At 43.9% G+C, this 72089-nt stretch overlaps 1 protein-coding gene across 1 annotated transcript; it reads right to left on the reverse strand.

The window, feature by feature from the left end:
- Nucleotides 1–13436: 13436 nt before the first annotated feature.
- Nucleotides 13437–19684, reverse strand: slitrk5 (SLIT and NTRK like family member 5). Its single transcript, XM_078545932.1, has one exon. The coding sequence runs from the start codon at nucleotides 19640–19642 to the stop codon at nucleotides 17030–17032; it is 2613 nt and encodes an 870-aa protein (XP_078402058.1). The 5' UTR covers nucleotides 19643–19684; the 3' UTR covers nucleotides 13437–17029.
- Between the last annotated feature and the right edge of the window lie 52405 nt (nucleotides 19685–72089).

The following is a 72089-nucleotide window of genomic DNA, read 5'->3' on the forward strand; positions in this document are numbered from 1 at the left end:
GCCCATCGATAACTGTTTTATCATTTTCAGTTAACATAGCCTCAACATGTTTTAGGAGTGAATGTACCCAGATTTCCATTAGTCTTTGAGTGAAGGGGTGTTTTTTGGCATCATCACTGAAAGACCAAGTTCCATTTTTATGGTTATGCCCCTTTGTTCTGGATTCCACCGCCAAAGGAGAGGTTTCTCTCTATCTATCCTATCAACTCCATCATCTTCAATACCTCAATTAGATCACCCTTCAATCATCTTCCATATTCAAGGGAATAGAAGCCTTGTCTATGCCACCTGTCTTCATAATTTAAGCCTTTTAGCTCCAGTGTCATTCTTGTCAATCTTTGTTGCACCCCTTCAAGGCAGAGATGTGGCATCCAGAATTGAATGCAATGTTCCAGATGAGGTCTAACCAGAGCTCTACAGCTGTGACATAACTCACACCCCTCTGTATTCCATCCTCCATTCTATTGGCCTTTACATTTATTTTTTTACATTTCTAATAGCTTTTTAGTGATTTCTATACTTGTACCCTAAATCTCTCAGGCACACCCACAATTCCTAGCTTCTGGCCATTTTAAAAATACTCTGATCTATTAGATGACCTCACTTTTCCCCACATTGAACTCCATCCACCGCAGTTTTGCCCACTTACTTAATCTATAAATGTCTTGTTGCAACTTTCTGCTCCCATCTACACAACTCGCTGTGTGACCTAGCTTCGTGCCAACAGCAAAAATAGATACACTGCTCTCTATTCCATTATCCAAATTATTTGGCAATATAATGAAAAGCTAATGTCCCAGTACCGATCCCGGGGAATACCACTGCCAGTTTGAGTGCATGCCCACTATCTTTACTGTCTCCTACCTCCTAACCAATTCTCTATCCAAGTTAATAGGTTGTTTCATGTATTCTCATTCTTTTGCATAGCATCTACATGGAACCTCATTGAATGCCTTCTGTAAGTCCATATAAATAACACCCGTAGGCACTCTGATGAAAGTTTTCAATCTTACGTTAACCCTGTTTCTCTCTCCTCAGATGCTGCCTGACTTGTCGAGTATTTCAAGCATTTTCTGTTATTTCAGATTTCCAATGCCTGCAGTATTTTGCTAGTGTACCCAGAGACACTCCCTTGTCCAACTCTGCTTACCTCTCAAAAAATTCAACTAGGTTGATTAGATATGACTTATCCTTTATAAATTGCTGCTCTCTCTCTCTGATCAGCTCATATTGTCCTAAAGCTTAGTCACATTGTCCTGAATAATGGATTTGAGTAACTCCCCCACAAAATACATCAGACTATCAGGCCTATACCTTCCTAGTTTATCTTTCCTATTCTTCTTATATAATGGAGTGACATTAGCATTTCCAATTCAAGAGGGCAATTCCAGAATTAAGAGAGTTTTGGAAAACCATGGCTAAGGCACCAACAACTTTCTCACCTACTTTTTTAAATACGCTGGTGTGGAAATGATCATGTCTTAGAGGTTTATCTTTCGTAGAAGCATAGGGCAGGATTTTACCATCGGCGAGCGGGGGCGGGGCCCGCTCGCCAATGCGTAAAATGTTGTCGGGCGGAACTCCCAACGTCACCCGCCCTATTTAAATTTTCAGGAAGGTGGGGGCGCAGCAAAATCAGCTGCACGCCCGCCGACCTGTCAATGGCCAATTGAGGCCATTGACAGGATCAATTAAGCAGTTACAGGACATGGCCATCCAACCTTAAGGTTGACGGGTAGACCAGGAGCCCCGGCGGCAACTAGAAAAAACATGAAATCTCATCCACTGGTGGGATGAGGTTTCATGTAGGGTTTTAAAAATTTTAATAAAGTTGTTATGGAAATTATGAACATGTCCCAACTCATGTGACATTGTCACATGAGGGGACATGTAGGGGATTTTTTTTCCTCTATTTTTAATATTGTTGAAAGTAGAGGCGATCTCCCTGAGGCTGGACTTAGCCTCAGGGAGATGCGTGTGCTCTTTCGTGCACATGCGCAAAAGAGCGCACTCTTAATTTTAGGGATTTCTCTCCCCCCCCACCGCATAGGGAGCGCATAGCGCTTACCTGCAGATGTCACACTGGGTGGGCCTTAATTGGCCCGCCCAAATAAAATGGCGCTGATCGGAAGCACGCCCACACGCGCCAGCCCATCAACATCCCCCCTGACTGGTGGGGGGGGGGGGGGGGGCGCGGAATTCTGCCCATAAAAACATAGAAAATAGAAGCAGGAGTAGGCCATTCGGCCTTTCAAGCCTACTCCGCCATTCATTGTGATCATGGCTGATCATCCAACTCAATAGCCTGCTCCCGCTTTCTCCCCATATCACCCAGATAATAATTTGCCTTCCTGTTTTTGCACATCACACTGATTTGCATCCTCCTCACAACTCACCTTCCCACCCAGCTTTGTGTCATCTGCAAATTTGGAGATATTACATTTAGTTCCCTCAACTAAATCATTAATATATATTGTGAATAGCTGGAGTCCCAGCACCAATCCCTGAGGTACCCCACTAGTCACTGTCTGCCATTCGGAAAAAGACTCATTTATTCCTACGCTTTGTTTCCTTAATCTCATTAGGTTTTCCATTAGCATCATTTACTTGTAATGAATCCAGTTAGTTACTCCCTTAGTTTATTTTTAGTTTTCCTTGTATCTCTCATACTTTATCCTTATCCTTTATGGTGATGACCTATACAAGGCCATTAGTAAGTCTGCCATATCCAACTCTTAGTCCCTCTCTTTCTCTTAATATATTTGTAAAAATCTTTATTGCTGTCCTTGATATCCCTCAAAAGCTTTTTCCATAGCTCCTTTTTGCATCTCTTACTATTTCCTTTGTATCCATTTGTTGTTCTTTATACCTCTTCCAGTCTGTACGATTGTTACTATCTTTGCCTTCGTATAAACTCTTTCTTTCAGTTTGATATTATCTTTTTCTTCCCTTGTTGACCATTGTTGTTTAATTACACACGCTTGCCCTTTTGTACAGATCCAGTAGTTTACCCAACATATTTTTGAACATCTCCCATTGTTCATCCATAATTTTATCCATTAAAACTTCTGCGAAGTTTATTGTCATTAATTTCTACCTGAACCCAGTCCAAAGTTACCTTACTTAAATGTAAAATCTTTATTTGTGACTCATCCTTTTCCCTCTCAAAATTAATATTGAAATCTATCATATTATCTATCTTATGGTCACCATACCGATGAAGAGTACACAGGGAGAGAGGGAATGGGTGGCCACCAGCCAGTAAATAAGGAACAGGCAGATAGTACAGGAGTCACCTGAGTGCATCCCACTCTCCAACTAGTATTTAATTCTGAATACTGATGAGAGAGATGGTTAATCTGGAGAAAGCAGTCAGAGACAGGTCCGTGGCATCACGGGTGGCTTAGCTGTGCATGGGGGGATACAAAGGAGACTAGAAGAGCAATAGTGATAGATAATTTGATAGTTAAGAAAATAGATTGGCACTTCTGTGGCCGCAGACATGAACCCAGGATGGTGTGTTGCCTCCCTGGTACCAGGGTCAAGTATATCACTGAGTGGCTGCAGAGCATGCCGTGTGGGGAGGGTGAACAGCCAGTAGTCATGGTCCATATCAGTACAAATGACATAGGCAGAAAGAAGGGTGTGATCCTGCAGTCAGAATCTAGGGAGCTAGGTAGGAAATTAGCAAGCAGGACCTCAAAAGTAGCAATTTTCAGAGTGCTCCCAGTACCATGTGCCAGTGAGTTTGGAAATAAAAAGATAAAGCAGGTGAATGTGTGGCTGGAAGCTGGTGCAGGAGGGAGGACTTTATATTCTTGGGTCATTGGGACCAGCTCTGGGGTCCCAATGTGATCTGCATTGCCCAAATAGGTTGCACCTAATCAGAGCTGGGACTGAGTTCTTTGTGGGGCATTCTGCTAGTACTATTGGGGAAGGTCTGAACTAGCTTAGCAGAGGTGTGGGAACCAGGAGATAATATCAGTCAGGGATACCAAAGTGTACAGTATACTAGGAGAGAGAGGTAATACTAGAATAGGGAATAGCAAGTTGATAGATGGGGTCAGAGTAAGGGAGAAAGTAATAAATCAGAGTTACTGTGCATGTATGTGAATGCATGGTGTGTGACAAATAAGATTGATGAGTTACAGGCGCAGATTGCTGCATGGAAATATGATATTGTGGCAATAACAGAGACCTGGCTCAAAGAGGGGCAGGATTAAGTGTTAAACATGCCTGGATACAAGGTGTTTATGAAAAATAGGAAAACTAGAAAAGGACCTGCTTTATCCTTTTATAAAATTGATAGGGTGTAAAGATAAGCCCAGCCACCACAGGCCACTTAGTTTAACTTTGGTGGTAGAGAAACTTCTGGAAACGGTAATTTGGGACAAAATTAATAGTCAGTGGACAAATATGGGTTAATTAAGGAAAGCCACCATGGATTTCTTAAGGGAAAATCATATTTAACTTACTTGCTGGAGTTTTTTGAAGAGGTAACAGAGAAGGCTGATGCTGTTGTTGTGGTGTACATGGACTTCCAAAAGGCCACACAACAAACTTTTGAGCAAAGTTATAGTTCGTGGAAAAGAAGGGACATTAGCAACATGAATACAAAATTGGCTGAGTGACAGGAAACAGAGAGTAGTGGTTAATGGATGTTTTTCAGAATGAAGGAAGGTCTGTGGTAGAGTGCTCCAGGGGTCAGTGTTGGGACCCTTGCTTTTCCTAATAGACCAATCTCCTAGACCATGGTGCACAGAGCACAATTTCAACATTTGCGGATGATATGAAACTTGTAAGCATTGTGAACTGTGAGGAAGATAGCATAGAACTTCTAAAGGACAGAGACAAACTGGTGGAATGGGCAGACAGGCGGCATGCACTTCAATGCAGAGAAATATGAAGATTCATTTTGGTAGAAAGAACATGGAGAGATAATATAAAGGGTACAACTCTAAAAGGAGTGCAGAAGCAGAGGGACCTGGTGTATATATATATATAGCCATTGAAGGTGGCAGGACAGATTGAGAGTTTGGTTAATAAAACATATATTACCCTACACTTTATTAATGGGGGCATAGAGTACAGGAGCAAGGAGGTTATGTTGAACTTGTGTAAGGCAATAGTTTGGCCTCAGCTGGAGTATTATGTCCAGTTCTGGATACCAAGCTTTAAGACAAATATGGAGTCATTTTAGAGCATGCAAAAAAGATTCATGAGAATGGCTCAAGGGATGAAGAATTTCAGATATGAAGATAGATTAGAAAAGTTGGGTCTGTTTCCCTTGGAGAAAAGAAGGCTGAGAGAAAACATGATAGGCGTATTAAAAACCGAGAGGGGTCTGACAGAGTAGATGGGGAGAAACTGTTCCCACTTATAAATGAACCATGAACAAGAGCGCACAGATTTAAAGTAATCGGCAAAAGCGATGTGGGGAAAACCTTTTTTGCGCCTCGAGTAGTTAAGGTCTGGAATGCACTGCCTGAGATCGGTGGAGGCAGGCTCAAATGAAGTATTCAAAAAGGAATTAGGCTGTTATCTGGAAAGGAAGAATGTGCAGGATTATGGAGGCGAGACAGGAGAAGAGCACTAAGTGAATTGCTCATTCAGAGAGCTGGTGCAGGCACAATGGGCCAAATGGCCTCCTTCTGCGCTGTAACAATTCCATGATTCTGAGATCATGTTTATTTTTAGCTAGCTGTTCTATTCCAAATTGACTAATTCAGGGTCGTTACTCATCCCTAAATCTAATATAGCCTATTCTCTTGTTGGTTCAAGAAGACATTATTCCATAAACTGTCCCAAAAACACTGAAGAAATCTGTTGCCTTTGGGGCTAAAGCCATTCAGCTTCAAATATGATGTAAGGTCAGAAGATCAGCTATGGGTCAATTTGGATGCCAATGGTCTGATTCAGGTCACACAGTGGATAGGGAGATGATGGAATCAGTGGTTAGGGAAGAGAATTTTGTAATGGGGGCTGAAGAAACTGGCTTTGATCTTCTTGATACCTTTGAAAAAAAGACTTGCATTTATATAGGGCTTTTCACACCCACTGGATGTCTCAAAGCACTTTACAGCCAATTAGTACTTTTGAAGTGTGTAATATAGGGTACACAGCAGCCCAATTGCTCACATCAAGCTCTCACAAACAGCAATATCACAATAACCATATAATCTAATTGTTTGTTGTTGATGTTTACCCATGTGGTGTGAGCATCTGCCACTGGTCCCTTAATTTTTAATTTTTTTATTGGGCATTGCTGGCTAGGCCAGCATCTATTGCCGATCCCTAATTGCCTTTGAGAAGGTGATGGTGAGCTGACTTCTTGAATCACTGCAGTCCATCTGATGAAGGTACACCCACAGTGCTGTTAGGGAGGGGGTTCCAGGATTTTGACCCAACGACAGTGTAGGAACAGTGATATATTTCCAAGTCAGGATGGTGAGTGGCTTGGAGGGTAACTTTTAGGTGGTGGTGTTCCAATGTGTCTGATGCCCTTGTCCTCCTAGATGGTAGTGGTCGTGGGTTTGGAAGTTGCTGTCTAAGGACCCTTGGTGAGTTTCTGCAGTGCATCTTGTAGATGGTACACACTGCTACTACTGTTCGTCGGTGGTGGAGGGAGTGAATTTTTGTGGAAGGGGTGCCAATCAAATGGGCTGCTATGCCCTGGACCGTGGTGAGCTTCTTGAGTGTTGTTTGAGCTGCACTCATCCAGGCAAGTGGGAGTATTCCATCACACTCATGACTTGTGCCTTGTAGATGGCTGACAGGCTTTGGTGGGGTCAGGAGGTGAGTTACTTGCAGCAGGATTCCTAGCCTCTTACCTGGTCTTGTAGCCACAATATTTACATGGTTAGTCCAGTTCAGTTTCTGGTCAATGGTAACCCCCAGGATGTTGATTGTGGGGGATTCAGTGATGGTAATGCCATTGAACATCAAGGGGTGATGATTAAATTTTCTCTTGTTGGAGATGGTCATTGCTTGGCCACTTAGCCCACTTGAGGGTTTCTATTGGCCTAGGGAAGGGAGGGCCATCCGACACCTGGTGCTGGTAAAATAACAAAGGAGCTGGATAGATGACATGGTGCAACCACCAGGCCGCCCGATTTCACACAACCTCCCCCCGCCCTGACTAGCAGCTCATTCCCGGGTGTAGGGGTGGAGGGAGGGATGTGTGGGGGCTGCGGTGTGTGTGTGGGTGGGGGCAGGGGTGAGGGCATGAAATTCCAGCCATCATTCTCCAGGGAGATTTGGCCCAATGCTGAACTAATTATATTGTGTGATCTATTAACAATAACGGAGTATTGTAGAAGGATGATGTGTGGAAATCTGGAACTTACTTCCTCATGTCAGTTGACATTTTCAAGGCTGACATGAATATGTTTTTGTCCGGTAAGGGTATCGAGGGATGTGTAACAAAGGTAGCTAAAGAGAATTTAAGAAAGCTAACTGAATGGCGGAGGGGCTGAATGGCCTACTCCCATTCCTGTGATGATCAAATGGAGTGTGCAGTATGACTGAAGATCAGTAGCCACAGAACTTGATAGAATGAGTGCCAGCGGATTATCATTATTTCACTGCTGGTCACTCAGTGATCCCGACTGCAGCTCAACAACATCCTTGCATAATACAGTATTGTACTTTGAGTCTGTTTTAGTGAAAGCCTATTCTTAAAATAGAGTAAAGCTATGAAAACCAAATCTGATATAGTAATTACTGTGTACAGAAATACCTGAATGTAAGTGTGACAACAAGCAGACAGCTGTGGCAACAGCAGAAGAAGGGCAAATTAGGAGGTGCTGAGATGTCAAAGGCCAGCTTGGAGGTGTAAACTGGCTAACTAAAACTAATACGCTCAATCAGATTCCCTTTGGTGTACTCTCTCCTTTACATCCTGCAAGGCAATGTATAAAGGTATCACCAAAACAATTATTGACAAATTGCTAAATTGCAATTAATTTTTTTCACAAACAAAAACACACCATCAAGTATAAAGCTCTACCACAACAGTTGGAAAAGTTATCTCCCAAAGTGTCCAAATCTCAGCCTTATAAGTGTTAAAAAGATGAGGGAGCTTTCTTAAGAATAATAAAGAAATCCAATATAACACTCTACCACAGTTTTAAGAAAAAAAGACGTTTGTCTCTTATCATATTACAAAGATTGATACTACATTCTGTCCTTAGAAACAATTTTACTGATCCCTGAAAAGACTTTCGATGAGTGTGTCCAAGTGTGTGTCACTATGTCTAAAACATACGTAAATAACTTTAATATTAAACAATTAATTGGCTGAAAAATAAAATCTGTCTTACACGAAATAACAATCTGTACAGACTAACTTAGGGTGCAATTTTACGCCACTGAGGTTTTATGGTCCTGCTGATAGACTTTTGAATGACTCACTGCATTTTACAGCCTCACCCAAAATCCCACCTTTAGTTTCTATAAACTTGATAAATGTAAAATAAAATGTAAAAGTTCATAGTGTGTCGAAAAAAACACAGCAGTATTTGTGTATTGTTTGACTTGCAGCATACAAATTGCACGGATAGTTCTGGGAGACAGACCAGGGTAATGTTGGACTGCATCAACGGATGCATACTGTGATGAATGATTTTATCTGTTTGCTGGTTTTGGAGGTGGGGGAATATTGGTGGTGCACAGGGTCTGGGAAAAGGACATTTGGAAAACATTCAATGTTGAAGATGACAGTAAATCAGAGACCATTGGCGGTGGGGGGAGGGGTGGGGTCTGGGTGGGGACAGCAGTCATGGGAATTGAGCAGGAATTAAAACAGCTAGAAATAAAAAATACTTAAAGATGTAAAAATGGGCAAAAAAGTTTCAATAAAACCTTAAACAAAATGCTCCAATCAAAAGAAACTCTGCAAGATCGATAAATGCAACACAGGCCTATCACATTTAACTCATCGAAGTAAGCATGACTTGTGATTTAAAGCTGTGACCCATTTTAGTGCAATTTCCTCTCCCATTGCTTCAATTTCAGGTGTCAGCTATGGCTAAGTGGGTAGCAACCACAGCACTGAGTTAGAAGGTTATGGGTTCAAGTTCCATTCAAGTGATTTGAGTACATAATTCAGGCTCACAGTCAGTGGAGTACTGCCTGCTTGAGGTATCTGATTTTTTTTTTTAGGTGGGATGTTAATCTGCTTTCACATGCGGACATAAATGTTCCCATGACTCTATTTTGAAGATGAGCAAGGGAGTTATCCCTTGCAATGTTTATTCCTGAACCAACAGCACAAAAAACAGATTATCTGCTCATTACGTTGCCGTTTTTGGGAACTTGTGTGTGAATTGGCTGCTGTGTTCTCTACATTACAACAGTGACTGCACTTCAAAAAAGTATTTTGTTAGCTGCAAAGTGTATTAAAATATCCTGAGATCATGAAAGGTGGTGTATAAATACAAGCCTTTTTTTTCCATTGTAACAGATTTATCTGCGTTATTCATTTAGATCATGAATCCCAATACTAAAATTTCTTAGATATCATTTACAAAGTAGTGTAAACAAAATTGCAGTTGAATGGGAGAAAAAAGGTTTTCTTTCAGTATTAAATGTTATTAAAGATTTTTTAAAGATGGGATAAGGTGAGGGATTAATAGAACCTGCACTATCAAGCCTCAGCACAGGTTGGTACCTGTGAACGTTGTTCATTTTTGCATTACAAGTGCATTTTAAGATGGCTTTGGAGCTGTTTATATTTCATCTATCATAAATGATACACCATTTGAAGCTATTCCATAAGAGTCAATTTATTTGATTCTTTGAAACCTTTTTTTCAATTTCTTGTAATGTTCACATTTCCTCTTAATTTTCTCCTAAATCATAGCAATCATAGGAACTTATAGCGTAGAAGGAAGCCATTCATCCTGTCTTGCCTGTGCTGGCTCTTTGAAAGACCAGCACGGCATTTATTTTTAATTATCAAGGTGAGTGAGAAAGTTGCACATTCACCTACACAAGGGGAATTTCAAAACCTTTTAGCGCCTATAATAAAAACAAAAATAGAAATACCTGGAAAAACTCAGCAAGTCTGACAGCATCTGCGGAGAGGAATACAGTTAACGTTTCGAGTCCGTATGACTCTTCAACAGAACTAGGGAAAAATAAGAGAGGTGAAATATAAGCAGGTTTGGGGGGGGGGGGGGGGGGGGGTGGTGGTGGAACAGGTAGAGCTGGATAGAGGGCCAGTGATAGGTGGAGATTGCCAAAAGATGTCATAGACAAAAGGGCAAAGAGGTGTTGACGGTGGTGATATTAGCTAAGAAATGTGCTAATAGGTGACATTAAGGTTAGAAAGCAGGACGAGCAAGGTACAGATAGCCCTAGTGGGGGTGGGGTAGGGGGGAGGGATCGAAATAGGCTAAAAGGTAGAGATAAAACAATGGATGGAAATACATTTAAAAATAATGGGAAAAGGTGGGAAAAGAAAAATTTATATAAATTATTGGAAAAAAGGGGGATCGGAAAGGGGGTGGGGATGGAGGAAAGAGTTCATGATCTAAAGTTGTTGAACTCAGTATTCAGTCCGGAAGGCTGTAAAGTGCCTAGTCAGAAGTGCCCATGTCCTCCTCCAGCTTTTCACCATTAAGCAAAAGCCTCTTCTTGATGTCCACTTTTCAAATTCAATTTTTGTAACCTCTTTGCTTTCTTACGTACCAGTACAGACAGTTTTGATGTATCTGGATGAATTATACATAGTCTGAACATATTTATTTACATCCATTTAATTGGCCCAATGAAATAAACTATGTCAGGCTGCATTTGCAACCATCACTAACAGGCCTACATGGGAGACCATGTATTTTGCTGGGTGCAAATCATAGGAAAGGATTTGTTCAATGTTTTACCTAAATGTCGGTGTGTGCTGTTTATAGGCACTGAGTATTGCAACAAATGTCAGTGTGCTACTTTAACAAAGTCATTAGCTTGTTTGAAATAAGTGGGTTAAGGACTCTGTTAAAATGGCGCACACAAGAAGTTGAGCTGAACTAATGTGCTAAAAATAATACAGAGAAGCTTCAACCCCATGGAGTCCAAAAAAAATCTTATAATGATATCAAAGTGCTATGAGGAAGCTGTGGAGCTTGATTATACACCAAAGTGTTTGCAAATTGTTTGTTAATAGGTTTCTTGGTTTTAGGTTTGAGTCACTAAAGCCAATAATATTTTCATCCAAAGAGAGATTTCAGTGGTTATTTCAGTAGCACCAATAAAACACAAAAATACTGAAGGCAAAACCCAGCTATGTCTTTACTTTGTACACCTGTGCTTTGTAAGTTTAATATCCATTAAGAATTGTTTCCTTAAAGTAAAATGTAATTTTGTTTCATTCAACATGATACACGCAAAGCATTTCTTCTGTCAAATAATATTTACACTACTTGATCAAAGATGAAATAACAATGCTCTACGCTGGGTATTTTTGCTCATTTTATCTTTTTACAAAGAAAAAAAATACTGATATAACCCAGATATACTCTAATGGAAATATAACTAAAATAAACACTGGAACATACAGGGGATTATGCTAGGGTACCATGTGCCAAGGGGAGAGTGCAGAATATCCATTTCTTTTTAGTCTGTTTTCCTGCCATGGTTTTTTAAAAAAACTTTGTTCAGTTCAGGTGAGGCAGAAGGAGGGTGATAGGAGTATTTGAGATTCATAGGAATTACCAATCTCTGTACAGCATAGGTTTTTGAAATTTGCAACCACTGTAAAAAAATTAAATTGTATTAATAAACACCAAAACCAGGGAAGTCTGTAGATAGTTAGCAAAATAATAAATCATATGTAGGTTTAATTTGCTGTAAATTAATGTCAGGTTTGCTCTTTAATCATAAAAATGTAGCAGATTGATATAATGTACTTCTTAAAAAATAAGACACAACAAACCATAAGTATGTCACAGAGACCGTTGACTGTTCCACAAATCAGTCCTGAGCACAATTTCACTTGATTTGCTTCACTGCCACTACTCACTCAATATCTTTCATTTTTAGAATGATAAAACTGTAGATATTATATTCAACACAATATAATAAAGAAATAAAGGATTGTAATCATGTTTTTTTCCTTCTAAACACATAAATTGTTTCATTGAAATGAATCTTAATTATCTACTTCCTGTAGATAATTGAATTATTTTGTGTTATTATCTATCAATAGCATTCGTAGTAGGGATCTGGCTATGAAGTGGTTGTTACTACCTTATGACTATTTGTGTTGCATTACATGATACTTGTACACTGACTCAGCAAGTCAATTTCTGCAGGGACCAGCAGAAATTCAGATGACATCACAAACAGGACCTCATGGGAGTTAACAGTAATAGAAGTGCACTGTGAGTTTTCGAGTTTAAAACAATCTAAAATATTTCATAAACTGTTCATATTTAGCGAAACATTATCATCGGGACATACAATGCAAAAAAGTAATATGTTCTTATCAAGTTTTGATCAAAATCAGCACTGTTGATTGCATCCTTGCATAACATGTTTAAATTGCATCTTCAGCTATTAACTTGAGAGCTAATTCTATTTCTTCTGTACCATTACAAGCTGCCTCCCATTAAGTAGCTTCCAACTAGCATAACTGGATGACAAAGCTATATGGATTAATGCGAGACACTACTGAGTTAACGCTTGAAAATATCCAACTCTGTAAGGTATTAGTCAGTACATGGTCAGTTGGATGTACATACTGTAAGCATGATTTTTTAATTTTCATGATGTTTTTGTTCAAATTTTCAAATTTCTAGTCGCACTTTGGTTGATTTAAATATGGGTTTCATCTGAACTTTCTATTTTTCTTTTGCTGAAAAGAGAAAATCAAAGCAATATTGCACACCAAAGAAATCAGCTTAAATATTGTTGTCTCATCCCTAAGGAGAAAGTGTCAGTGTTATTCGGCGGATAGATTGAATACTTCCTCTTTGTTACTGTTGAACAAACTAAAATACCATTTTTATTTCAGACAAAGCAGACTTGTATAAAATTTAATTTGCAAAATATTGGTATACCAGACAAATATTTAGCTAAGCTTTTTAATCTTTATTTTCAGTGTTTTCAAAATAAATATCAATTTCAAACCTTTTGCGGGGAAGACAGGCTGGATGCCTATGTCTTTATGATTATGTGTGCTACGTATTTGTTAAATGGCTCCCAGGAGCTGGTCAATCAAATCCTTTGGAGTTAGTGAGCTATCTAGATGGTAGACCATGCTACTTTATCAGATAAAACTATATGAGTTTAATAGATTTTTTTGAACATGTCCTTGAAGTCATTTGTCAAGTTGCAATACGAAGTCCAATTCTAAGCACTCATTAGATCAATCACAGTTCAAAAATTCTTCACCCCAAATTATATATTTTTTTCAGAAAACATATGAGATCAAACAATAAATATTCTCAGAGCATCACTTAACAATTGAAATCATGATTTTAACAATTTTTTATATCCAGATTTTTCCAATTTGATGATTATATTAAATTAGGCCAGATCTTACTGAAAAAGTAACAATGTGTTAATGAGGTAATCCATTATTAATGCACAAATCGGGCAGGAAGATCAAGTTATTAAGAGATATACCATGAATTGTGAATCTCCAGAATTAGCTGGTCGATTTATGTGCTCTGCTGTTTGTTTCACACAAACAGCATTTTCCTTTCACCTTTATTTTTTAAGAACTTGCTGGATTTGCACAGTAATTGCCTATTAAACTTGTTAAGGATAATAATTAATAATTAATAGCATAAACACCATTTTAATGACTTGATAATTGATAATGCAATGTGAATCAATCTCTGGTCCAAAAAGAGAACAATTTAAAGTGCTGAGTCTTATTCCTGCATGTAGTAAATTGTTATCAGATATTTTACAAATTTCAAATTTACATATTTTTTCTTAATTTTCCTTTTTGGCTTTCCTTTTTCTCTCTTTTAATCCAATCTTGCTTCTCACTCTTTGTTTCGCTTTCTGAACCTGATTTCACTCTAATTCACCCTCAGTCTTTATTGTACCTGTTTCTTGCTCAGTCCTTAAATCTCATTGGTTAAGGAGATACACTGTTGGTTCCCTCCTTCACCAAGGTCCCAAGTGTCCTGTCACCTTTGCCACAATGTTGTCAGCTTGCACTTCCAGCAAGTTACAATTGCAAAACATTTTTGACCTTATGAGTGCAGAAAATTGTCTAATTAATGGTGCATGTCTTGCTCCAGCAAGATTTGATCCATTATATTTGAAATGACTTATTTTTGAATATATTCACAACAAACACAAATAATTGCTTGCTTTATGAACACTAATCCGAAATGAGATTGGATGCAACCTGGAATTCAAACAGTTAAGCATTATTTCTTATTCTGGGAACAATGATTCAAATGCTACACCAATCTGAGTTATATAGATTTTAGCTTACGTGTGAACATTTTAATGAATGACAGCGGCAAAACTACCTCAAATTGCATTCAATTAAATAATAATGTCCAAAAGCCTTTCCCTTTTAACACATTTACATTGTGAATAACTAATCTTAACAATATTTCTGGTGAGGATATGTGTTTTATTGCACCAGGGCAGTTAAAATGAACAGAGGAGAAAATATAATAGTGGTGTGTGAGATAAATTTAGTGCTTCTGGATACTGTGGCAGCTTTTGCAGCAAAAAAGGAGAAAGTCTGGATTTCCTTAATGAATATGTTCTGGGCAAAGAAGAAAAAAATGCATCTGCTAATCTACACTGCAGCCATCTTTTCCCAGATATGCCCGCATGTATGCAGTTAAAAAAACAAAATGAAAAATGGTGCATTTATGACACATAACAGTATATTCCCACTAAACTGACAACACACTGTTAATTTCCACACAAGGCCCAGCCCCATCTTAAGTCCGGCCATGATGGTTACATATTTATAAGAAGCAAGAGCAAGAGGGGTTTACTGGGTCTTTAGTATAATTTGATCGGGGAAAAACAGTAAATCTGACAATTTTTTAATGAGCTAAGATATAATGAAAATAAGTCCACAACTTAAAATCCTTCGAGAAATCAGTATAGCTGTAATTTCTGGTAGAGTTAAATTTTGCTTTTTACATGAAAACTTCCATGAGCTCCAATTAAATTTATTCACCAGATTTCAGTAGGCATTGCATCAGTTTGTGTTTTGTGGCTGAAATACTTGAATTATATTTACTATTAGCCAAGTATCCACAGAACGGTATGGTATTGTTAAATAAATCTAAATGTACCACAATAAAAATGTACAATGGAAAAGCATTGATGGTTTGTTTTACATCACTTAATGAATGAAGTAGACATAATATTAACTCTCACTCCTATATTTGAGTGAAAATAGTGAAAATAATTGTAATGCACTACAGCAGTATCAGTAAAATATATCCTAATTGTGGATTCAAAAGAATACAGAGTAGAATAGTGAAGAAAGTCTAGCCACTTGAACACATTTTGTTTTTAAATTCCTGCCATATGAAGACATGATGGTGACCTTATTTAGAAACCAATTGATATAGAAAATTTCTGATTAAATACTGACCAGCTGATGATTTGTAGTTGTTAATTATAGCATTACAGAATGGCGTGCAAACACCATATTAAATTATTTAATTGTGCAGATCTAAAATACTGCTGCTGACCATTGTGGAGACCTCTACTGGGGATGTTAATGCAATCTGTACAGTCAATATTCCAGATCTAGCTGACAGCTTTTTTTTTACTAGAATTGCTTCATCAACACATCATCATGTTAACCCCTAATTTAGATATCCTGGTTGCTGCTGGCTTATGTCGGAAATTCAGTTTGACAAAAAAGCAACTCCATGTCAACAAATGGTTAAAATGACAACAGTGAACCCAATTAAAATGCTGCTTCCTGACAAGTGCTTTTGCTGTACTTTTTTTTCTCTCTATTTGGCTTTAGTTAATTTGTAGCCAATGCAAAACAATTTGCCATTGTCTTTAAATTCAACTTCCTCTTACTCCTCTTACAATTTCTATTTTTGTTAAACTATATACTGTATAAAAAAAATATGCCACACAAATAGCCATTTTGATCACCTGGTGGTGTAATATAACTACCCCTTTCCGTTATTTTTCTTTACAAGGGTACATACATTACATAGATTTGTACAATCCATCATATAGCCCTGCGTGGCCCCAGTGCACACACTGATTTGTGCAATTCTGAGATGAATATTAAAGACCCTTAGGTCTCTTTCTAATTTAAAAGTGCAGAATGCATACAAAGACATCCACTTTAAGAATAAGAGCTTCATACTAAAATTAGGGGTGTGCTAGCCTCTTGAAGTTCGATGAAAGGCCATTTTGACTCTAATTATAAAGACTGCTGAAGCTAGAACCAAACCCGAACTGTGCAATGAACATCACCTATGACACACAGTGAGCCACTGCAACAGGTACGTTGAGTCCTGCGGCAAAACTGCAATATATTGATGCATTTTTGTACAACATGCGATATTTCTGATGTCATCTAGGAATAAGCAAAATATTTTGGTTGGAGAGGTCACTCCCAGGTGATTTTTGTGTGCTAGAAGTAATTTTCTGGGTCTATTTTGTAACTAAAATAGCTGACTTGAAGTACACGTGAAGAAACAACAATCTGACTATCACACTGTAATGTAATGCTAATTTAGTTAAAAACAGTATTGTTTCCAGATATGGGAAAGCTAAGAAAGTAAGAAAGACTGTAATGTCCCTTTAAGAGCAGTGAAACCCAAAACGTTTACTTATGCCTATTGTCAGAATATCACCAGCAAATCTTCAGTTGGGTTCCTTTGATCCTAGCAAATTCCAATGTTTCAGTGGACCCACTGGTTCTGGTGCACACCCCTAGTTCAAATATCCCGTTCAAGGTGATGATCTCGTGCCCAGGCACTTTCACCTCAAACATTTACATTGACCGAAAAAAAAAACAAACCTCAGATAATTAGAAATAAATACTGTATATAAACAACTCTGTGGCTTAGAACTGACTGCACGTTGTCTGTTTTTCGAGAACTTCGAGGTAGTCCGGCTCAATATGAAGCTTTGCTTTCAGTTCGAGATAGTCATTTCTAATTTGCTCAGCATATACGTTATTGGGTGCCCCGTACAGCACCGTCTCCCTCATCCTTTCTGGATGTAAATACTGACGTCTAACTTCATAGTTTGGTGAGTAATTATAGTTTGGTGGGCTACCAAATTTATAGTCAACACTGTTCCCAGTGGGCGACTGTTTCACGGGTTCTAAAATCCCACGATAGAAATGATCTACATCTTGCACTGGGGAGACCTCCTCCTGGGGCTCTATGGTGCTAATGCTGTAAGTGGGGCTCCTCAACTGGTTTTCTCTCTCCTCATCGACTTGGTTTCTGTAGGTGACCTTCAGCTCGTGTAGATCCCTGTAATCGTCCACTGAGTTGCCCTCCCTCGACCTGTAGATGGGGTTCTTACACATGTGTCCCAGGGGGTGAGGGATGTATTCGTACACATGGCTGGCTGGGCTCTTGGCTTTGGGGGCTGACCTGTGGCTGTACACACTGTACTGCAGGTTGAAAGAGCTCACGTCGGAGTTATTGGTGCTGGCTCGGTCACTCTGTGCCTTTTTGCGCCGCTTCATCACCAGCACGAAGAGGCCGGCGGCGACGAACACGGACGTGATGAAAACCAGAAGCAAGCTGAGGATGAGGACGGACAGGGGCACAGAGCCCGTGTCCGCCATGTACTGGAAAGGGGTGGCCGCGGCGGTGGGGCTCTCCGTGGGCCGGGCAGCGGAGGGGGACGGGGTGGAGACGATTATGTCAGAGTAGTCGGGGCAGATCAAATCGGACTTAATCGCTCTCAGGTCTTTCCCTGTGAACTGCTTGGGCGATTCACAGATCACGCCATTAATGAGGGTGCCAGTATTAAACCTCTCCAGCCAGTGCTTCATGCCTACAATATCACAGGTACAATCCCAGGGGTTCTCGTACAGCTCGATCTGTATTAAGGACTTAAGTTGCTCTAGGACTCCAACCACAGGCAGGGATGTGAAACGGTTACTCCGCAAACTCAGCCTGGTCAGGTTCAACCCTGCAAAGATGTCCCTGGGGAAAGCCCTCAGGAGGTTATTGTTTAAAAAGAGCAGATGCAGACTGGGGACGGGCTGGAAGGTGCCGTGCACAATTTCTTTAATAGCGTTGTACTCTAGGTACAGGTACTGCAGGCTTCGCAGCCCGTGAAAGATCTCCGAGGTGAGCCTTTCGATGCAATTCCCATTGAGGTACAGTCGGCGCAGGTGGGTGAGGTTCATGAAGGCTCGGTCCTGGACCACGGTGATCCGGTTGTGACCCAGGTGCAGCAGGTCCAATCCCGGCGTGTCATAGAAGTCCGACCTCCGGACGGTCAGGATGTAATTCCCGGTGAGGTACATCTTCTTGGGGTTGTAGGGTTTGGGCTGCAGCTCGGCGATCCTCTCGATCCGCTTCTCCTGGCAGTTGACGTTGAGGCCAATGTCCGAGATCTGCATGTTACAGGTGCACTGGCGGGGGCACACTAAAGGCACCGGGGGCTTGGTCTGATAGGCGAAAATGGGGCCGTAGTTGTAGCCTTCCTTCGCCGGGGGTCCCTTGGAGGTGGGGCGGGCACGTGGGGCTTTGGGGAGGCGAGTGCCCTTGGGGGCCCTGGATGGGAACTTGGAGACAGACGAGGAAGTGACGATGGAAGTGGCCGGGGCTGGGCTGGTATAGAAATAGCCGCGGGTGGTCAGTGGGGGGGGCAGCAGCTTCCAGTCGGAGTCGATGCTGGTCCTTCGGGGGCACAGCTCCTGCTTGGACACCTCGTCCACGTCCCTGCCGTGCAGCCGGAAGGGGGTCTCGCACACGACCTCCCCGACCAGGGCGGTGTAGGAAATGCTCTCCAGCCAAGCCTTCAGGGCAATGAGCTCGCAAGTGCAGTTCCAGGGGTTGTCCTCCAGCTGCAGCTCGACCACCCGGTCCATGTGCTCCAGGAGCCCCACGTAGGGCAGCATCTTGAGCCGGTTGCCCCTCAGGTCCAGGTGGGTGAGGGGGACGTGCTTGAACAGGTGGCCGGGCAGGCTGCTCAGCAGGTTGTCGTTCAGGATGAGGACCTGCAGCATGTGCAGTTTCCCGAGGCAGCCGGCTTGGACCGAGCTGATGTAGTTGTAATCTACCTGGAGGTACTCCAAATCCTCCAGCCCTGAGAACGTGTCATCCCGAAGCGCCTCCAGTTTGTTGTTGTTGAGGTGCAGCCGCCGGGCGGCTCGGAGCCCGTTGAAAGCGCCCGCCTCGATGTCCTGGATCTGGTTGCCGCCCAGGTGCAGGATGGAAACGCCGGTGAAATTGACGAACTCGTCGGGGTACAGGCGGCCGAGCAGGTTCCCCGTCAGAAACAGATGGTAGACCGGGAACCGCGGCGGGCTGATCTGCAGGAGGCTGATAATCTCGCTGTTCTCGCAGCCGACCACCAGGACCTCGTCTCTCTCCTCGCAAGAGCAAAGGTTTTCGCAAATGTCTCCGTAGCTCTCGATGGTCTCAGCCCACGACAGGACGAAGGATGCAAAGGCGATGGCTTGCGTTACCCACACATACATTTTCATACCCCGAGTGCGGATCCGTACTTACTCCAGCGCTGGCTTGCAGCTCATCACCTTGAGAAGAGAAGAAAAAGTGTAAATACTTTCCATTGCAAGCGATCAACTAACGTCACCAAAAATGACAACCTCCCCCCCCCCTCCCTCCCCATCTCCTCTCCTCCCAGCATCACTTTGAAGGGAGGGGGCTATTTCCTTACGACAGATCGGTTGCTCAAACGGTCACCAGATCCCCAACTGATCGCTGCAGTGACGTCGAGGTCATCAAAAGTTAAAATGACATTCCCGATATAATTCCCCGGGATCTGAGCGCGTCTCAGTTCCAAAGCAGGTTGTCGAATGGAAGTCCCGTGGACTCATTTTAAGGCACTGGGCGGAGAGAGAGAGAGAGAGACGCTGGCTGGATTAGGAATGAGTGGAGCCCCTTGTTAGTTGAGATATAGGAAGTTGCATTTAGTGTTAGCGTCACTTAATCATACCCTGCGTTAACGTCACTCGGGCTTCAACATGCATTTGACCAGATTTCAGAAATATATTTTTCATGGTTTTTTTTTGTTGTTGCAGCATTAGAATGCTGTTGGGTAAAGGGGAGGGGGGGGGAGGGCAATCTGAGCAGATCCGAATTCAAAAGGAACCGAGCCTCTTCTGAAAGGAATCTTTTTTTAAAATAGTAACAGCGCGAATCAAGCGGATGCATTCTTTTGCAAATCATTCCAAATAAACTGCTCATTTGCTTTCGCCGGCGCGACTCTCTCTCTCTCTGCCGAACCAGAAACCCTACGCTTTCTGGGTTAGAATCGACTGAGAGATCGAAGGTTTCACTTCAAAGATGACAAACTAACGCTGGGAAGAGGGAAAAAATAAAGACAGACAACACATGGCCTTTTCTTCCCTCTTTCATTCGAGCGGATTTTTTTTTTTCTCACTGACTTACCCCGTCTCCCAAAATACTGGCGGATCTGAGGCAGGGCTCGATAGACTCAGCCATATCTGACAAGAGAGGGCTGCCACCCACTATATTTGGCGGAGAATAAAACAAGCCCCCGGGTGAAAGTATCTAGATTGGCATATTTGGATAAAGCCCACCGCCAAATGTGCCAGCGCAGGAGATGCTGGTTGACACAGGGCGAGAACTGTCGCAGCCCTTCATCCAGGGTAAAAGATATCCAAGTTGATTAAAGGCAAACACATGATCTACGTCAGTGATTTAATACCCAAATTTCATCTCGCTCGAAACAAATCCGATTTCCTGCCGCTTTTTTTTTGGTGTGCCTGTGTGTTTTCATTCAACCAACCGCATCACATCGGCTCCGCAAAAAAAATGCAAATTTCTACCCACTGGTCCTGAAAAAATCACTTGGTTCTGAGCGCGGTTTTTTTCTCCCGCCCCCCCCCTCTCTGTGTGTTGGGTAACCTGGAGGATATCGAATGCACAAGGTTGCAGCGTAAGGTTAAAACACAGACCAAAAAAAACACTTCAACACAATTATTATTCCCTGTAGGAATCCCCTCTGTATTATGGGAGAGTCAGGGTGTTACTCCTTTTTACCCCCCTTCACAACAGCGTCTCACCCTGTGTGTGTCCATGGGGTACCTCCATTACCCCCACCCCCCAATAAAACAAAGTTTTATAATTTCATCAGATATATGAACGGAAAATACAGCGAGAAGAGCCATTAAACTTCACGCACAGCACTATTTGCTCACAGCAGTCATAGCGTCCTTCTCCGGGTCCTCGCTATGCTCCATATCTTAATGTCAGGCGGGTTTTTTTTTGCCTTTATTTGCCCAGCGCTCAATACTTTTGACTATTACCTCTGGCATCCATACACACACACACACAGACATAATCCTGCTGGCTCCCAGCACCAATACGTCGGTCGATTGAGATCCTTTCCTGCACCTTCAGTTATAATGGAATTAGAATTTACCTACCCAGCTCGGCTCCCGAAAGCTCATAATATTGCAGGAGAGGTGCGCTTCCGGCCACGATTCGAGCGAAACTGGTGGCTTAGAGATGTGATTAGCAATCCTTAAAGTGGGTTCTTCGTATATATATTGTGGTTGTGCTTAAGACAAAGTCGCAGACCGCTTCACGTGACGGTCCACTGGATCTTCGACTTTACCCCTCACCACCCCATCACCCCCCACCCCCACTCCCCTCCCCTCCTCTCACTTCACTCCCACCAACTTTACCAGCACCAGACGGTTAACAAAACTAACCGGTCGGGAGCAGCCCGACAGTCTGCTTTCCTGCCCTTCATTTCGGCGCTCACATAATAACTACTGCACACACTCCCCCCACCCCGACGCGGGTTACTGTATGTCTTCCAATCGCCAACTGTAAAAATATGGCTGGAGCAGACCAGACCCGTCTCTTGGTTTTGCCTTAAAGCGGAAAGTCGGATTATGGGACTGGGAAGTGTGCTTGTCCTGGCGAAATCCGCTCTGGTGTTCATGTGGATTTGAATCAACCCTCGGTGAATGCTGAAGGGGGTCGCTGGAACTCCTTATTTCCATGTACCGTCCCTTCTTCATTATCCATTGCCCTGGGACGGTAAACGCCGCTGTCAATAGTCACGATAATCCACGCTGCAATTTGGAGAGAGAGAGAGGGAGAGGAGAAAAAAACCCCACAATCTTAAATTTGAAATGGAAATTGAAGTTTAAAAAAAAACCCCACATGCAGCACATATAATATCTGGAATATATACGCGAGTCGTCCACTAGTTTCGAACAGTATTCTTCCTTCGATTTTGTTGGTTGTTGTAATTTCTGTTCATTCCACCCAGGCTGATCCAGTCCATATTTTCAAGAGGGTGATAAATCAGCGCTAACAAACCATTTGTAGGAGCGTCAGTATTTAGTGTACTCAGCGTGGTTGTTTGTCATTCCAGCCATTTCCCAAACAGCAGGCAAATAAGCAGCGAGGGGAGAGAAGCAAAAGAAACTGCTTAGCTGAACTGAACTGAACACGCCAATAGCCAATAGATGGCAGTGCAGGGTGATAGAAATAAGGACTGACACAGAAAGCTCCATATATTTGACTTTGCTGACGTTCTGGCAAGAGGAACCTAAAAAAAAAATCAATTGGGTGGAAGCACTGGATTTAGGGATGCATTTACCTGGCCTCTGCTCACGGTCCTATTTTCCACTGGTTTTCATCACAGATCGTAATAACTCACTATCGTAATTGGCGAAGGGGCGTCAGAAATGAGAGTTTAAAATTGAGTCGGTGATAACGATCAAACAACATCCCCCCCCCACCCCCCACCATTCCCCTAGCTGTAATATCGTCTTCAGCCCTATAACCCGCTGTGATATTTGTACTCCAATTCTGGCTCCCTTGTGTGCAACACCTAGTTTCGTCAGTCCACTATTGGTGGCTGTGCTTTCAGCTGCTAAAGCCCTAAGGTAGTATGCTTTCCCTCCCTTGTCTCTTTTCGTTTTAAAGATGCTCCCTAAAACTTGCTTCTTTGACCAACCTTTTGGCCATCTGTCCATACATCTCTGTATGTGTCTTGATGTCAATTATTGTTTGATAACACTCATGTAAAAGTGCTTGGGGCCATTAAAGGCACTGTATAAAACAAGTTGTTGTTGATTTTATCGTCTCAGTCTAATAATTATTTTGTTTGTAAAGTGGCTTTGCAGTGGTAGAAGAGGCCACAGATGTGGATTAACAGCACTGAGGCACTGGGATTATGTTGTTATTGTTGTAATTTGTATCAAGTCTGCACTTTGCTATTGGGATATTATTCCCTGTCTGTCAGCATTATTATAGTATCAGACATGAAACAATGAAACGTTGAATAATGAAGATATAAGGAGAATCAAGTCTGACAAATAGACCGCTGATTTGATTTGAACACTGTTATATAAGGTACGCACAAGTGATAAGGACTCCTAGCTGACACATATACAACAAGTGGGATATGACAAGGAATTTTGGGAGGTTTGATTCAGTTTGATCCAAAAATCCTGGCTTTGAATGGTAGAGAATACCCAGAAAAAAAAAACAAAAAACTTATGTACAACCATCAGTGTTTAAGTATACATTCTCTCCTAAAGATGGGGCCTGTTAAATTTACCCTGTTGTCTAAACTTGCCATAGGGATAGAATAACACTGCGACTCATGCCCTACCTGTGGCTCCTGACATCTGACCATTTTGTTCTGCTGAAACATGAGTCCTTGATCTCTGTTTGAGACCTAGGCCCAATAGACAGCTTCAGCCTTTTAGAATGACAGCAGGAATCCTAATAGGAATTTCTAAACTTTGTTCTACACTCCATACACTCTCCACCCCCCACGCACTCATTCTCCACCCCTCACACGCACTCAATCTCCACCCCCCACACGCACTCACTCTCCACCCCCCACGCACTCACTCTCCACCCCTCACACGCACTCAATCTCCACCTCCCACACGCACTCACTCTCCACCCCTCACACGCACTCAATCTCCACCCCCCACTCGCACTCACTCTCCACCCCCCACATGCACTCACTCTTCACCCCCCACACGCACTCAATCTCCACCCCCCCACACGCAATCACTCTCCACCCCCAACACGCACTCAATCTCGACCCCCCGCACGCACTCAATCACTACACTTTACACGCACTCAATCTCCACCCCCTGCACGCACTCACTCTCCACCCCCCACATGCACTCACTCTCCACCCCCCACATTCACTCACTCTCCACCCCCCCCACGCACTCAATCTCCACCCCTCACATGCACTCAATCTCCACCCCCTACACGCACTGAATCTCCACCCACCACACGCACTCACTCCCCACCTCCCACACGCACATTCACTCCCCACCCTCTACACATACTCACTATCCACCCCCCACACGCGCTCACTCTCCACCCCCTACACGCACTCACTTTCCACCTCCAACACGCGCTTACTCTCCATCCCCCACGCACTCACTCTCCATCCCACACGCACATTCACTCTCTATCCCACACGCAGTCACTCTCCTTCCCCACACATAGACACACGCTCTCCATCCCACACGCACACACTCTCCATCCCACACACATCGAGGGGGAATTTTCCCATATTTCCACAGAAGGACAAAGGAGTGTTGACAGTGATAGTATTATCCAAAGGATGTGCTAATGGGAACATTAAGGGAAGCAAGCTAGTGGCAGATGGCCCTAGTGCGGGTGGGGTGGGGGGAAGGGATCAAAATGGGCTAAAAGGTGGAGATGAAACAATAGATCGAAATAAATTTAAAAATAGGAGGGAAGAGAAAAAAATAGTTGTAAAAAAATTATAAATTATTGGAAAAAGGGGGATCGGAAAGGGGGTGGGGATGGAGGAGAGAATTCATGATCTGAAATTGTTGAACTCAATATTAAGTCCGGAAGGCTGTAGAATGCCTAGTCAGAAGATGAGGTGCTGTTCCTCCAGTTTGCGTTGAGCTTCGCTGGAACAATGCAGCAGGCCAAGGATGAACTTGTGGGCATGAGAGCAGGGTGGTATGTTGAAATGGCAAGCAACAGGGAGGTCTGGGTCATGCTTGCAGACAGACCGAAGGTGTTCCGCAAAGCGATCACAAGGCTGCTCCCAATGTGGTCTCCTCTACATTGGAGAGACCAAACGCAGACTGGGTGACTGCTTTGCAGAACACCTTCGGTCTGTCCGCAAGCATGACCGAGACCTCCCTGTCGCTTGCCATTTCAACACTCCACCCTGCTCTCATGCCCACATGTCCGTCCTTGGCCTACTGCAATGTTCCAGTGAAGCTCAACACAAACTGGAGGAACAGCACCTCATCTTCCGACTAGGCACTCTACAGCCTTCCGGATTTAATATTGAGTTCAACAATTTCAGATCATGAACTCTCTCCTCCATCCCCACCCCCTTTCCGATCCCCCCTTTTCCAATAATTTATATATTTTTTTTACAACTATTTTTTTCTCTTCCCTCCTTTTTTTAAATTTATTTCAATCTATTGTTTCATCTCCACCTTTTAGCCCATTTTGATCCCTTCCCCCCCACCCCACCCACACTAGGGCCATCTGCCACTAGCTTGCTTCCCTTAATTTTCCCATTAGCACATCCTTTAGATAATATCACCACCATCAACACCCCTTTGTCCTTTTGTCTATGACATCTTTGGCATCTCTTCCTGGCCTCCACCTATCACTAGCCCCCTTCCAAGCTCTCCTGTCCCACCTCCTTCTACCAGCTTATATTTCATCTCATTTCTATATGTCTTAGTTCTGATGAAGGGTCATATGGACTTGCAACGTCAACTGTATCCCTCTCCGCAGATGCTGTCAGACCTGCTGAGTTTTTCCAGGTATTTTTGTTTTTGTTCAGCAATAACACTAACCCAGCTTGGGAGGCAGTGGCAGCGGTGGTTAGTGCCAATGCCCTGCAAAAGAGGACAGCCACCCAGTACCACAAGAGGATGAATGATCTCCTCTGTTTCACCAGGGTAAGGCGCTCATCTCATCACTCTCAACTCACACGCTAACAAACCCCTCACACATCCACAGGGCCCATACTCACTGCCGGTAGAACGGACATAACCATTCACTCTCTCACACTCACTGTCATTGTTCTCATTCCGTCCATGGGACCATTCACCACCCACACAGGCCAGGCATACTTACCATTTGGCCTGGAAGGTGTCCTGCTTATACTTTCTCCATCTCTATTCATGCAGGGCAAACTGGCACACAACAAGAGAGAGAGGTTGCAGACCAGTGGTGGAATGTCCAAAATAAAGGTCCTCACAGACTTTGAAAACAGAGCCATCCAGCTGGAGGGTGAGGATCTGGACCAGTCCTGAGCTGACGGTGAGGTCAGTGCTGCTCTACCAAGTAAGGATTCAACAGTGGAACATCCATCAGACAACCATGCCATGAGTGATGTGTCCTGTTTCACAGGCCACTGCCATGCATTAATTATCTCTCCCTGTTTTCGCAGGCACATCTGCCAAACAGCCGACAGAATCCATGAAGCAGGGCCTCCAATCAAGACCCAAAGAAACTTCTGAAGAGCAATCTGAAAGCATCCTCCCTGAAGCCTCACAGTGCTCACCCACACCCTCTACCAGCACAGAGACACATACCTCGGTGGGGCCTAGCTTTAGAGTAGCCTCAGGATCACAATCTGGTGAGAACTTCGCACTGTTTGATCCACAGCAGGTGGTGGTGGCAGGGACTTCCCAAGTCCCCTATGTTCGGAGGACAGCTGGAGGCCAGAACATTGCTGAGTCTGAGTCAGACGATGAGCCTCTGGACTTGGTCATGGCACAGTTGCTGCAGCTGCAAAAACAAGCTCAGGAACATCAGGAAGGGATGTCTGCTGCACTCCTCAGATTGCAAGGCACGATGGAGGAATCCGTCCGCCTCCAGTATGAGGCGATAGCGCCAGCATTGCAACGCACCGAGATCAACACTGGTAGGACGGCAGCCGTCATGGAGGCCTTGGTGTAGGACTTCACTCCTGCACAGTTGTGCAGGCTCAAATCTATCGCTGATGTCATAGTTGGCCTCCAGCAGTGTGTACGTGAGATGGGTGCTGGGCTCTCGATCTCACTCTAGTTATCCCTACCCCTCAAGGAGTCAGCCTGGGGCCCCTGGGGACCCTTAGGGAGGAGGATCCACAGGTGCACACTCCGGGCCCATCCACCCAGGTGACTCCAAAGGGTCCGGCCAATCCGACTCCCCTCTTCCTGTCACCTCAGCAGCTCTGGCTCCACAGGCCGAGGAGAGTGTCACTGCCAAACAGCTTGACCCTGAAAGTAGGCCCGGGCCCTCCAGAGGAGATCTACCAAAGTCATCACAGACAGGGTGTTGCAGTCAGCAGGCTGCCTCCACCTCTACTGTGGATGCCCGGGGAGCACCAAGACATAGCGGCAGGGGTGGATAGTTAAGCAGTATTAGTTGCACAGCCTGGGCATGGGTGTTCATCACTTGTACATACTGCTCACTATTGTCAATAAACTCCCAAGGATGTCTCCCTGCCTGTGGCTCAATGTCCTGATGAGCAATGTTCTTGTCACTCAGATGTGAAACATTTCTGCACAAGATAAAGGCAGGTGTCTCAGTCCAGGGCCTCTTCCCTGTGCTATGCGCAGCCTTCATTACTGATGCCTGCACCTCGGCGGTGTTTGTCATTGCTGCCAGAAAGTAGTGGGCAAGTGCCACACTGTTCTCTCAGAGTGCTCTCAGCACCTTCATGGAGGGGCTGGCCCATATCTTTTCAGCATCTGTAACCACTGACACTGTGCTCCAGCTCCTGAAGAGCTCAGGTGCTGAAGGCGGACAAAGCATCAAATGCTTCAAAAGTTTCATGGCTGCGTCTCTATGATATGACCATGATCACGGAGCACAAGTGAGCTGCCCTCGGCCAGACAGGGGTCAGATGTTCTCAGAGGCTGTGTGAAAAATTATGGAGTGTCCTCAATGCATCATCATCCTCCTGCAATCAAGTGAGTATTAGGGCCTCCACTGCATCTCCATAACAGGAGCATTCTCACAGAAGCTTTTTAATCTGCCATAAGCCACACTGGAGTCAAATGTTCACAAATGCAATGTGAGGAACTACAAGGACACCTCACTGCATGTCGTCATCATCCTCCACAAATCTTGCAGCTATGAGGGCCTCCCGAGCACGCCTACCTTGTCTAGACAGTGCGAGAGCCTCATCCCCATCGGCGTCCTCCTCATTGGAGGAGATGTGCAGTTCCTCCATCTCCTCCTCAGCCAACTCCTCTCCCCATTGGAGCGCCAGGTTGTAAAGAGCACAGCAGACGGTGACGATGTGTGACACCCTCTGTGGACTGTATTGCAGAGCTCCACCAGACTGGCCCAGGCACTGTAATCTCATCTTCAGCATTCCGACAGTCCGCTCCACCAAGTTGCGAGCTGGGGTATGAGCCTCATTATAGCGTCACTCTGCTGCAGTCTGAGGCCGCTGCATGGGTGTCATCAGCCACGGCCTCTGTGGGTAACCCTTATCCCCAAGGAGCCAACCCTGTAGCCTCTGTGGACCCTGAAAGACTGCAGGGATCTGCGAGCGTCTCAGAATGTAGGCGTCGTGCACACTCCCTGGAAACCGCGCGCATACCTGCAGGATGCATTTCTGGTGGTCGCACACCAGCTGCACATTCAGCGAATGGAACCCCTTGCGGTTGATGCAGTCCTCCGTCATGTGTTGCGACGGAGACCTGAGCACCACGTGAGCGCAGTCAATCGCACATTGCACCTGTGGGAAACCCGAGATCTGGGCAAACCCAATCGCTGTTGCATCCTGGCTGTCCTGGTCCAGGGTGAAGTGCACAAAGTTGTGCGCCCTTGTGAAGATGGCATCCGTGACCTCATGGATGCATTTGTGGGTGGAGGCTTGAGAGGTCCACAGAGATCACCTGTGGAACCATGAAAGGAGCCACTAGTATAGAAATTGAGTGTCGCAGTCACTTTCACTGGCAGTGGATGCCCTCCATGTTCCCGTGGCGTCAAATCCTTCAGTAAATGGCAGATGTGAGTAACCAGTTTCTAGACATGCGCAGTCTTTGGCAACACCGGTTCTTGGTCATCTGCAGGAATGACAGGCGTTGTCTGCAGACATTGGGTGACATTAGGTACTGACCAGCCACAGCTCGCTATGACTCTTGGGCGGCATGCACAGGATCCCCAGCCACCCCTTCTTCCTGAGGCTGCTGATCCTGCCTCTGCACAGCCAGGAGTCTCAGTTGCTCTCTCCTCTGTCTTCTTCATGCTCTGTAGGCCATCAGGCATACAGCTAGTTCACCAGGCTCCATGATCCTGGTGCAGCCCTCCTGTAGGATGTAAGAGAGAGACATATGGTTAGCATAGGTATAATAAGAACTGTCCCTGTTAAGTGTGATGACGCCTTAACACTTCCCGGAGAGTGCCAGCCACCATTTGGATGGCCAGAGATTAGTGCGCTGCATGGCTGCCCTTTTAACATGACCCATGGGAGAGACTGGTCCAAATCAGGATGCTGACATTGCAAGGGGCAGAGAGCGCCTACAGCAGTGACTGGAGTCATTGACAGCTTCAGCGAGGAGATTGTACAACGTGTGCAGCCCAACTGCTCTGCAGTCCACTAAAGTGCTCATGAAGTCTGTGCCAAGAGTCAGGGAGATGGTGTTGGGATGGCGGGGGGGGTGGTGGTGGGGGAACAGGGGGGACTTGGGGCGTGGGGGAGGTTGAGCTCTGTAGAGCTTGGTGGCACTTTGATGCCTCTGCATTGCTTGAGTGGGCAGGTAAGCTAGGATCCCGACCCCAATCATATCAATGTGGCTCCGCCTGAACTATCTCAGTTGCAGGGGAATGGTCACTTTCTACAGGTTACCTGAATGCGTGGCCACTTCCTTCGCCCACCCTACCCCCGCTGCCATGAATGCTTGTGCGTTATATTCAACGGCAGGGCTGCCCTTACCCCGTCCCCCCACCACTAGTCGCCTCAATGGCAAGGCTGCACTTGCCGCACGCTCTCCACCCCACGCGCCCTCGCTCTGCCTCCCACGCGGCCTCGCTCTCCACCCCACACGGCCTCGCTCTCCACCCCACGCGCCCTCGCTCTCCACCCCACGCGCCCTCGCTCTCCACCCCACGCGCCCTCGCTCTCCACCCCACGCGGCCTCGCTCTCCACCCCACGCGGCCTCGCTCTCCACCCCACGCGCCCTCGCTCTCCACCCCACGCGCCCTCGCTCCCCACCCCACGCGGCCTCGCTCTCCACCCCACGCGGCCTCGCTCTCCACCCCACGCGGCCTCGCTCTCCACCCCACGCGCCCTCGCTCTCCACCCCACGCGCCCTCGCTCCCCACCCCACGCGGCCTCGCTCTCCACCCCACGCGGCCTCGCTCTCCACCCCACGCGCCCTCGCTCTCCACCCCACGCGCCCTCGCTCTCCACCCCACGCGCCCTTGCTCTGCCTCCCACGCGCCCTCACTCTCCTCCCCACGCGCCCTCGTTCTCTACCCCACGCGCCCTCGCTCCCCACCCCACGTGCCCTCGCTCTCCACCCCACGTGCCCTCGTTCTCCACCTCACACGCCCTCGCTCTCCACCCCAAGCACTCTCGCTCTCCACCCCACGTGCACTCGCTCTCCACCTCACAAGCCTTCACTCTGCCTCCCATGCGCCCTCACTCTGCCTCCCACGCATCCTCGCTCTGCCTCCCACGCGCCCTCGCTCTCCACCCCACCCCACGCGTGCTCGCTCTCCATCCCACGCGCGCTCACTCTCCGTCATTATTAACTGACTTCAGAGCTTCCATGACTCTCAAAATTTATATTTTCTATTAACTTCGACCCATTTTATCTCCCTGCATACCTCCGCCTTCCCTCCACCCCACACCAAAGCCTGTTTGAAAACTTCAGGAAAATAGGTCCAGATATAATTATATTCTTACATAAAATGCCATTGTTCGCTTGCATGTCATGCACGTCAGTCAATGACAATCTCTGTAAAGAACGGGCAGAATTTCATTTCAGCTGATTCACTTGTGTAGTATAAGGGCCTGGCACATGTTGGTTGAATGTGGGACTGAGTACAGCACCATCCACACAGTGATGTAAGAGAACACATTACCCACACCTAGGGGTCAGTGTAGTGTTGGACAGAGCTGTGTGCACAAGCAAGGATGGAGACAGCTCCTAGCTTGAACCCATTACTATATATACATGGTTCTTGTGGTCAATAAATACATTTACTTAACCTACTTAAGACTACGAAGACTTCATTAGTGCCCTCTGAATGATATCCAATACTTTACAACATGGTGGCAGCTAATGGAAACACATGGAACCTCAGAAAAATGCAGAGAAAAACTAAAATCAAGACTAAAGAAAAATTCAAAGAAGCATTCTGACCTGAAGAAAAGCCTGAGAAGCATACGTGCAGAGGAAAATTGCAGGAAAATGCCGCAAAGAAAGGATTGGAAGCTGAAGGCAAAAATGTAAAATTGCTCACTGCAGCAGAAGACGCTGTTACATTTCGCGGAAGTCCACCTTCAAAACTCGGAGAGTGCGGAGTCAGCGGACCTAGCAGTGGTGAGGTGAAACTTTTGAATTCCAAGATGCAGAAGCTTTTAAATAATTCAGAGGTCAGAAATTGCTGTTAAAAAACTCAGTCGGAGAAACCAGATTCCTGAGGTGCACCTGAAAATGTGGCATTGTACTCGCTACAAAAATGGAAAAAAAAATAATTCGGCAACTAAAGAAAATCAGCTTTAAAGAACAGCAAAGGCCAAGATTTGAAGCTTTTATGACCCTGAAGCATAGCGGTGAAACAGAGGAGTCTGCAGCCAGCCAATTCAAGCAGCCACTGTTTAGAAATTTTCAAGGCTGATCCAAGCGCCATCACAGTGATTGCCTGCCAAAACAAGCAGGCATAGGTAAACCGTTTGTCTTCAAATGAATGGAGATGCCATCTTGAATTTCAGCAACTTCATACAGCTGAAGCTATACTTTAAAATGTTTGAACCATGGATCAGTAATCAACTCTTCCAAATCAGTTCGGACTCATCCAAGGGCCAAACCTAACAGAAATGTTGGCGTCCTGGAGAAGACAATTTTTAAAACTAACTGAGTACATTAGATCTAAATAGAAAGTCAGAACATGTCCAGATTAATTCTTTTTTAATACTGGTTTGGTAAATTTGTTGATGAAGTAATCCTACTGCAGTGCAGTGATGAATCCTCAACCAGCTTCAATGAAATATTAAAATCCTTTGACAAATATTTTAATCTTTAAGTTGTTCAGCACACAGAGCTTAAAAAGAGGAACAGAAAACCCCCAGCAAAGCACCAAAAGGGTTCAAGACAAAACTTGAGTAAACCACATGAGGGTGCCAGAGAGGTAGGGAGCTTTCTGAAAGCCTCAAAAATCTCTCTTTTTGGAAATTGTGACACATTACCTGAACTACACCAGTAGGTGATAATGCAATGTGAGCAGTTGGCTGTGAATGAAGGAAAGCTATCTGATGAAACCCAAAATAAACAAATCCTACAAAAGGAAAATTAAATGAGGTTGGAAGATGTTTGTCTCAGAATTGAGTTGGTAGATTTGAAACTCAGGATTCAAACTGAGTATATATCCTTGAAAATGCATGAAACACTAAAGTCATTAATTAACCAAACTTCTCAAGATCTGAATAAACAAAATTTTGAATTGTTACAGAGGTACAAGAAAGAGAACACAGAGCAGAAGAAATTGTTTGGACATTTGGAAGAACACTTGGAAAAACATTACATTTTCAAGGAGATATATGAGGAGATGAAAGTCAAGAACCTAGGATGGCAAGAGAAAGTAACATTTCTCAGAAAAGAATGTGAGGAGTCTCAAAAACAATCAGCAACAGCACAATTACACAATGTGAGTTTGAAAAATAGCACAGAGGAATTATACTCTGCCAAGGAAACCTGATCAGTATAGTGAATCAATTTTCACAGAAGAAAGATGTGTTTGATAAGGAAAAATAAGAATTAATGAGAACACTGGAATGTCGCTCACAGGAAGTAGAACACTTGAAAGAGGACTTGAAACACTTAAATGATGAACTTGTAGGAACAAGTTCAACAAAAGTGGATCTTTAATTAAAACTTGATGAATTTCAAGCGTCAGAAGTCTCTAGTTAGCGTCATACAAAATGCTGGGGACATGAGAAGGAATTGCTGATGAATCAGAATAGTTGCTTGAAAGCAGAATTAACAATCAAAACTGATGAACTTTTGAACTTTGGTCTAATCTACACAACATGAAGGATGAGATGTGCAGTGTGGAAGAGCAAACCCAGACCTTACAAGCAGGAAAAGGTGAATTCTATGGAACAGATTGAAGATCTAAAGAATGAATGGAAATAGTCTAAGGAATACTTAGTGACCGTGGAAGAAAGAAGCTGAAAAGAACTGAATACCCATGCAAAGTTGTTAAACTTATATAAGAGTTCCACAGATAGCTCTGAAGCAAAAACAACTGAGCTTACCACAATAGTTGATGAGCTGAATGAAAAGATTCATGAGCTCGAAAAACTACTGAAAAAGAAAGTACTACAAAATTTGGCTAAAATTGTGAAACAAGTGGGAATGAAGGTTCCACTGTTGAAATGTTAACTTCCGTTAACATCGCAGTGACCAGTATGACAAAAGGAGAGGAAAAAAATGCTATGCAGATGAGCACAGTGTTTGTCCACCCAAGAAAAAAATGGGATAAATCAACAACTACCTATCACCACAATTGCTGAATCAACAAAGAGTGGCTCAATATGAAGCAATAGAACAAAAGGATGAAAAGATACCCAGACGCCAGAACCTCCAAATCGACAGAGTTTACCTGCAGCAACAGAGCCTAGCACTCCTTCAACAATAGAACGAGATATGGAACTGTTATAAGGCCTGCAAACTGCCTGAACCTATGAACTCAGAAACATGAAGGGGGGAGAAGGGGGAATAATAATGATATAAATACATTAGGTAAACTGGTAAACTAGAATAGCTTGAAATGCATTGGATAAAGCTGCAGCATAAGGAGCTGGCACATATAGGGTTAACGTGGGACTGAATATGGTACCACCCACACAGTGATGTAAGAGAACACATGACCCGCGCTTAGCAGTCAGTCTCATGTTGGACAGAGCCCTGTGCACAAGCAAGGATGAAGGCAGCTCCTAGCTTGTACCCTTTACTGTATATTGTGTATATATATATATATATATATATATAAATACATACAGTTAACGTGCTTACGACTATGAAGACTTCACTAAGGCTTACCAAATGTGGGGAGAGCTCACAGCTCTAGGAAGAGGCAAAGAGTCAGGGCCGGATCTGCAGTCATTGCCACATTGACTACTGTGAAGGAACAGGCTTCAGGGATTGGCACGGTGGCAATGAGTGTAGGTGATGAAGTGATGGGACTCTTTCACATACCTGTAGGAATCCAGCCACTGCAGCAAATGTGACACCTCTCTGTGTCTGACTGTCAATTAGATGTAGGAGTTCCTACCTTTTATGAAACACCTTACTTATAGTTCTTTTGATCTGCAAATTACAAGGGAACAAATTGACTCACTCAAAAGGTTTTTATGCTTAATGGGGTTAGGTTATTTGCCCCCATGATGACATTTTAACATGGTCTCAGGTTTGAAATTGTTACTGAAAATTAAACTGGTTACAGGAAATGATTACAGATTTAACTGATTGAAAAAAAAAGAGAAAAGGAAATAATTATAATCACAAAATAGCAGCTGCTTTGTTACTTTACTCTTAACCAATCAATTCTTCACTGATATCTAGCATCAGAATACTCAAATACGTTACATTACTTCCAGCAAGTAAACACTTCAGCAGTATCTAGCTCAAATATGCCATTAACTGTGTTCATAGAATCATCAGAAGTGGCCAGTTCTTGTGATTGTAAGTTCTTCTTCTGATGATCAGTTGGGCTCTCTCTCTCTCTCGCCCTCTCTCTCAGATCGCCTTCCGAAAATTAATGGGGGTCTTCATCCCTCGACTGATTCTCATCAGTGGCAAAGTGACATAAGTGGCAGGCTTGGTAAACATGGCACAGCAGGGTGTGAGATTCTGAAGATGCTACTAACAGATCCCTGGAAAGAGTCAGAGGCAAAGAAATTCAGGACTGTGATGATTTTGAAGGCCACATGTCCACTTGGCTCTCTTGGAAGGAGCTCTTGTGCCAAGAGACTGCAGATGTCAGCAATGGTCTGCCATGAAAGTCTAAACAGCCTATGGCACTGTTAATTCATTACGTTGAGAAAGCTGATCGTCTGCCTGTATATCCTGTGCTGAGGTATCATCTACTTCAATCTGGAACTGTGTGTCCATCCCGTCTTTCCTGTGGAGTGGTATGTGGCTATGGAGAGGCAGCTACTGTTTGGTATTATTGCTGTTGTTGTTCCTGCTGTTGTGGGTGCTCCAGTTGCTGCCGTCAATGTAGCTGCTCCTATAACACCTCATTAGAAGTCCATACTTTAGCTGCATTAGTTACTCCCATGTTGAAGTTAAGGCTGACATCAGGGAAGATCAGGTTGAGTTGAGTAAAATTCAATGTAGGTGAAGTGACTTCCAAAAAATTGGAAACTACCTTTAAAACAGTGAAAGTAGACTCTCAAAACAAGTGCTCTAAGAACAGGGCTTTCACTTAGACAGGCCAACAGCTATGCAGTTTCATTGATTAAAGGTTTTCCAGCCTGTCAGTTTCATTGATCAAGAACACCCTGCTGCTCTCACCTTATTGGACCTGGGAAGTTTAACAGAGCTAGGTGCCCCTAATGCTGGATGTTAAAGCCAAAATCCTGGATTAAAGCCACAATTAATTGCCTATTTGCATATTTAAGTCACTGGCCCAACAGTTCCACGAGGATTTTCTACTTGCTTGGGAAACATACGGACATACAAAATAGGAGCAGATGCTCTGCCATTCATTAAGATCATGGTCTGTTTGTGTTTCGAATTCCACATTTCCATTTTCCCATCAATAACCTTTGATTCCCTTGCATAACAAGCATCAACAAGGGGAGGCAGTGGCACAGTGGTATTGTCACTGGACCAATATTCCAGAGACCCAGGGTAATGCTCTGGGGACCTGGGTTTGAATCCCACCACAGCAGATGGTGGAATTTGAATTCAATAAAAATCTGGAATTAAAAGTCTGATGATGACCATGAAGCCATTGTTGTAAAAACCCATCTGGTTCACTAAGGAAACATCACCTGGTCTGGCCTACATATGACTCCAGACCCACAGCAATGTGGTTGACCCTTAAATACCCTCTGAACAATTAGGGATGGGCAATAAATGCCTAGCCAGCAATGCCACATCCCAGGAATAAATTTTTAAAAATTCTATCCACCTTCATCTTAAAAATACTCAATCTCCATCACCTTCTGAGGCAGAGAGTTCCAAAATTGCACAACCCTCTGAGAGAAAAACATTCTCTTCATCTCTGTCCTAAAAGGGCGACCTTTCTAATTTTAAAACAGAGACCCCGAGATCTGGAGTCACCCACATCCTTATCACGTCCACCTTGTCAATACCATTCAGGAACACGAGAAGATGCGAGCATCCCGATGTCATCCCGCACGCGTGGAATCTTCAGGTCGGTGGGCATGTGTCAGTGTCGGAGCCGCACCCACCGTCAATTAAAAGGCCACTTAATGCCACTGAAAATTCAATTGACCCTGATTTTACATAGCCCGTGCGATTTCTCGCTCATCGTGGAGGCCAAATGGGCAGGCGGGCAGCCCACATTTTGAAAAACCTCAACCAAGGACAGGATAAAAAGGGTCAGCAGCATTGCCAGTGTGAGTAGTGAGGAGTTTAGGGGATAGTTTGCTGCTGGTTGCTTATTTGAACTTGGCAACTTCTGAGCTTCATTCTTAGCATTTCTAGGCTTCATTTTGGGACTCATTGGTATCTCCAAGTCTTCCAGAGGATTTTGACCATGTGGACCCTTAAGGTATCAGACAACCTTCTGTAAGCTGGGTAATGGGGATTGTGGTTTCTGCTGGTAGCACCTCCACTGAAGAGGAAGAGAGAGGGGCAGAAGGGAGAGGGGGCCAGGTGTCTCAATGCAGCTTCCAGGGGAGTGACCTGTGGGAGGAGAGGTGCAGGCACAAGGGGCGCAGGGCCAGCAGGTAGTCCAAGGCAGAAAGGGCCACATAAGACACCATTATCCTGCTGCCAAGGTTTGCAAGCAGTGATGCAGCTACCTCAATGCATCCGAGATGCAATGCTGAAGGAGGCTCCACCTCTCCAGGGAGACCGTGACCTCCATTTGTCATATGATTGGGCCTGAGATCAACTTCAACTGTGTGGGTGGAAACCACATGCCAGTGGTTCTGAAGATCACAGTGGCCCTCAACTTCTATGCCTCCGGCCCTTTCCAGGGGTCAGTGGAGGATCTTTGTGGGGTGTCCCAATCAGCTGTCTACAGTTGCATCAAGCTGGTGGTAGAAATTCTGTTCGAGCGGGTAATGACATTTATTCATTTCTGCATGGATGAAGCCAGCCAGGCTGAGCAAGCCAGAAGGTTTGCAGCGATTTCTGGGTTCCCCCGCATCCAGGGTGCAATCAACTGCACACATGTGGCCATCAAGGCGCCAGCGGGTCAGCCGGGTGCCTTCATCAACAGGAAGGGATTCCACTCAATGAACGTTCAGATAGTGTGTGATCACAGGATGCAGATTCTGCAAGTCTGTGCAAGGCACTCTGGCAGCTCCCATGATGCTTATACCTTGAGACATTCCCAGGTACCGAGGCTATTCAGTGCTCCAGCCCGGCTGGATGGATGGCTGCTGGGTGTCAAGGACTATCCTTTGAAAAGATGGCTTATGACGCCTCTCCGTCACCCAAGAGCAGAGGCAGAGCAGCGATATAATCGGAGCCATGCCTCTACAAGGGCGCTAATAGAGAGGACCATAGGTCTTCGGAAGATGTGCTTTCGATGCCTGGACCATTCAGGGGGTGCACTAGAATACCCCTCGACACCAGCTGTCACTGATAGTGGTTGCATACTGCGCTCTCCACAATCTGGCTCTGGCAAGGGGGGTCCCACAGGAAGAAGAGGATCTTGAGGCAGTTCCACAGGACACAGAGGATGAACCCAGTGGTAAGTCAGAAGAGGGGCACAGTGAGGGGAATGCTGAGGGTGTGGAGGCAGACCTCTGTATCCTTTGGAAGACAGGAACACCAGGGACATCTTGGTCCAACGCTCCTTCAGCTAGGCTGCCAAAGATCTGCTTCCACCTTATGACGTATCCATCCAGGATGTCTGAAATGACCCTTTGCTTTGAACCCAGAGTCCACTCAGTGTCTGTGCAATGAGGTCTAGAGCCACTCACGTTCAGCATTTCACACTGGTGTACCCTACACCAAAAAAATAAAAAGGTGAAGCACACTCAGGTCATTACGACAAAAACAAACTTTATGTCATTTTCACAATCCAAACAAATTAACATAACCTTCTCTGGTGTTCAATTCTACACCAGTAAACGTAAACAAAATATTACAGAACAGAAGATCGCATGTGACCAGTCCCTTTCATGCTCATGGTCCCTTAAACTTACATTTACGTTATGTATTGACGTAGCCACCCCCAACAACACCCCCACCCCACCCAACCACCCCCCCCTCCCCTCAACACAATGGCAGCCACATTGGAGGCAGCCTGTTAACTCTGGTATCTTGTTGGCCTTGATGTCCTTGGTGGTTGTCCACTGGCCAGTGGAGCCTGTGATGGGCCCGCCTGAGAGGGAGTTGCCAATGCTACAGCTAGCATCTCCCCAGTATTCGCAGCCTCATCAGATGCCACGGTCATTGACAGAGGGGCAGAGGAGCTGCTGCCATCATCCAGAGAGTCCTGAGAGGATCCCACAGAGATGACAAGCAGTTTGTGCACCAACGTGAGGTTGCTTTGGACCTCCCTGCTCACCATTGATGGTCGGGCAACTAGCTGGGATATTGGGTGCCTCGTCCATCTCCACACTGGCACTGACCACCTGAGGTCATCGCCTGTGTGAGGGCTTGCAGGCCCAGCACGTCCCAAGGAACCCCTGATTCTGTCCCTGGAGCTGCCTCTCCATGGGAGTTGCCACTCTCTCAGTGGAGGAGCAGTGCTTTCAGTCATGAGGGTCAACACAGAACTTATGCTCCGCATGGACTCCTCCACAACAGAGACCATGGCATGCATACCCTCATGGGTCTCCCCCAGATCCTCCCACACATCTCACTGGACATCCAGCATCTGCTGCTTAATGAGCAACTCCAGCGGCTCATTATCTGCCTTTTGACTCAGCTTCGCCCTGGTCCTGGTCTGACTGCTGGCGCCCTGTGGACTCTCTGCCTCTGCCTGCTTCTCAAGCGAGTGTGAAATCTCTCACCGCTGTGCAAACATTCTAACAGAATGCCTAATGCCCACCAAGATGCTGGTCCCTGCGCTGGTGTCTGGTTCAGAGAGCGGGTGTGACGCTGGTTCATCTGAAGCCGGGCGGTCCTCTGGCATCAGGGATGGCTCTTCGAGGTCCTGCGTTCGAGTGCGTGCTGGGGAATCTAAGGGAGAACAATGACATGTCATCAGTTTAAGCCATCACACTGTCACTGTGCATGCCAGACACCCTGGTGAGACAAGGGAGATCTGCATCAAGGTGCCATTGTCTTTCAATGATCAAGGGGGGCTCCATTTTGAGGCTTCATTCGATGAAGAGACTACACAAGAATGTTTGCACCATCTGAAACTCTCACCTCTGTGCACTGCATTCTTACCTTCGTCTGATACCCCAGTATATCCGCAGCCAGTTGACCGAGGTGCGTGGTGCCTCTCCAGCTCCAAGACATCCTGCTCAAATCTTGTCAGGATTAGGAGGTTTAGGGGGCCTCCGCCTGTCTGTGGCCTCTCAATGCTGTTATAGCTTGTCCTCTCCTGAAAGGATAGAGGAGCATTGATTAGTCCACTCTCTACCTGCAGCACCATTGCAGCCTGGCCAACCCCACCTGAGGAACACCTTGCAGGGCACATCCGAGTTGTGGCCCTCGAGCCGCAAGGCACTCAGTCCAAGCAGCCAGGCCTCACCCCGTTGGCCAGCTCCGGGGTCATTGAAAGTTGGCACTCACACTCTAACGCCCCTGAGCTCCACGGGGGGAAATGCCCTGCCCTTAACACTTCCCCACATTGATCCATATTAACACGGTACTCACCCTTCCCGAGTGCAGCAGGTCATGGAACCTTTTGTGGCACTGTGCCCATGTGTGACACAAAACGTCATGGCTGCTGACCTGGGTTGCTACCACCTCCCATGCTTTTTTTGTTAGATTCGGTGGCCTCCTCCTTCCATCTCTGGGGATGAGGGTGTCCCTCATGGCAACCACCTCTCCCAGGAGGACCACAAGGCACTCGTCTGAAAACCGGGGAGGGGGGTGCTGAGTGCCCATCCGGCCTGCCTTCATATCTGGCATCTCCAGCCACAGTTGAGGCCATAGCTTCAGTCTTGAACACGCAGAAGATATATTCTTCCCTGGCAGCCTTCAAGGAGCTGCCGGTGCCATTTTTAAACTGCTTGCTGGGTCACCATTGGACCTGGTGCCCAACAGGCCCCCATTCCCGCTCGGCCCTTCCCAACCATTGGGAAGACACTTTTCATGCCTGGTGGGCCTTAATCGGCTAGCCTGCGTGAAATCACAGTCAGGGGCCAATCGTGGGTAAGGACCCATTTCCCGACATGTTCCTGGGCCTGGCGATTGCACGCATCCACCAAGGGTAAAATTCAGACCATATATTTCAATCAAGTGATGACTCACTCTTCTAAACTGCAATGGAATCAAGCCCAGTTTGTCTATCCTTTCCTCATGAGACAACCTGCTCACTCAAGGTATCAGTCTAATAAACCCCCTCTGAACCAGCGCCAATGCATTTACATCCTTTCTTAAATAAGGAGACCAAAACTGCACGTAATATTTGTGATGTGGTCTCACCAATGCCCTGTATAACTGAAGCATAACATCCTTACTTTTGTGTTGAACTCCTTTTGTAATAAAAGATAGCATTCCATTAGCCTTCCTAATTACATGTTGTACCCGCATACTAATGTTTTGTGAAATGTACCAGACCACCCCAATCCCTCTGCAGCTCGGAGTTTTGCAGCCGTAAAGTTCCCATAAACCCGAAGTTGCCGGATCATATAGGGCAAAATTTTGCCGTCGGCGAGCAGGGGGTGGGGCCCACTCGCAACGTGTAAAATGATGCAGGATGATGTCGGGAAGAACCCCCGACAACATCTTGCCCTATTTAAATTTTCAGGAAGGCGGGGACACAGTCTAATCAGCTGTGCGCCTGCCGACCTGTCAATGGCCAATTGAGGCCATTGACAGGATCATTGAAACAATTAAAGGACCTGCCCGTCCAGCCTTAAGGTTGGTGGGCAGGCCAGGAGCCCCAGTGGGCAATAGAAAACACACAAAATCTCATCCACCACCGGCAGGATGAGGTTTCATGTAGGGATTTAAACAGTTTAATAAAGTTTTAGTATAACTTATGAACCATTCCCATCTCATGTGGCATTGGCACATGAGGGGGACATGTTAAGGTTTTTTTATCTATTTTTTTTTTGTTTTTAATGTTATTAAAAGTGTCAGCGATCTCCCTGAGACAGCACTTAGCCTCAGGGAGATGTGCGCTCTTTCACGCACATGCCGCCGGACATCACGCTGGGCGGGCCTTAATTGGCCCGTCCCATGTAAAATGGCGGCTGGGCCCACTTCTCTGGCGGGGATCGGCTCCCTGCCCGCCGGAGATTGGGTCGGGCTTGCCCGCCCGACAGGCAGAAAATTCTGCCCATTGTTTCTGAACCGTTGGCAGTTTTTGAATCTCTAATCTCCTGCCTGCACTCAAACCCACCCCTACTTTTCAGTTAAAGTTTTGCCCAGAGAATCTAACTCCATCCCTTTGATACTCAGTGGTGTTATATATGCCAAACTCCCTACGATCAACAGGGGTGGATGGTGGGGGAGTGGGGGTGGGGGTGTGTGGGGGGTGGGGGGTGGCGCGTTGTTACTATCAGCCAGAAAGGCGAACTGTTTTAAAAGTAACTTCAAACATTTTGGAAGTCATTCACCTACAGCTCAATCTGATCTTAACTGCAACATGGGAGTAACTAATGTAGCTAAAGCAAGGACCTCAGACGAGGCGTAATAGGAGCCACTAAACACTGTGGTGACGAGAGCAGGTCAGAGGTTGCAAATTCTAAGATGGGTAACTCACCTCCTGACTCGCAAAAGCCTTTCTACGACTTACAAAGCGCAAGTCAGGAGTGTGATGAAGTGCTTTCCATCTTCAAAAAATGAACATCTTTGGCAAACAATTGGTTCAACCATTCATTGCCAGATCTGGATAAACTACTTAAAGCAATGGTTCCTAAATGTTTTTGCTTGAAGTACTCCTTTTCAAATGGATTAGTAATCCTGGGACCCCATCCAAATTATAATACTATATAATGCTCATTGTTATCCTGGTGAGGCCCCTTACTTTGTTAAATTCCCAAACAGGACCCCTATTCTGTTATGCTCCTGGGTGTGGAGGAATGAGCTGGCTCCTCTTCTTTAGTTAACCCCTTCGGTGAGCCTCAACAAAGTTAGTTTCAAAGGGATCCCTTCCCCTGTGGATACCTTTTCCCAGTCCAAACGTATTCATCTTCTTTGGAAGGAGCCAATTTAATCAGGTTTCTTGAGTCAAAGAAAGCGTGAGTTTATTAGCTACTATAACCTGAGAAAAATAATAAAACACAACACACATACACACAGATCAGAAATGAGAAGTTAAGAGTCCAAATAAAAGTTTAAAAAAATACAAATCATTCTTTGGCTTGCCCAAGAGGTGTAGATGGTGATACGTTGCGGCTGTTAAGTTGGGTGATTCCAATAGAGCTGACTGGCAGTTTCACAGTTAGTTTGAAGCCACTTGGTTCTGCAGGGTGGCTGAAAGGCTATCCTATTTATTTTAGATTGTGGCTTCTGCTGAGCTTTTCTTCCAGCAAGAGAGAGAGAGAGAGAGACAGAGACCTTTTTGTCTGCAAGCGGCAGGGGGCTGACTCTTGTTCTTCTGCTTGCTGTCACATACCAGTACCTCAACTTTTAAACTGATTTTTCCCTGTGTATTCTGGAAGGGGAAAAACTATGACTCACACCCATAGCCCATGTTCCTACAGCCTAGACCATTTACAAATTTCGAGATATAAAGCAACAGGAGATGGGTTTCGATGCCTGCTAAGACATGCAATCAGTCTTTTGTCTCTGAAACCACAGGAGATAAAAGTTCAGTCTTTTGCATCTTTCCTATCTGCCTTTCAAATCTCTATTTGAAGAAGTCCATGACACATTTCAGGTGTGACATTCCATGTTCTCTTGAGACTAGTCAGTTAACTATAGTCCACAATGGAATTTACAGGGCATGGTCACTGCACATTATCAGCCATCTTTTTCTCAGCGTCTTTACTTGTATTTCTTTAAAAAAAAACCACAAGCCTTCTTTAATAAGTTCAGATCGCCCGTAGATCATTGGTACTGTTAGTCTGCTGTCTTAACATTCCCCCTGCACTACGAATGAAATGCAATAAACAACAAACACACTTACACACACATTCATTCTCCTATAATAAAAGCAAAATACTGCGGATGCTGGAAACCTGGAACAAAAACAAAAGTAGCTGGAAAAGCTCAGCAGGTCTGACAGCATCTGTGCTCTCCACAGATGCTGTCAGACCTGCTGAGATTTTCCATTCATTCTCCTAGCCTTGGTCAATGTTATCCCTTCAGTTTTAACTGGGTTTCTTTAAGTTCTGGACAGGACGTCTACAATTACATTTGATTTCCAGCAATATGAGTGATTTTTAAGTGATGTGGATGGAGAAACAAACTCCAACGGAATAACCTGACATTCTGTGTCTTAAAATTTTCCACAAAGGTTAACGGGTTGTGGTCAGTATAGACTGTGTCTCTCTGTATCCAATTCGGACATATATCTCAAAGTGTTTGAGAGCCAATAATAAACTGAGGGTTTCCTTCCCCAAATTGAAGTACCATTTCTGACGCTTGTTCAATTTTTTGGAGAAGTCTCTTTCTCTTGGTCTCTCTATCCCTGATTCATCTTCCTGGAGGAGGGTAGCCTCTAACCCAATGTCACTTGCATCGATGGCTACTTTAAAAATGTGGTTAAAGTTCAGAGGTGCAAGCACAGGTTCTCCTATTAAAATGGCTTTCAGCTTTTCGAAAGCTGCCTGGCATTTCTCACTAACTTTGCTTTTTTCTGTCGTAGGTCTGCTGGCAGGCGACTATTGTGCTGAAGTTTGGGACGAACTTAGGATAGAACCCACACATACCCAAGAGCCTCATGATTTACCATTTTGTTGTGGGAATAGGGAACTGTGCGACTGCTTGTACTTTTACAGCTCTGGGCAGTACTTGTCCTTGACCCACTATGTGTCCTAGATAGGTCACCTGAGCCTTTGCGAACTCACACTTTGCGAGGTTGACCACTAGGTCAGCTGACTGTACTTTCTGGAAGAGGGCTTCCAGTTGCCCTAAGTGAGTCTCCCAGGTATCGCTGTACACTAGGAGGTCGTCTAGGTGCACTACACAATTGGATAAGCCCGCCACTAACTGGCTCACCAGTCTTTGAAAAGTGGCTGGGGCATTTCGGAGTCCAAATTGCAAGATTCAACACTGGCATAACCCATCCAGAGTTATGAAAGTGGAGATTTCCTTTGTACGGGCAGTCAAGGGAACCTGCCAGTTTCCCTTGAGTAAATCTATCTTTGTAATGTAAGCTGCATTACCTACCCTATCTATGCAGTCTTCCAGGTGGGGTATCAGGTAGGAGTCGGCTCTGGTCACTGCATTAACTTTTCAGTAGTCAATGCAGAGTTGTGGAGTTGTGGAGTTGTCCGGCTTGGGCACGAGCACAACTGGGGAGCTCCAGCTACTGCTGCAAGGCTTTATTAGTTGGTGCCCCAGCATGTAGTTAATCTCCTCCTGAACGTGGGCCAGCTTCTCTGTGCCTGGACGATAGGGGTGTTACCTTATGGGAGACGCCTTTCCCCATCCACATTGAGTGGAGTTAGGGTGGTGCAGCCTTACTTGTCTCTGCACAAGCCATTAAATGCATTGAGCAGCCTCATCAAGTCTGCTCGATGTTCTGCACTTAGGTGGGTGAACAGGGAGCCTAAGTTCGCTGATATCTCTGTATTGGTTAGCCAGCTAGTAGGGGGTTCAATGTGGGTCTCACCCATGTTTCCCTCCAATTCATCCCCATTGCTACCCTCATCCTCTATGGCAATGAGACAGACTGTTACCTGCTTGTCTTGCTGTGATATTGCTTTATCATGTTGACATGGCACAGCCTATGCTTTTTCCCAGATCTGGAGTCTCAGTTAGATAGCTTACTTCCCCAAGCTTCTTTGCTACTGTGAACGGGCCACTGAACCGGACTTTTAAGGGTTCATCTGGTATTGGTAAGAGCACAGGCTGAAAGGTTCAGGCCCTGGCATGTTTGTCTGCCTATTTCTTCTTAGCTGTCTGAGAGATTTTTAAGAGTTCTCGGCCGCATCACAGGCTCTCATGAGTCCCTCCCAGAACATTGTAAAATAGTCTATCATAGAGACTTCCTCCTTCTGTTCTAAAAACGTCTCCTTGATTAACTTTAGAGGCCCTCGCGCTTGGTGCCCGTAAAATAATTCAAACGGAGTAAACCTGTGGACTCATTGGGTGAGTCCCTGGTATGAACAGCAGAAAACCTAGTTCTTTATCCCAGTCATGGGGATACTCATGACAGTATGCCCTGATCATTGTTTTTAGTGTCTAGTGATACTGTTCTAGTGCCCCTTGAAACTGCGGGTGATATGCTGAAGACTTCAGCTGGGTCATGTCCAGGTTACCCATGATTTCTGAGAATATTTTGGACATGAAATTTGAGCCCTGATCCAACTGGTAATTAGGGATGGGCAATAAATGCTGGCTTAGCCAGCGATGCCCACAACCCATAAATGCATTTTTAAAAAGTGCATTGTTAAGACTTCCTTAATATTGACACTCCAACCAGATTCAAGAGCTCAACATATTCCAAGACAAAGCAGTCTGCTTGATTGGCACCCCAACCAATACCTTAAACATTCACTTCTTTCACCACTGGTGCAACATGACTGCAATGTGTACCATCTACAAGATGTACTACAGCACCTCCCAAACTCATGATCTCTACCAACTAGAAGGTCAAGGGTAGCGAGCAGGTGCATAGGTACACCACCATCTTAAGATTATCTTCAAGTCATACAGCACCCTGACTTGGAACCATATCACTCTTTCTTTATTGTCACTGGGTCAAAATCCTGAAATTCCCTCCCTAACAGCGTGATGGGAGCACCTTTATCATGCAGGCTGCAGCAGTTGAATGAGATGGCTTAACTCCACCTTCTCAAGGGCCAATATGGATGGCAATAAATATGGTCTTGCCAGCGAAGCCCACATCTCATGAATGAATAAAACAGAAAATATCACTGTCTGGGAGGGCAATAGAATTTAAGGATATCAACTAGTAACTTTATATCAACCATTCTAAAAGTAGGCAAAGGTGGACTAAGAGTAAAACAACCCAAAATAAACAGGAAATTGCAAAGTTACGATACACCTGAATCATGATTCCATAAAATGATATCAAATTAATATATTTAATAGCCAACAATATTTGAAGTTATTGGCAACATGGAACATAACTATTTGCTTTGGGTGTATATGCCAACGATTATTTTTTTAAGATGAAGTCAGTATTTCCGCATGTGTCAGTTATGGGGTTGGAGGTTGTCAATGTAAGTCAATTGAATCCGTTGAAAGGCAGAATTAAAGGCTATAAGAAGCACTTTTTCATCTAAAAGCACACGAACATAAGACAGAAGTGTTTTAATATTAGCTGATGATTTCTGAAAGTCATTGTTACGACTGTGTTTATTTAATGTTTATCCCCAAAGTAATGTTATGTGATAAATAAGTAGCCAAAACGTTTCTTTTTTAATTTCTTCAAAGGGACGTTCTAAGACATGTCCAGCTCTTGTTTTATGTCAGGGTTTATTTGAAACCGCTTCTTGAGATAAGGAGGGTGTTCCCCAATATAAATGCATTTACTGGTTTAATTTGAGTGACCCTTTCGCTGCATTTCTGAAATTACTAAGATTTGGAAATAGAGCAGGGATTTCAGTTGAAGTACTGATTTTTCTTAATTAACTTAAAGACAAATTACATTGAGATTCTTACTTTTACGGTTTCACTGCACTGTCCCGCTGTCATATTAACCATTATCTTGTTGTATATGAGTTATAAAACCTGATTATGTTCTGTAATTTAGAAAAGTGTTGATTTGAAATCCTTTTGTTATCATGCATCAATGAGAGAGAACTACCTGACGAGCATGAGAGCGGTCATCTGCAGGATAATGTGAATACTGACGTTAATAATCAATAAGAGTAGAATAGATTAGAAACCCTGACTTGAGTCATTAGTCCAATTGCCCCTGAGAACACAAAATTCAACTTTTTTGTAACTGCCTTGCAAGAACAGTCACATGAAGTTTTGTCAGAAAAAGGAAAGCTTTGTGCATTGCCTCATCAGAAGCAGAGGGAACAGAGTCACCCCACATCGTGATCTTCATGCCTATTTTTGGCCCGTGTCTAATTTTGCGGCCAATGATTCTATTCAAGTGAAGAAATATTTTTTAATGATTTCCAATTTGCAATTGTTTTTATTTACAATAGAAGATTTATTTTTGACCCATTTTAAATGACAATCGAGGCTAAAAATTATTGTTGGCAATAACAGCAGTCAAGTGCACAGCGTGTTTGGCCTCTCTTTTTTGGTCCGTAGTTTGTGCTAACCTGCTTATCTTAACAACTGACATATCAGCTATGGATCAGTGCTAGCATGGTTGTCTCTAAGTCAGAAGGTCGTAAGTTCTAGCTACTTTCCTGAGACCTGAGCACAATCTAGGCTGGCAGTTCAGTGCAGTATTGGTGGAGTGCTGCACTGCTGGAGATGCTGCTTTTTGGTTGAAATGCTAAAATGTGGCCCTGTCTGTCCTCTCAGGTGGACATAAAAGATCCCATGGACATAAAAAATCCCCAAGAGCAGGGGATTTCTACTCTGTGTCCTAGCCAACATTTGTCTTTCAACAAACTGCAAGCTGATTATCTGGTAATCTTCACGTTGCTGTTTCTGGTACCTAGTTGCACACAAATTCATTGTCATGTTTGCTACGTTACAACAGTGACCACACTTCAAAAAGTAGTTCAATTGTCCTAAGTGCCTTGAAGCCTCCCCAGGTCCTGAAAGCCACTGTACCAATCTGAGTCTTTATCTCTTTAGTTTATTGCTTTTGAACTTTGTAAAGCTAGACTGATTTCTTTGGGAATGTCTGCATATTATAAAGCTGCATTGAAGTCCTTAGATTTATTTTTGTATTTTCATACTTAACATGGAATAGAATTTCTGTGTCATTCTGTCAATCTCCTGCCACAATTTCAGTAGAAGATCTGTGAAAACTCATGGAGAAAATCAATGTTTTTAAACATTTACACCAACGTCCCAATGAAGGTTGCTGAAAATCAAGGCATCCACCTATGATCCTTCCAAGAGAACATATTTTTGGATTGAAAGACAGAATTACAGCAGGTTCTAAACTATTATAAAATTCAATGTCAAAAAGCAACCTCTTGAGGACGGATTTACTATTGATTATTTGAGAAAGTTGTCATACCCAGGACAGGCGTGAAGATATTACAAATTTTAAACTATATATTTTTTTAAATGGACACGACAGCTTTAAAGATGGCTGGCAGCATATCACGTGACTTTGGCAATATCAGTTCCGGACAGACACAAAATCTAAGCAAATACATAATTAATATATGGACAAACACAGCCACCTGTGAAATTCACAAATCTCTTTGTTAAGGATGAACTGTCAACAGAAAGGACTATCACATATCAGCTGGCTCATCTCTCTATTGCATGATGGGCCACAGAGGCATCAAACTCCATGTCTTTACCTGAAAGGATGTTCGAATGGGTAAGTTCAATTGAATGAATTATTTAATCACAAAGACCCTGGCTGTTTCAAAACTCTCAAAGTGTGAAAAACCCAGCACACCACCTTATTTGGGAAGGGACATTGGACTTATCACAGACCAAATGGCAAAGGCAGCCATGTTTGTTACCTGCTTATTAAAAAAGAAACTACTGAGACTGTTCTGATCAGAAACACCTTGACAGACACTATCAGAAACACCATATCAGCTATTGAACCAGCTGCAAGACAACCACGCAGCCAAGATAAAACAACTATACGTTGAAAGTGGGAGAAGGATTCTCCCCCCAACATGTTCACCTGAGAGCTGACCTCCTGGTAATACAAGAAGCCTCGCAGCTTACTGAGAGTCCTCTGCTCTTACAAGACCTCCATTCCAGCCAAAGCATTAATTCACCTAAGGAACTGCTTTAGAAGAGACTTGAAATAGTCGTTTAATAGTATAGAACTTGCATATTGCTGAAAAAAGAGACATGTTGTTGAAGCTTTTCATCTTGCACTCATCAGGACAGTTTACAAGAATATAAATAATAAAGGGAACAACAATTTATACTGCATGAGAATAGAGTGCTGATTGGTTGGCAAGTGGACTCTGATTGGTAGAGGCTTTGCCATAGAGAATGCATTAGCAAACCATTAACTGCCAAGCTTTTGTTCAAATTCAAACCAGGGAGGCTGGCTCTGATTGGTCAAGGCATTGCCATGTGGAATGAACCAAGTAAAGGCTGTCCTACAAACTTTTGTTTAGTTGAAAAGGTACAATGCATGGACATGCTCCTTCAGCCTGTAAAGGACAGGGCCCTATGTCTGAGTATGTGTAGCTTCTAGCCTGTGTAAGTGAGCCATACTATGAGTCCAACTGATAATTTTAAATTGGTTTTCAGTGTAATTCTTAGCACAATGAGGATTGTTTAGCAAGTGTTGTCCAATTGCAGAATCACATCTAATGATGGACACTATGTTTTGAGTTTTTCAAGCATGAGCTGGTTGGGTATGGTCTGTACTTTGCCTGTTATGAACAGCTGAAGGGACATGCTATACTAATCAATGTTCCCTCAGTCCGATCACCACCTTCCATTGTCACAAGACCCATATTTAAGGCTGCTGTCGACCTATCAGCTTTGTAGGGGCTGTTGGTTATTTTTTGGTAATTTTCTAGTTTGGCATATAATTTTCTACATAACACATATCATGCATTCATTGGAAAATCCTGTTAAAATTTTTGCTGTGATAAGTCTATTTAATTGATACAAACTTGTGATTAAGCCATTTGTTCACAAAATGTTGAACGTTTAACATTTGGGTCATAAAATTTGTAAGTATGTAACGGGAAGAGTACAGTAATTAAAGCTTCCTTTCATTAGTTTTATGGGCCGGGGTTTTCAGCTCAGCGTGTGGGTGCACACTCGACACACCCGAGCGTGAAATAGCGTGTGATGACGTTGGGCAAGTGGCCCAAAGTCATTGCACACTCGTGCGCTATTTTGGTCGGTGGGTGCCCACCAACAATTAAAAGGACTATCAAGGCTGTTAAGCAGGTAATTAAATAAAATTTTTCACTGCCCGTCCAACCTTATGGTTGGCGGGCGGGTGACTAAGCCAGGCGGCCTTTTCATTTTTTGCAAAATCTTATCAATGGGTGGGATGAGGTTTCCAAGAATGAATAGAAGAAAAAAATTTTTTTTAAGCTCATTTTTAATGTGTCCCTCTTCATGTGACTGAGCCACATGTGGGGACATGTTTATATTATTTGTAGAATCTTTATTTTTCATTTTAAAAATCTTCAGTTCCCTGAGGCAGCTCTGTGCCTTCAGGGGGCATTCAGTGAGGGCACCCCCGCGCATGCGCAAACTTCAGTGCCCGCGATCTTCCCACCCCCACCCTGGCAGTGCTGACGCTCTCAGCGCGCGTTACACGCTGGCTGGCCGTTAATTGGCCAGCCAACGTGAAATCGCGGTCGGGGCCCGACTGTGGGTAGCGGATCGTTTCACGGCAGCTCCCAGGCCAACCCGCCTGATGAGGGGAAAATCCTACCCATGAGCACTGTTTGAGAAGTGATAGGTTGTTTCTCTGTTGATATTATTTATGTTGCTGTCGCCTGAACCTCCCAGTCCTACTTTGCAGCTTGGTACTCATCAAGATCTCAATCATGAAACAGACTTTCTCTGATCTCACCCAAAACCAGCTGGTACAAATGGAATACATGTAGGCCAGAATTTTCCCGTCGGCGAGCTGGGGGCGGGGCCTGCTCGCTGACAGGAAAATGATGCGGGATGACGTCGGGAGAAACCCCTGACGTCATCCTGGTCCCTTTAAATTTTTAGGAAGGCAGGCGGACAGCTGATTTCGCTGTCCGCCCGCCGACCTGTCAATGGCCAATTGAGGCCATTGACAGGCTAGTTAAGATAATTAACAACCTGCCCGTCCAACCTTAAGGCTGGCAGGCAGGCCAGGAGCCCCAGCGGGCTTCTGATAATACATGAAACCTCATCCACTGGCGGGATGAGGTTTCATGTCTGTTTTTAAAAACTTTAATAAAGTTTATGTGAGGTTTATTAACATGTCCCATCTCGTGTGACATTGTCACATGAGGGGGACATGTTAATAATTTTTATATTTTTCTGTTTTTTATGATTTTTAAGTTGTCACTAATGTCCCTGAGACAGCACTTAGTCTCAGGGAGCAGTGCGCTCTTTCGCATGTGCGAAAGAGCGCACTTTGACAGATGGGGAATCCCTCCACCCCCCGCACAGGAAGCGCGTAGCACTTCCTGTCGGGTGGGCCTTAATTGGCCCGCCCACACAAAATGGCGGCGGGCTCGGCTGCCCGCCCGCGGCCAAGCCGGTGGGGCCCGCACGCCAACCGAGGGCAAAATTCTGCCCATAGTATACTTAGAAAAGTGTCCTAAAATTAGAATGGTTAAAGTGAATACTATGCATTAATGGAAAATATGGAGAATCAATCAAAGGCATTATTGAATAGATAGCTTTTGGAAAGGTAGCCAACAGAGAAGGAGTGAAGTGAAGGAGTTAAGGAATGGAACTGGAATTCTAGAGGGCAGAGTCTGACATATATGCGAGATGGGAATGCAGACAAAGCCAGGAGAATACAACATTCAGGACAGGGTACAAGGGTGATGCAGGAGGCTACAGGATTAGGTTGAGGTTAGGCCATGGGAGAGCTTATATATGAGGATGATGATTTAGAAAGCAACTTGTTGATGGATGGACAGTTAATCAACACAAGCAGGACACAATGCAGGAAAGGATGTGGATGGCAGGATTTTTGGCATTATTGGGGTAGATGGAGGCTGTACCTTGGGAAGTCAGCAAGAAAAGCATCAGGGAAATCAAGTCTTATGGGGATATAAGTGTGAATAAAGTTTCAGCTACTGTAAGAGTAAGATAGGTGTCCACTGGGCAGATCTGAAGACCCAGTGTTTTTGGTGATGGCTAGGATCTGTCATTTGAAACATGGCCTTTGTTCATGTAGGGCACCAACGTTGAAAGCATTTTTGCTATCACCCCTGCAAGCATTTGGAAGGAAGATGTACTCATGGAAAGTGTATAGAGTTTTTACTGTGTGCCAGAAACAAAGCGATCAATCCTCTCAAATCTCCTCAGTTGGAGGAAATTTGGTTCAGTTATGACTTGATGTTTTATGGGCATCTGACAAGACAGTATTATCTATAGAGGTGAAAGAGCATTGGAGCTGAATGTCGTCAATGAAAGCAATGGTTCAATAATGTCTTGAAGAGCAGAGATACCAAGGAGTAGTAGCTATTTAAAGCAAGTGAAGCAGCCAGGGATATATATCTGAAATCTGGAGAAATGGGAGGAGCAAATAGAATTCACGCCAAACGAAGAAAAGAAAAATTGGCCCAGGCCCACTGTGGCGTATTGAATGTCTCAGGATTGAGACAGAAGGTCCGAGACTTTCCATCCACCCTCCATGTGGCAACTGACATTGATATTGTCCACGTTCTTAAATAGAATGGTTTTTCTCTTAGGTTCAGAGAGAAGAAGAGTACAGTTGGAAAACACCAATGTTACAAGTTGTAAAGAAAGACAGGAAGAGGGAGAAACAATTTCAAACCTCTCAGAATGGAAATATGAAGTGATTAATTGGCAGTGCAGTAAGTCAAAAGCTGTGTTGTTGGTCCTTTCTGTTTTTGCCAAATAAAGAAAGGCAGTGGTTATTATAATTAGAAAGGGATTCTAAAATTGCACTGTTGATTTGTTCTTCTCAAGAACATATCCACATCTACCTTTTGCTAAAGGGCATGAAAAAGGTAGAAACATCAATTGATACAATGGTCTGGAAAGTATTGGGGCAAGGCTTCACATGGTCAGTACTGTGAGTGGGATTTTTTTTCTCATTTCTCAGGTTCAAGGAATTTTGTGCCACAAACTGATGGAAATGCCAATTGTTAATGGCACACTGAGGGGAATGGGCACCTATGACCTTACCGAATGATGGGGCCAATATTTTATCTCCTTAACTAAATAAAGTTAAGGGTAGGGAAAAAAGCAGAGAATGATGAAACGGGAAAGAGGAAGAATTAGAGTGAAAGCAAGTAGCAAAGAGAAATAAGAAAAAAACTGAATTAAGAGGGAGGGAAAGCAAGACAAAAATGAAAAAGAAAATAAGAATAACCTTTAGGGGGAATAAAATCACCTGCAGGACATTTCACAATTTCAACTCTTCCTTTTCTAGGCCTCAAAAGTTGAAAAGCATGTCAGGGCCATGAATCTCAACATTAAATGAATCCTTACATTGTGAAATGTCAACCCTAACTTTCTGCACTTTATTTAAATTCATAATTACACTGGAAGCCCAGCAATTTGTTGGAACTCATGGAGATATTAACCAACAATTTGTGATGATTCACAATCCAGTGCATATTGCTTGTCACAAATTGAAGTGAATTTTACACACTAACAGCAGCATGCACCTTTAACTCACTGACTAATGGCGTATTACAATCTGACTGGAAAAAGCTAGAAGTGATGAAATAAAGCTCATTGTCATCATTGTTGCTTTATCTCATCAAGATCTTTCTCTTTGTAGTAACAATGAGTCAACTGAAGTTTGTCAATCAAGTTAACAGGCAATTTTTTGATTACTTTCACTATCACAGTGTTGAACTAAGAACCCAGTGGCTTTAAACTCGTATTTAGGGCAGTCCAGCGCTATTCACAGTGCATTAATCTCTTGCATGACAAAATAAATATTACCATAATAAAAATAAAAAACTACTGCGGATGCTGGAAATCCAAAACAAAAACAGAATTACCTGGCAAAACTCAGCAGGTCTGGCAGCATCGGCGGAGAAGAAAAGAGTTGACGTTTCGAGTCCTCATGACCCTTCAGCAGAACTGAGTGAAGTTAGGAGAGGGGTGAAATATAAGCTGGTTTAAGGTCGGGGGTGGGGGAGGAGAGAAGTTGGGGGGGGAAGTGGTTGTAGGGACAAGCAAGCAGTGATGGGAGCAGATAATCAAAAGATGTTACAGACAAAGGAACAGGGAGGTGTTAAAGGTGGTGATATTATCTAAGAGAATGTGCCTATTAAGAAAAATGGCAGGACACTCAAAGTACAGCTCTAGTGGGGGTGGGGTGGAAAGACTGACAGGGTATTATAGTTATAGATTTAAAAATAATGGAAATAGATGGGGAAAGAAAAATCTATATAAATTATTGGAAAAAACAAAAGGGAGGGGGAAGAAACAGAAATGGGGGTGGGGATGGGGGAGGGAGTTTAAGATCTAAAGTTGTTGAATTAAATGTTCAGCCCACCAGCCTCCGCATTCAAAGGATCATCCTCCGCCATTTCCGCCAACTCCAGCATGATGCCACCACCAAACACATCTTCCCTTCACCCCCCCGGCAGCATTCCGTAGGGATCGTTCCCTCCGGCACACCCTGGTCCACTCTTCCATCACCCCCTACTCCTCAACCCCCACCTATGGCACCTCCCCATGCCCATGCAGAAGATGCAACACCTGCCCCTTCACTTCCTCTCTCCTCACCGTCCAAGGGCCCAAACACTCCTTTCAAGTGAAGCAGCATTTCACTTGCATTTCCTCTAACTTAGTCTACAGTATTCGTTGCTCCCAATGCGGTCTCCTCTATATTGGAGAGACCAAATGCAAACTGGGCGACCGCTTTGCAGAACACCCGCGGTCTGTCCGCAAGAAAGACCCAAACCTCCCTGTCGCTTGCCATTTTAACACTCCACCCTGCTCTCTTGCCCACATGTCTGTCCTTGGCTTGCTGCATTGTTCCAGTGAAGCCCAACGCAAACTGGAGGAAGAGCACCTCATCTTCCGACTAGGCACTTTACAGCCTTCCGGGCTGAATATTGAATTCAACAACTTTAGATCTTAAACTCCCCCTCCCCCCATCCCCACCCCCATTTCCGTTTCTTTCCCCTCCCTTTTGTTTTTTCCAATAATTTATATAGATTCTTTTCCCACCTATTTCCATTATTTTTAAATCTATACCTGTAATACCTTGTCAGCCTTTCCACCCACCCCTACTAGAGCTGTACTTTGAGTGTCCTGCCATCCATTCTTAATTAGCACATTCTCTTAGATAATATCACCACCTTTAACACCTCCTTGTTCCTTTGTCTGTAACATCTTTTGATTATCTGCTCCTATCACTGCTTGCTTGTCCCTACAACCACCACCCCCCCACAACGTCTCCCCCCCCCCCCACCCCCACCACTCCCACCACCACCTTTAACCAGCTTATATTTCACCCCTCTCCTAACTTCCTAACTTCACTCAGTTCTGATGAAGGGTCATGAGGACTCGAAACGTCAACTCTTTTCTTCTCCGCCGATGCTGCCAGACCTGCTGAGTTTTTCCAGGTAATTCTGTTTAAATATTACCATATATCAACAAGGAATTCAATGGATTTATATTTTATCTGTAAAGTGAGCAATATCACAGATATATCACAGTTACTGTATGTGGATGGATATGGGAAAATTTGGAAAGATTTAAGGGCTGTAAAGATGTGATAGTGGGTTGAACAGCAATTCCTTTGAAGCGAGGGACTTACACCATAATCAGCAAATGCAGATATAGAACAATGACTGTTTCTCAGTCCTGTAACAGTGAAGCTGTGATTAACTGGTGAGCTTGAAGGTTTGCAGGCACTCATAAAAACAAATGTTTCACTGGCTTTATGTGTGCTCTGTTTGACCTTTATTCTGCAGTAGGGGGCATAGTGCATCAAACAAACATGTTGCTTCCTTGCAACATTTGTAGCATCTATCTCTTGCTCCAGTAAATTAACTGAGCTTGTGAGCCTAGTTGCAGGATGCATATTGATACATATTGTGCAGTTGTCATCAACCAGCAGAATGTTATATGGAATCTTTAAAGAGTCAGAAAGTCTGTGTTTTGTTTACCAGGAAATAGGAAGTTTAGGATGATGAATCCTGAAGGCACATTCTGGTTTTGTCTTTGCTCTAAAAGATACCCAGTTTCTTTCTTAGCCTTCTCCTACCATGATTTTTTTAAAGATTGACAGATACTCTGTAAATTCTACAGCAAAAAAAAATATGAATTCCTGCGAGTTACAAATTCAGCAAGGATGTGAAAAGATTCAAAATTGATGTAGCAAATATCACTTCATTGAAATTCTTGGAGCTATAGCCATTAAGTGTCCCATTTAAAATGAATGTAGGAACATAGGAGCAGGAGTAGGCCATTCAGCCCATCGAATCTGCTCCTCCATTCAATATGATCACGGTTGATCATCCGCTTCAATGCTTTTTTTCCCACACTGTTCCCATATCCCTTTTTGTCATCGGTATTTAAAAATCTGTCAATCTCTGCCTTAAAAATACTCAATGATTGAGCTTCCACGGCCCTCTGGGGTAGAGAATTCCAAAGATTCACAGTCATCTGAGTAAAAAAAAAATCTTCATCTCGGTCGTAAGTGGCTTCTCCCTCATTTTGAAATTGTGTCCCCTGGTTCTAGACTCCCCACCCCTGGGGAAACATTTTACCTGCATCTACTCTGTCTATCCCTTTAAGTATTTTGTAGGTTTCAATGAGATTACCTCTCATTCCTCAAAACTCTTGAGAATACAGGCCCAGTTTCCCCAACAGGACAGTCCTGCTATCCCGGGAATAAGTCTGGTGAACCTTCGTGGCACTGCCTCTATGGTAATAACATCCTTCCTAAGTTAAAGGAACTAAAACTGCACAGAGTACTCCAGATAAGGTTCGATACAATTGAAGCAAGACTTCACCACTCCTATACTCAAATCCTCTTGCGCTGAAGGCCAACATACCATTAGCCTTCCTAATTGCCTGCTGCATTAGCTTTCAGTGACTTATGGACAAGGACACCCAGGTGCCTTTGTACACCTACACTTTCTAATCTCTTGCCATTTAAGAAATACTCTGCACACCTGTTCCTCCTACCAAAATGGATAACCTCACATCTTTCCACATTATATTCCATCTGCCATGTTCTTGCCCATTCACCGACCGGAATTTTCCAGTCCCTCCGCAGTCATTCACATCAGCAGGAGAGAGGCGGCCTTTACTGCGGAGCAGGACAGAGACGCTAAGAGCAGCAGCAATGTGAGCCACAAAGAGAGAACGAAACTGGTGGAGGCCCCGCCCACTACACCATGATTAGTCAGCTTTGTCCAAAAAGACTTTCTGATTGGCCACAGTGTTTGTCAATCAGCAGTGTGTGCCCCAGTATTGTATTCTGGGTGAAGGAGGGAAAATTGGTTTATTTGAATTTTGTTTGTGAGGAGGGAGATTTGAGGATTTGACAGTTTCACTGGAGACGGGTCTAAGGCCATGGAGCTGTTTTAATATCACTAACTTAAATATTCAAATAACATCTTTGCTTTTTTTTCACGGGTAGATCTCTTTTTTCACTTAATACTTCCACACCTGTCAGAATTTGCCTTAATTAATTCCTCAATCAACAGTACATCTATCAAATTGTACAGCATCACATCAGCTACATAAATCCTGTATGGTGCAATGGATCCTAACAAACAGCGATGGACTACAAGAGGTAGAGTAGAAAGTGGATTTTGAGTTCACACCTCATCCTTATGCAGCCAGTTGTTAATTGACCTTGGAATTTCATTCAATTGTTTGGCATAGAGGTCAATGACTAGGGGGAATGATTGGTAGAATGATTAGAGGGGAGATAAGGAAAACATTTTTCACCCAGAGGGTTGTTGGTCTCTGGAACTCATTGACTGAAAGGATAGTACAGACAGAAACTCTCAACTAATTTAAAATTTGTCTGGATATGCACCTCAAGTGCCATAACCTGCAGGGCTACAGATGTTTGAAAGTGGGATTAGGCTGGGTGGCTCATTTTTCACCCAACGCAGACATAATGGGCCAATTGGCCTTTTTCTGTGCCGTAAACTTCCTATAATTCTTAGAGGTAGGATTTCAAAGATATAAGGAAACTTTCTTTTCATCAAAAGGGGTAAGAAGATTTGTGAAGCTTGGAAACCATTTACCTGATATAGTGCCCCAAACGACTAGACAGCTAAATCTAAAATGTGCCATGTAATGCTATTAAATTCTTCTTGAATGATAGACGCCCATGAAGTGACTCAAGGTACAGAATGGCCCAAGGTTCAGGGTGCTGTTATGATCCTCAGCTGAGGTTACCACTGGACAAGCCTGATCCCAGGGTGGAACCCAGCTTGATAGATCCTAACTTTTAATTGTTTGTTTAGATATGTGGAGAGGGGCTACTGAACAGAGTTACCAGAGTCAGCTAATGAACTTTTAACAAAAGCATAAAACATTTATTAAACAAGAAAAGATTAACTATATTACAATACTCCTTCACCCACAACTACATCTTGACAGATAGATATAGATTTGTAAGGATAACACAAGTTACAAAAGCTATCTTATACTCTAATGTTCACAATAAGTACAGTCCATGTAAACCTGTGGTCAGACACACCACACTCTGAAACCCAAGTGACAGATGCCACCTCAACCAAATGCCATGGATCTCTCATCAACTGCCTCCAGACGCTTGTCACACCATGAGCCAACCAGTCTCACTGAACTCTGACTTTCACACAAGGGTTCACCTCCAGGGATTTGAACTCTCTTTCCAATATTCCTCTCCCCTGGGTCACCACATGCGTTCAAGCTATCCTCCACTCACTCTCTTTCACTGACTCATCTGTCAACAGTACACCACTGCTTCATATGCCCATAGCAAAGGGAGTTAAAGACCTTCAGTTGCCTCTTCGGACCTTCTGACTTCTCACAAGCCCTTATATCACTTTGACTCTGCTTCCTGCAGCTTGGGACTTTAAGCTTGAAGCTTGGAGCTTTTCTCTGCCCCTCACTCTTAACTTCACTGAACAGGACCTTTTCTAGCTTCCTGTCCTTCCATTGACTGGAAGACCTGCATGGGACTTTCTTCTTTTCCACACCCCTGGATTTTTGGGGACTTTCTTCTTTAGTTTGGGACTAGCTATCTGCCTGCTTTGCTCCAGTTTCTCCCTGGCAGCTACTTTCAACCAATTTTAGCTTGGAACTGGTTATCTAAGCCTTCTAGGCTGTTTCTGCCTGGTAGCTGTCTTCAAAACTGAACTCAAAAACTGCCGTTTCTAGTGTTTCTGTGTGTGTGCGTCTGTGGGCAGGACCTGCCTCTCTGGACCCCTGTTGCTAGGCAACAGCCCAGTTTTTCTACTCTTGTGTATGTTTATCTTCTTACAGTCATAAACCCTCATTAGAAACACTGGCACCTTTTAAATTGAAACTAAAACACAACTTGACCTTTTCTTAACACACACAAACAGAAATACAAATCAAACTTAAACATTAAAGCTAAAACTAATTCCTAACACCCACAAATACCAATATAACTTACTTAAACTGTCTCTATTTCCTAACGGTGCCCAAGATTGTGAACTGCAGTGTCCAAGACAACAGCAGTAGTGACAATACACCCACACTGTATGAAGAGAGTGTTCAAAGATGCAGCCAGGGTAAATATCTTCTCTTTTATTTCATGGTGAATGGTTTATGAGATCTCAAATAAAGCTAAATGATTTCAAATATATCTTTCTCTGGCAGGATTGAGGAGAAGTGTGCCTGCAACAAAGGCCTAAGAGCAACAATGGAAGACAGAATGGCTGCAAGGAAGATTTGATAGCCTCCCAGTCCAAGAAAAAGCAGCTGGAGGCTATGAACCCATGACCTACAGGAGGAAATTGTGGAAATGTCAAAAATAGATGAGATAAAACTGTTATTGTAATGTTACATAGTACACCTCTTTCTGTGACTAATGCAGCTCTGTCTAGTCAGAAACAGATGAGCGAGTGAATTGGATTTGTGCAACGGCCTCCCAACACTGATATATGAATGATACAAATCATTTTTCATCATTTTGCTAGGCGAGGTGATGCACCAGCACTGCACAAGGAAGGAGTGTTGGAGATGCCTGCACCTTTCAGGTAAAGTCAGCAAGCCCCCTATATAGGGCACAAAGAGGTCAGTGAGCAGCTGTATATTAAAATTGATAACAAGGTAATGATTCTTAGAATTAATTTTCAAAACATTTGATACTCAATGCTGGTTTCAGCCAAAAGTGACCGATCATTATGATAGTAGGTACAGTGTTAAACCTGCCTCCATCACTAATGGTTTGTCATTCATTGAGAATGAACTGTTGACTAACCTCACGTAAAGCCTGTAGTTAATCTATTTTACATGTAGAATACCAAGCATGTCCCTGATTTTACTTACAGGCAGTATTGAGATACCAGAGGGGTTGGAAAATAAGGCACACAGCCAAGGGATGAATTCCTCATTCGTCAAGTCTTTGGCTGTTGACGTCTGTGGGTCTGATAAACGGGCAGGCTGCTTTATTGCAGGCAACATGGAGAATGCAATTTCTTGCAGCAGGAGTTTGGCTTGGAGACCTTTTGTCTCCTGTTTTGGAAGTCCCCAAATAATTTCAAGTTTAAACTTTTTCTCATACTTTACAGCATGTTTCACCCACCACCCCCAGGCTCAGGAGATGAAGTTTTCTAGAAAGAGTTATCTCCGAGAAGATTCGGGACCTCAATAAGACAACATGTAAATGTAAATGCTAAACTTCAGTATTTTGATTAACTGCTGCAATTTAGCGTTTCTGCACTTTAATTGTGTTTATTTTTTTCAATCCTGTTCTGTTTATTTGGCTTTTGCATCGTGCGTTTTGTATTTTTATGCATCACAATAAAATTTGAAACTTACAGTGCAGCTCAGTCAAGTTATATTTCACTACCACACAAACAGACGCATTATTGGTAGTTTTTTTTTCATTTATTAGTGGTATGTCTATGAATGGAGTGAATTAATTTTCTAGATTTTCTCTTTTGCAAGTTTTGAATACTTAGCTGCAGGGTGACTAGCTGTCCCATATTTGAAGAGATTGTCCATTAACTATCCCATAAGGGACGCCTTGTATCCTGTATTTTCCAGGACAGCCTGTGGAGACTGATCCAGGGAGTCTGAGGGCTGAGTTTGAGTGATTCAAGTGGCACTGGAACTGAGTGAGTCGGTCAACAGAAGGTGTCAATGAGATAAGTTGTAACTCCCTCCTGTGGTCTCAATTAAAATAACCAGCATCCCTCTCAAACATCCTCCAGCACTTACCAAACCTCACCGCCTGCTGTCATGGTCAACAACACCCCACCCCCTACCCAATCCCATGGTTAAAGCGTTCATTTAAAATACTTGATCAGCCAGGGCCAGTAAATTTAACTAGGCTAACTGGACACAACTAGAACCAACTTGACGACTCAAGCGGAAGTAATTCAACTGGGAGCAGCTCAACTGAGCAACAGGGAGGAGCTCAACTGACCAACAGGGAGCAGCTCAACTGACCAACTGGGAGTAGCTCAACTGGCCAACAGGGAGCAGCTCAACTGACCAACAGGAGGCAGTTCAACTGGCCAACAGGGAGCAGCTCAACTGGCCAATTGGGAGCAGCTCAGCTGACCAACAGAGAGCTGGTCAGCTGGGAATAGCTCAGTTAGCTGGGAGTAGCTCTACTGTGACCAGTTCCACTTCTCAATCTGGACCTGTTGACAACAGATCTTTCCATGAGATTGCTAACCCTGAGAGATTTCTTGTATCTTTCTCAGTGAAGACAGACACAAAGTAATCATTTAGCTTCTTTGCCATTTCTCTATTCCTATTATAAATTCCCTTGACTGCCTGTAGTGGACCCACATGTACCTTAGTCACGCATTGCCTTTTCACGTACCTATAGAAGCTTTTACAGTCTGTTTTTATGTTTTTTGCTAGACACATTAGGCTGAATGAGGAATGGAGATCATACTCATTTTGTCTGGAGACAGGCTCATGTAATTTAGTTGTCATGGGGAAAGAGGCCCAGGCCAAAATCTACAGAAAATCAAGCTCCAGTTTTCACACATTGAAACAAAAGAGGGGCAGCTGGTCTCTCTGGACAGACTTTCAGACTCATAGAGACCCAGAGAAGAGACCAAAAACAGTTGCAACCATGCAAAGCAGAGGAAAATACTTTTTTTATGTTAGCCACCATGCAGAACGCTGGTGGGAATGGATTCTCTGAAGAGACAGGACTTATAGAGATTTAAGGACTAAGGGGTAACCAAAGGATGCGTTGTGGCTGGAAGTCAGTTCGAGAATACTCAGAAGATTGAGGGAAGGGGCTCTCAAAGGAATGGAAGACTTACCCTGGTGAGGCAGGGGGAAGGGGGCCAGTTGAAAAACCAGGAGGAGTATGCACCTTAATCTACGAGGCTGCATATTTGCTGAGAATGTGTCATAATGTACAAATAGGTCATACAATATTTTTGGTTGAGTTAAATAGTGAGTTTCATGTATTAGTTGCCTGCTAAGTAATATTTAGTTGATGTTGATGTTAATTTGTTGGGTACAGTAAAAGTCTTAAAACGTGAAATCCTGTAGTACAATTCTTTCTGCCAGTCACTGGGAATTCATAACTCTGTTTTAAACCTTATCGGTCTCCAAGGAGATCGTGACAAGTGCTGCCATCAATCTCAGAGCAACAGGCATCGGGTAGCCACAATCATAATTTGAAATTATCTCCCCTGCCAGACTGTCGCACAGGAGTCCTTCTGGGAGACTTGCAGCTGGCAAAGACACTGGTGCTCTGACAGCTGCAGGTAGCTTGGCAGCTGTCTGTACACGCTTGCCGTAGGGTAAAGTCTTCTTGTTGGATTGCCTTGAAGATGGTGATCTCTACAGCCTTCTGGCCCTTCAATAACACCAAGTACCTCTTGCTCCTGGTCAACAGGGCGCATCTGTCCCGAGATAACTGGTCTCGTCTCGCTCCTTTCCCTGTTTTCCTGCTCATTGGAAGACACTCCAGTTGAGTGCAAAATGCCTATGAGGACAGTGAACTCTGATTACCTAGTTTGCCTTCTCCCTTTTAAGGTTTCTCCGAGGCTCTAGATCTCTGAATATGAGTCCCTTCTAGGGCCCCTCTTTGTAATGCAAAGTTGCAAAGTTGTTCCAAGATCCAAAATCCAAAAGCTCCTCACCTTTTACAGTAGGCTCAGCTGCTCACTCCACCTTCTCAGAGTGAGCCCCTCTTCATCCCTGTATGCCACCCAAGCTTTCATACTGAGATTCACTCCCCCCGTTTGGCTCATGCACATCCCGCAGAATTGTATTTGCTATGTATAATTTCAATCAATGCCCACTTTAATTGCCTTAATGGCCAGATGATTGCTTATTTTTGGAAGGCAGGTGGGCAACCCATTTTGTACCCTGCTCCCCCTCTATATCAGACGTGCATCATGACATTGGTTTCTGACCCAGTTTATGGCGGAGGGGTGGGAGACTGAGCCAGGATGGCTGACCTGTTGCCGTAAAATCCAACTTGCTGTTTGCCCAAGAGGTGCACGGTCAGTGAGGGGAGGCAGAGACTGAGTGAGTATATTTGGGAATTTGGTTTGAAGTGGGAATTTCGTGCATAGGGGAAAGAGGTGCTTTAGGTAAGGTTCACTGTAAGTAGTTAAGTGTGCTGAGTGGGGAGTTCAGTGAAAGGTGGGGAGGAAGGGTTTTTTTTTCTACTCTTTTTCAGCCTCCAATATTTGATTTCCACTCTGGTGCAGCAGAAGGAACAGGTAAACCAATAACTGGTATTATTAGTTTTATCAGTATTGTAAGTACTGTATTGTTTTATCAGTATTTTAAAGTTCATTGGCAGTGCCAAAACCTATTGGGAGGTGTAGGCTTTATTAATTGTAATTAATTAATTAGCAATTATTAATTAATTAACACATATTGGAGATGGCAGGGCAGGTAATGTGCTGCAGTTGTAGGATGTGGGAGCCTCTGGATACCAATGTGACCCAGGGCAAACACATCTTCAGTATGTATTTGAAGCTGCAGGAATTCGGCTTCAGGTTATTCAGCTGGATACCGAGCTGCAGACAGCATGGCATACCGGGGGGAGAGGTCAAAGTTACCTTGACACTTAATGCCACGAGGTGGTTGCACCCCTTAGGATAGTGTCTTCTGATTTGGTCAATGGTCAGGGACAGAAGGGTGTGACTACAAGTGAGGCAGGTAAGGGGATTCAGAAGGTAGGAGTGCAGGAGCTTTGGCTCTTACAATTGTCCAACAGGTTTGAGGCTTTTTCAGCTTGTTCAGATGAGAGTGGGGGTTGCAGGGTGGATGAGCTAACTGGCCATGGCACATTGATACAGGAAGCCATTCAAGTGGGGAGAGTTACAAGGAATGTAGTTGTAATAGGGGTCAGTATAGTCAGGGGGATTCATACCCTTCTCTGCAGCAAAGAGTGTGAGTCCAGACAGCTGTGTTGCCTGCCCAGTGCCAGGGTTCAGAACATTTGCTCAGGGCTGGAGAGGAGCTTGCTGTGGGAGGGGTAGGACCCAGTCATCATGGTCCATGTCGGTACCAACAACATAGGCAGGGCAAAGAAGGAGGTTCTGCATAGTCAGTATGAGGAGCTTGGCACCAAATTAAGATGCAGAACCTCAAAGGTCATAATCTCGGATTATTACCTGAGCTATGTGCAAATTGACATAGGACAAATCAGATTAGGGAGATGAATGCATGGCTCAAAACCTGGTGTGGGAGAAGTGGGTTCCGGTTCATGGGGGCACTGGCACCAATACTGGGGAAAGTGGGATCAGTGCCATTGGGACGGCTTATATCTGAACCATGCTGGGTCCAGTATTCTTATGAGCCGCATAACTAGGGAAATAGAGAGGGTTTTAAATAAATAGTGGGGGCAAGGGGAAAATATAGGAAGATGAGGTAAATCAAAAAGTAGAGACAAGGCAAAAAGGGAAGGTATTATTATGGGAAATGAAAAACAGACCGTGACAGGAAGGGATAGAGAGTACAAATCTAACAGTAAGTCAGCAGGTGAGACGACAGGCAAGAAAAAGAATAAAAGGATAAAACTAAAGGCTCTGTATCTGAATGTGCAAAGCATTCAAAACAAAACAGATGAACTGAGAGCGCACATAGAAATAAATAAGCATGATTTGATAGCCATTACAGAGACATGGCTGCAGGAGGACATGGATTGGGACCTGAACATTAAAGGGTATAGGACATTTAGGAAGGACAGGAAATGAGGAAGAGGTGGAGGGGTGTGTCTGTTAGTTGATGATGGTATTAGCACAATAGAGAGGGATGACCTAAGTTCAGGGCCTGAAGTTTCAGCTCGGCGGGCGGGCACTATCAGTGGGCTTGGGAGCAGTTGGGTAATGGGCCGCTGACCACGATCGGTCCCCCGACTGCGATTTCACGCTGGCTGGCCAATTAACGGCCAGCCAGCAAGAAACTCACATTGATACAATCAGCGCTGCCTGGGTTGGAGGCAGGAGGAGGCCGTGCGCTGAAGTCAGTGGGGTCACGGGGAGCATGGAATGAAAGCTCCCTGAAGCCAGAGAGCTGCCTTAGGGAACTAAGGAGTTAAATGCAAAAAATAAAGATTTTGAAAACCGGGAAAAAATGCCCACGCATTGGAAACAGTCACCTGAACATATATAACATGAATATTCTGCCCAAATGTTTTTGTTTTTTAAATTTAATGACGGAAACCTCATCCCGCCCTTGGATGAGGTTTCCTGAAAAACCCAAAGGCTGCCTGGCCGATTCGCCCACCCGCCAACCGTAAAGTTGGATGGGCAGCGAAACATACCAGTTAACTGTGCCTTTAATGGGCTTAATAGCTCTCTTAATTGTCGGCCGGCGCGCTTCGAAGTTTAGATTGTGCCCGCCTACCGAAATATCACGCGAGTGCGCGATGACGTTGGGTGGCTCGCCTGAGGTCATCGTGCGTTATTTTGCGCTCGAGCATGTCAGGTGTACGTACACACACTGAGTGAAAAATTCTGCCCCAGGAAACCAGGATGGATTGGATAGAAATGAGAAATGGCAAAGTCAAGGTGTCACTTGTGGGAGTCGCGTACAGGCCCCCTAATAGTAATCACATTGTAGGATGGAGCATAAGGGAAGAAATAATGGGAGCCTGTCAGAAAGGCATGGCGATAATCATAGGGGGTGATTTTAATCTACATTTAGACGGAAAAGTCAGATAGGCAAAGGTAGCCTAGATGAGGAGTTCATAGAATGTTTCTGGAATAGTTTCGTAGAACAACACGTTCTGGAGCCAAACAGAGACCAGGCTATACTAGACCTGGTATTGTGCAATGAGATGGGATTAATTAATGACCTCATAGTGAAGGCACCCCTAGGTGACAACGACCATAATATGATTGAATTTTACATTCAGTTTGAGGGAGGGAGGAATGTGTCTGAGGCCATATTTTTAAACTTAAATAAGGGCAATTCTGCGGGCAAGAAAGCAGAGATGGTTAAAGTGAATCGGCAAATTAGGTTAAGGGGTAGGTCAATGGAGATGCGTAAGGAGGGAAAAATTAGAGTACGAGAGAAAGAAAGCCAGAAATATAAAAACAGATAGCAAGAGTTTCTATAAATATTTTTAAAAGAAACAAGTTAACAAATGAGCATTGATCCTATAGAAAGTGTGTCTGAAGGACTGATAATGGAAAACAAGGAAATTGCAGATGAATTAAACAGGTATTTTGCATCAGTTTTTACAATAGAAGATACAAGTAACATCCCAGAAGTGGCCTTAAATCAGGAAACGGAAGGGAGGGAGGTACTCAGGGAATTTGCAATCACCAGAGAAGTGGTACTGAGTAAATTGTTGGAGCTGCTGGCTGACAAGTGCCTGTGTCCTGATAGACCTCACCCTAAGGCCTTAAAAGAAGTGGCTAGTAAGATAATTGATGCATTGGTTTTAATTTTCCAAAACTCCCTAGATTCAGGGAAGGTCACATTAGATTGGAAGATTGCAAATGTAACTCCATTATTCAAAAAGAGAGGGAGATGGATTGCGGGAAACTGCAGGCCAGTTAGCCTAATATCTGTCATAGGGAACATGTACGATGCTATTATTAAAGCAAGGAATTTGGATAAGTTCAAGGTAATCAGGCAGAGTCAACATGGTTTTGTGAAGGGGAAATCATGTTTCACCAACATATTGGAGTTCTTTGAGGAGGTAACATGTGCTGTGGATAAAGGGGAACTGGTGGATGTACTGTACTTAGATTGGCAGAAAGCATTTGATAAAGTGCCCTGCCACATCAAAAGTTATTGCGGAAAATAAAAGCTCATGTTATAGGGGGTAACATATTGGCATGGATAGAAGATTGGCTGGCTAATTGGGTACAGAGATTAGGCATAAATGGGTCTTTTTCAGGTTGGCAAGATGTAACAATTGGTGTCCACGGGGATCAGTGTTAGGACCTCAACTTTTTACAATTTATATAAATGACTTGGATGAAGGGACCAAAGATATATTGCTAATTTTGCTGATGACACAAAGATAGGTAGGAAGGTGAAGAAGGTACACCCTCCGATCCTGCAACTACCACATAGGCCAGCTGAAGAGGAAAAGTTACACTCTCCGATCCCATAGCGACCACAGAGGCTCAGGCTTCCTTTAACTGGTTTTATTCAAGCATATGCAAGGGAATCGTAATAATTCCTAAGAATGAAGACCCAGCTCCCAAACTGATGACATTTCATTACTTTTGTACTTTTTCTTATCATAATATATCTGAGTACATTTGAATACATCCAATCGGTAACTGACACACCGGTTCCATGCTTACTCTATCCTATTGAGTATGTGACATGTGATTTTGCTAACCAATTATTCTAAAGGATGTATACATAATTATATTGTCCAATCAAAATTAAAACACGTACACAAAGACCTTGGTTCCCACAACTCAAGACTGTTTGTGTTTCATCAAAGCCTCCTCTTTGTCCATTGTTCATCTTCCCATATCTAAGCTAAAACCATCCGCCCCTTCCCTATGTGAGAGGGGAGTACACTTTCTAATTTATGTCATACTTATGTCTCCAGTCTGATTCTCAAGGTTGTGCAATGTTCATCTGGTAACCTTCAACTCTTAATATGTTTAGCAGCCATGCCTGCCTGGAGATTTTAGGGGTTTTTCAGTAAATTCTTACTGTATTCTCTTTTAGCATTTTTAATTTCCCTCTAACAGAAGGTAAGTTGTGAAGAGGACACAGGGAGGCTACAAAATGATATGGATAAGTTAAGTGAGTGGGTACAGATCTGGCAAATGGAGTAAAATATGGGAAAATGTGAAACTGTCCATTTTTCCAAGAAGTATAAAAGCAAAGCATATTATCTAAATGGTGAGAGATTGCTGAGCTCTGCGATGCAGAGGGATCTGGGCATCTTAGTGCTTGAATCTCAAAAGGCTAGTATTCAGGTACAGCAAGCAATTAGGAAAGCTAATAGAATGTTATCATTTATTGCGAGGGGAATTGAATACAAAAGTAGGGAGGCTATGTTTCTATCAAGAAGGAGCTAGATATAGCTCTTGGGGCAAAAGGGATCAAATGATATGGGGAGAAAGCGGGAGTAGGCTATTGAGTTGGATGATCAGTCATGATCATAATGAATGGTGGAGCAGGCTCGAAGGGTCGAATGGCCTACTCCTGCTCCTATTTTCTACGTATGTTTCTATTTATGTTTCAATTATACAGAGTACTAATGAGGCCACATTTGGAGTATTGTGTACTGTATTGGTCTCCTTATTTAAGGGAGGATGTAAATACATTGGAAGCAGTTCAGAGAAGGTTTACCAGACTAATACCTGGGATGGGTGGGTTGTCTTATGAAGAAAGGTTGGACAGGCTAGGCTTGTATCCAATAAAGTTTAGAAGAGTAAGAGGCGATTTGCTTGAAACATATAAGATCCCGAGGGGACTTGACAGGGTGGATGTGGAGAGGATATTTCCCCTTGTGGCAGAATCTAGAACTAGGGGTCACTGTTTAAAAATAAGGGGTCGCCCATTTAAATTGGAGATGAGGCAATTTTTTTTTCTCAGAGGATCATGAGTCTTTGGAACTCTCTTCTTCAATTTGTGATGGAAGCAGAGTCTTTAAATAATTTTAAGGCAGAGGTGGATAGATTTTTGGTAAGCAAGGGGGTGATAGGTTATCAGGGATACTCAGGATGCAGATTTCAGGTTACTATCAGATCAGCCACGACCTTAGGAAATGGCGGAGCAGGCTCAAGAGACTGAATGGCCAATTCTTGCTCCTAATTTGTATGTTTGTATTTAATATTTGGCACTAAAATTCAGCTTTTTACTTGATTTGCAGATATTAAAGTTTTGTGTTTACTTGAGTTAGCCAATTGATCAATATTTATAGCTTTCAACCGTTTCCACCAGGATCTTTCACATCATTTGCTTAGTCTTTGACTTAGATGGTTTGAAGAATGAATGTGGGGTTATCTTCGGTGACAGTCCGTTTTGAGTATACTTTGTTTGTGAAATCATCCGTATCAAAAATGGATGTGCCTGAACTTTGTGATGTACATTGCAATTTTGGTAACAGTTTTGGTCTCCTTATTTAAGGAGGGATATACTTGTATTGGGGGCAGTTCAGAGAAGGTTTAATTGCTGGGTTGATTCCTGGGATGAAGGGGTTGGCTTTTGAGGAAAGGTTGAGCAAGTTGGGCCTATGCTTATTGGAGTTTAGAAGAACGAGAGGTGATCTTATTAAAGCATATAAAATTCTGAGGGACCTCGACAGGGTAGATGCTAAGAATACGTTTCCCCTGGGGAACTAGGGGGAAGAGTTTCAAAATAAGGGGTCTCCCATTTAAGATGGAGATGAGGAGGAATTTCTTCTCTCAGAGGGTGGCTAGTGTTTGGAATTCTCTACCCCAGGGAGCGCAGGAGCCTGGGTCATTGAACATATTCAAGGCTGAGTTAGACAGTTTTTTGATCCATAAGGCTTATCAGGAGGGGGTGGAGGTGGGGCAGGGGGGTTGGGGGTGTTTGGTATCAGGGGGGGTGGCAGGCAGGAAAGTAGATTTGAGGCCACAATCAGATCAACCAAGATCTTATTTAATGGTGGAGCAGACTCAAAGGCCCAAATGCCTTACTCCTGATCCTATTTTTTATGTTCTGATAATGTGTTGAGCAAAGCATATGTCTTCTGTTGCTTAGTGGCTACTAGTGACAACATTGACTGCAAATAAGCTTTAAAAGAAGCTGCTCTTGCCTGAAACATGTTCGGAGTTATTTGAGATGCTCTTTTTGTCAAGAGCATCTCTGTGCATTATCCACTATTTCAATTAAAAAAAAGACTTACCTTGATAAACAACCCATTTTTATGGTAATACAAATGAAAGGCTTGCAGTAAAAAGGGACAGGTTATCTGACCTACTCTATTGGTTAGGAAAGCTAAAGTTTTCTTGTTTTTTTCGTGAATGTGGGAACAGAAAATGGAAAAGCAATTATGATTCATTTTCCAAAGATCTTCACTTCTGGAGTATTCCATTTGCGTTTTGATTATTGACCAGAATATCTGATGTTAACCACGTTGTCAAAGCTGAAAAAAAGAGGCATTTTTTGTTGAAGCTTTTCACCTTGTGCCCATCAGGATAATTTGCAAGAAAATACCAGCGTCAGGGGAGACAACATATTTATACTGTATGAAAAGAAAGTGTTGATTGGTTGGCAAGTGGACTCTAATTGGTAGAGGTGTTGCCATGGAGAAGCGCCAGTTGATGTCCTCATACAGTATAAATATGTTGTTTCCCCTGACATTGGTATTTTCTTGCAAATTATCCTGATGGGCGCAAGATGAAAAGCTTCAACAAAAAATGTCTCTTTTTTTTCAGTAATGCTCAAGTTCTGTTCTACCAAATGACATTGTAAATGGTAAAGTCTTTAATAATGTGGCTCTGCAGTTGATGAATGCAGTGAATGTTCAGCGGGGAGACAGAATAAACAACAGACAATTTATGGGGAGATGACTGGAACTGGGAATAAGTTGGATAAAGGCTCGGACAAAAAGGTTTTTAAAGGATTATCTTTCCAATTAAACATAAGACAGACAAAGACTGGAAATCCAATCTTGTCACATTAATTTATGTGGCTACATATAACTTGCGCCCCACCTGCCAAAAAGGTTATCAGATGCCATTGCTCATGATCTCTGTGCAGTTTCCAAGGAACCTGTCACTTCATTGAGGTTCATACAACCACCAGGGTTATTATTGAACGAGTTATTGTACCTTGGAGTCTGAATTCAGACGCCAAGAAGAAACTGGAGGTATTCTACAATATGCTTCAGCTACTTGAATTATCGTAGTCTGCTGCATTTTACTTAATTTTGCTCTAGCCAGATGTATCCAACTGCAGCAGCAAAAAAGG

The sequence above is a fragment of the Cetorhinus maximus genome, chromosome 7 (genome assembly GCF_964194155.1).
Source record: "Cetorhinus maximus chromosome 7, sCetMax3.hap1.1, whole genome shotgun sequence".
Classification (NCBI taxonomy): Eukaryota; Metazoa; Chordata; class Chondrichthyes; order Lamniformes; family Cetorhinidae; genus Cetorhinus; species Cetorhinus maximus.

What these genes read in the sequence shown, in the direction of transcription:
- slitrk5 (XM_078545932.1), bottom strand. Translation starts at nt 19,642, where the DNA reads ATGAAAATGTATGTGTGGGTAACGCAAGCCATCGCCTTTGCATCCTTC.